Below are 72,089 nucleotides of genomic sequence, written 5' to 3'. Positions count from 1 at the left end.
TATATAGCTTAAGGATACTGTTGCGTAAAAAGAAAACTTGATTTAGTAAGTATTGAACAAATATGCTTTGAATGCACAGTAATAGCTTTATTTCATCCAATAATCACCGTTTCACTTGGGAGCCCATACTTTTATTAGTTAGCTTAATATCACCAAATCAAATCAAAGGCTAACAAAAAAGGAAAAATGGCCAAATCAAGTGAAACAATGCCAATCATTCATGTACTTGAAACAGGAATCTAGAAATCATTAATTGAACAGGTAGTTTCCCATTCTATTCAAACTTCTTTTTTCTTACTCCACTAATTTACACCAGGTAGCACTTTGTATAAAGAGTAATTTTATTTAACATTCTCTACCCAAAATATAGAGATCATAAACCAATAACCATTAATAAATTAAAATAAGGTCCAATTTGCAAATAAACATTTTCAAACCCTAAAACGATATGTAACATACTTCTAGGACCTAGCAACAAATAAAATAACCTGAAAAAGCTTCTACAACCAGTCAATCAACAACTTTCACTAATATATGCTCCATTCATAGATATTTGACGTGAAAGCTGAAGAATACATGCATTCACCAAAGCATAATTAACTCACTTATGCATAATTCATGTGCTCACTCTGTTGAAAACACCAGAGAGATACCTCATTGTAAGCCATAACCACAGATTATCCAATATTTCATTTTAGGTAAATTCTACAGAGCAAGGCCATTCAGTTTTTTTTTCCCTAAAAAGCATTTTCAATTAAGTTCTAATTCAATCTATTAATTAAAAACTTAACGTTAGCATTACCACATTGACTTAGCACATGAATCAAGCACAATACCAGAAAATGAAATATGAACAACGCTACAAGCCGACATGTGGATGGTGGCAAATACTAGGCTAAGGTTCATGAATTGTTGTTATATTGTACTTTTTTTAAAACATCTCTTACATTATAAACCTCAGAACTGTGTATGAAGAATGGGTTGTCATTTGTCAATCTACATGGGCAATTGCCAACTATTCACTTTGTTATACGACATGACATACGAACCAATGCTACCAGCTGTTTCCCTCAGCACCAAAAGGGGTCACAGACAGCAGCTTACTTGTACTTTCCCAAAGCTCACGTGCTAATTTGGCGTTATGTGAAAGTGCTGAAGGCTTGATAGTCCTACCTTTGCCCCCAAAGTAATAAGCCCCTGATGTTCCCTGAAAAATGTAAGTCCATTTAGCAACATGAACTCAATGGCTATTATAACTGAAAATAAGAGCAGGCCTGAGAAATCAGCGTAAGCATCAGCATAAAGTTGCATACAGAGGGTGTAGTTGAACTGCTAGGTACAGATTGGTATAGGCCCTGCTATATTATTTTCTAACGACTTCATCAAAATAAAATGGAGGAAACAAAGGGATTGGTTAAGTTTGGCCATACTTTACTTATCACTCAACCAAGCTTGAGAATAAAAAGATATTTAATTACAATAATTAAATTAATTTTTAAAGATGTAAGAAAATAAAGTAAAAAATATAAAAGTTAGTCGTATAAAACCTTACAATTTGAGCAAAACTTGTGAGAAGGTCTTGATAATGATGTGGTATGGTAAGATCCAATAAAAGTAAAACTTGTGAGAAGGTCTTGTAAGACCCTTACCTTGGCGAAACACTTTAGATGATTAGTCATTTAAAATACAATAAACATCATATGTTGATTTGTCGACTGCTACAACATACGGGAATTTGGAAACAGAATATTTATAGACTGCTATGAAAATATTTGTACAATTAGAGACGAACACTGACCATCTACAAATTGATCAAGCTAATATCTTAGCTATACCTAGCTATGCGCCCCAATAGCACCAATCATATTATTAGTCGTACGTTGTATATAAATTCAAAAAATAAGTTTAGTACTCAGGTGTACCTAACGGGTACAAGGGTGTAGTAGTACAAGAGTAACATAAGGGAAACCATATATCTTTGTGAGCATACATCTTAATTTCCTAATTTCAAAGAGGTTTTATTTCATAAGAGAGTATTGCAGAGTTACTCCAACTGAAAATTGAGAGAATCCTACGTTAAATAAACGTGTTTATTAGTGTGCGTGATGTGTAATTAGATCCACTAATGTGTGTAAAAGCGTTCTTTGATGAGATATGATAGAGAAACCTATTTTACCTGAAAGCACCGGTTTGTGTATGCGTTTTATAATGTGTATTTGGATCCTCTAATGTATGTCAAAGTTTGTTGAAATAATTGACAAAATATGTTGTTTCCTAGCCAGAGTTCAAGATGCCTTTCCATCACAGAAAGGATAAAATAAAGGAATGACAGAGAGCAATTGAGAATGCATTGCGTGGTGATAGAATGGTAATTAAGGGAATTGGTGCAGTGGTTTATAAATGGCATTTTGTAAAAAAAGGTTATCAACAATAAGTACCACTGAAGTTCTTACCGGTGGAGCTAGGGCGGCATCAATAATAGAATCAACCCCAGACTCGGGGAACTGCAACAGATGCAGAAATTTCAACACACGTAGTGCCAAACTAGATAGGATGGTTGGAACTTCTCTCATGAGGTTTGTCTGCACAACTCCAGGATCCGCAACACTAATGCGCAACAAAACAAAAAATGAAAGTTAAAGGTGAAGTACAATCCATGATAAACATGAACAAAGCTTCATACAGAAAGTTTGATACATTTTGCATATCCTTTTTCATTTTATTTCCGTACCAGTTTCTGCTCCTTGTCTTAACTTTTTATTTATATTCCTTCTCTTCTACCCAGACGATTGGATCATCTAACCTAGCAACCCAAAATTCACTCCAATAACCCAGTAAATCTCATCCTTTAATTGAAATTTCAACACCCAAAGAGAGTTACATTGCAGGTTTGTCAAACATACATGCATGAATTGCATCCATGGCACATGATTGGCAAATAAGCAACTGAGTCCTTATGCTTTGGCCAAAGAGAAGAACAGATGAGCTGTGCAGAAAAGATACATAGCAAACCAAGGGCACATTTGGATAAACAGCTTAACTAAATTCAGTATTTTTTATCAAACGATAATACCCTATTCATAAACTTCATTTAAAACTTATTTAAGAAATAAAAGAATATATTTAGATCATTTTCACCATGCAGATTATTGCCTTGCTGAAGTGGGCTAAAGAGAGCTTATAGAAAAGTCAAAAATCATTTCCATAAGCTGAAGTTAGTTTTTTCAGATATCTCCCTGACGCTTATAATTTACGTAGACTGGGCAAGAAATGAAAATATCCCATGGACACATTCAAACAACAAAGTTGACAGTTATACATTGATTAGTAAACTGATAACATTAAAAGAAATCAATACCATAAAAGTACACGGCACTTGGAAACAAGACAGAAAAGGAAGTAAAAGTTAGATTAGTAATTACATACTTGACAAATATCTGGTGAGATTTTCCCATTAGGCAAAGCTGTCGGTGGAGTTCCGTCGAGAAAAGAATTAGGTATACTTCACCAAAATTAAATGCTTGTTAGGAATAAAGGCACAGTAATTTATATAACTTAATCCAAAGTTTGAAGTATACATTTAGAATACTCATATATTTGTGCATATGGATATTGTATAGATCTCAAAAATCTCTTCCCGGATACAGTTCCCTCATCAACCTGCACATCAGTAACTAGATAAAACAGCTTGATCAGTTTCTATATGAGATGTATTTTTATCATAAGTATTGGTGTGCTCCCCTCATGATTCTTTTAGTATTTTTATCATTTTTAATAATAATAAAAAAAAAGTTTCTATATGAGAAGTACTGATTCAGAGAAATTTAATGGAACAAAATCAAACCAGAAGTGTTTGATACCATACAACAATACCAACAACTAATGATTATGATGATTATCCGTACCAGCTCGATGTGTGAAGGATGTCACATTCACAATTTTGGAAGATACAGGGCTGCTTTCAAGAAGTGGTAGTAGAAGCTTTGTTAAAGCAAATGCACCAACATAATTTGTACCAATCATCCTGGGAGTAAACCAGTAAAACATTTATACATTTAAATGTTAATACTAATTATACAACTAAGGTGCCAAACAAACTTGGAGCTGAAAAAGAGGTATAAAAGAAAGGGGGTAGCACCACCGTCTAGTACAGTATTGGAAGGATAAATATATGCAGTTTTACCCCACAAGCAGAGAGGCGATCTACAAGAATTAAAACCAGGAAACAACCTTATCGTTGAACCAAGGTTCACCTTCATAGAGCAAATAGTTCAACAAAATATTTGCATACAACTACAAACATTTCTTTCTAGTGTTTTTGTGTTCTTTAAAAATCATGCTAATCAACATTTTCTAAAAAATGTAACAAACACTTATAAACCATTTACCTTAGCTTAAACAGATTATCAACAGTCTAAAAGTAATAATAAAATTTGAAAACATGTGGCCTGTGTGATGATTTTTGTGTCGCAAAGAGCATGCATATAAGCACAGGAGTTATTCAATAATAAAGTGAAACTTCTTCAATACAATCAAAGGAGTTAGATAAAAAGTTGTATAACTGATCATAGCCCTCAGCTGTGACTCTAGGTGATGTTGCAAGTATTCCAGCATTGTTTATCAGTAGTTGTAGTGAGCAGTGCAAATCAGAATCCAAAAGCCACTGTCGCAAGGACACTTTGAACTTTATGATTGATTCAATTGATGACAGGTCCACCTGAAAAGCTTTGAGGTGGGCATCTTCATTGGAATCTTTGATTTTTCTTATGGTCTATCAGACAGAGGGAACCAGGGAACACCGATAAGAGATTTATGAAGTGTGGAGTCATCATCATCATTACTTTTAAAAAGTGTTGAAGGAAAATACCTCTGACAATAGCTGTTGTGAACGTCCAACTGCATCCACAACTGGAATCTTAAGTATACATTAAATAGACCAGAAGAAGAATGCAAAACAACATACTATTTTCAGTATCTTTCCTTTTATAGGAGAAATCTTATGCAGATTCCGCCAAATAACCTGACCCCCCATTCTTCATTAGTGAAGCCAGCACTATATTCCAGACAGGATTTTGATTTTCTCATACTCGCTTTCACTTATATTCCTATTAACAATAAACACTTACCAATAGCAACAACATATCCTTCCTTGGAAAGTTTATAAGCAGCAGCTAATCCCAGGCCAGACGTTGCCTACACCAACACAAAAAACAAAATCCCATAATCAATTTGAAAAATTCCCAAAATCAAACAGTTTGTTACTAACTAAAACAAAGAAAAAAAAAACACGGAAGGAATATATAAATATAAATGAAGGACTTACACCAGTGACAATGCAAACAGGCCTAAAATTACTTGTGAAAGGGGAGCACCTGGGATAGGACACGAGTTTCTGAGACAAGAAAGGACATTTCTCGAGAATTACAGGTTTGAACACTAGCCACTGTGATAGGGAAGCCTTGAACAATTGGTAATAAGAAAAAAGAATAGAGAAAGACCAGAACAACCCCATTCTCCAAAATTGCACTGAACACACGAAAAAGAAAGCCATCAAAAGCTCCTTTACCAACGAAATCAATCCCATTTTTGCGATTCGAAGCGGAGAAAATAAATGATGAAGATTCTAGTTTGCCTTTGTGAAAGAGTGTAACGAGGAGATTAAGGAAGTGATGAAGTTGGGTTTTGTTTTACCATCTTAGGCTTCGCGTTATTAAGTTGGTGTTCTGCCCTGCTTTTCCGTTCGTGTCTATGTCGATCCCAAACTCTGAAAATGTCAACCCCCATGGACACACTTGGATTTAGAACTTTCTTTTACTTCATCAAATTTCAATATAATAAATAAAAAAAAACAAGTTACAGTTTTTATTTACCAAATATTAATAACAATTATTATTTTTTAAATAACATTCAATCACGTGTTTGTTTATAATATATTAATTTGTTTTATATTTATTCAAATAATAAAAATTAACTTATGTTTACATTAATTAGGAGATAATTGAGTGTATTGATTATAACATATACTTTTTTTCATGCACACAACGTGTCCAAAGGGATATGCTTATTGCATTTCATAATTGAAGAAAGGATTTTATTACAAGTTGGGAGAATAAGCCAAAACTACATGATGGAGATTTTTGATGGATAATTGAAAGTGAAAGAGGTGAAAATTATGAAAGTTCTTAACTTTTTTATGTATCCACCACATCTTTTATTGGTGATAATTGTCAAAATCTCTTCATCTTGTGTATCACAGCCAACCATTGATTATATGTATTGAACATTTTTTTGAAAAAGTAAATGTAAATTTATATAAAAGGAACAATTTTGTTAAAATAACATATGATTATGATTGAAGTTAATTATGATATCCCATAAACAATTCTAACTAAATGTGATAACCTATAATCAATTATAATGATAAATTAAATAATTTCAGGTAATTAAAATTTATATTAATTATCCACTTTATATATATTTCATTTCCTTATTTATTTCTCACTAAAAACCAAGAAGGATAAAATTATCACATAATATATCCTGTTATTTTATATCAATAATAGTTTGAATACATTTACTTCCATGACAGTGAATGCTTCATAGCAAATTAATTATATTCCTAATTTATAATTAATATATTTGAAAGTGATTGTATATATTTTCTATAATTTAGGAAAAAAAGTATTTCTATATGTTGCCTATATGTATTTTAAGTATGGAAGATTGATTTCATTTTATTAAGTGGTGATGAAAAAAATTATTGGATTTTAAAAATTTGAAGTTGAATGATTAAACTTCCAAAAAATTAAAGAGATAAAGTTTATTAAATTCATCTTTTTATTATAAATTAGTAAATAAATTAGATAAATTACTTCAATATGCACTTAATAAATAAGTTGTTTTATTACTTGTGACTCAGATGCTATTCCAATCTTGTATCAAAGCATTTTCATGAAGCAGATATATGCTTTGTTTATGACAAAATCATAGACATTACAGTAACAAGAACATGATTATAAAAGAAGAAGAAATAATGATGTGAGGGGAAAACTAATTTGTTTAACTCAATAAAAATACTTTTCAAATGTTAACAAAAATTGTTTCATCTTCAAATCATACAATTGTTTCCTAAAAGGAGGTTATAGAAGGTTAAATAAAACATATTATTTTAAACTATACTGAATAGTATTTGTAAGTAATTAAAGACAATGTTTACCTTAAAAACCCAATAATATTTTTGAAAAGTATTTTATGAAATTGAAAAAAATCACACTTTCTTTACGTGCACTGCTTCAATATTGACTTATTTTCTTGGTAGCATGAATTGAATATGGGTTGAGCATAAAATCTAGGTCAAACTATTTTTCTTGTATGATCTTGTCTAATGAAACAATAATACCAAAATTTGTAATATCTTTAATAGGCAAATGAGAGATAAAGGAAAGAGACTAGATTAAATAAAAAAGAATAAATACATGTTAGAGTTTATAATTTTTATTTATTTATATAAGAGGGAGTTTGTTTTTTTTTTTTTGTATAAAAGGATTTAACTATATATGTAGAAGAAAAAAAAGGAAAGGACGGGTGTTTTTAGCATATACGGGTAGTGTAAATAGAAAAAATAAGGACTGTAAATAGAGAATGCTTCTAGGTATCATTTTATTTATGACTAGGGTGAATGCAGAAAGCTGAAATATATTATTTAATCATGCCTATAATCGTCTATATGAAAAACAATTTATTTTATTTAATTTTAATTTTTATAAACGTGAAATAGTCAACGTAATGATTAACTGAAAATCTAAATCTATCACCCTTTCTTATCAGTTAAAGTTAATATACTGGATGGAAATAATTACCTTACCACAATAAATAACTGTTTTAATATAAATGTCTCAGATAAAAAAGAAAAATGATAAACATATTTATGCACAATTATTTTATTTATTTTGTAGGATTTACTTTTGGGTTGGTCAGAAAATAGTACAAAATTAATCTCAAACCAGTTGCAAATCCATTTATTGTTTAATGTAGAGGTATCTGTTGACTTTATATAAATTGATCTAGTAAATATTCAACTCTTACGCTATCTACTTGCACTCTTTTGTCATCTTATTTTGCATGAAAATTTTTAATGTAATCTACTCAATGAAAGACACTTTAATTTTTTATTTTTTTTTGGAAATTTCATTTTTGGATAATATCAACGCATGAATTAAGTTTAGAAAACAAAAAGATAGTCTATTTTTTCTATAAGGTTGAGTACAAAAATATATTCACACTAAAACCCTCAGATGCCAATGCCAAATTTAAAGTCAACATAGTATTACTTCGAAAGAAGACAAATAAACAGGGGTAAACAACATTTCATTCCTGCAATTTTTTTTGACAGATTTTTTTCACTGTAATCAAAGAATGGTATGCTTTGAACAATGTAAACAACATTCCATAAAAAAAATAAATTAAAATTTACTTTAAATAATTTTAGGTTATGTATGGTTCCATGTTTTATGTTTAATCTTCTCATGGAAATTAATTGTCTCTGTTGTCCTTTATACATATAAATAAGTCAAATAATACGAATTATTAATATTTTGAATTTCTTGTATTGCCTGAATAATTAAAATTTTTTGGAAGATGATGGTGTTTGTGAAGTTTTACAAGGTAAAAGTGTTGACCAGGCACACACTAGCACTGTTACCAACCATAACTACCAATGACCATGGCCGAGGATTAATAATAATTAAGGTTAAAAAAAACAAACACAAGAGAGTGAGTGGGTCCCGCGACAGACAAGACTCTCTTCCTTCCATCCTCAACACCAACTGTCTCTTTATCCATCCATGTCTATAACACCATCACCCTTTCCCGCTTTCCACGAACCTTCTTTTTCTTCTTCTTCTTCATTTCTCTCTCTCTCTCTCTCACAGTTACAATCTCTTCTTTCTAATCCTCCTCACAATCAATCTCTTGTTCACTGCAACTACTTCCAACGCTCGTCATTTCGTTACTCTCCTTTCGGTACTCCTCTTCTCTCTCTCAATCACTTTCTATAAGTTTTTTTTTTTTTTTTCAATCATCTCTGACTTTCTTCTTGCTTGCCAACTACTCCTAATTATTTATTTCTCTTTCTCCTGTTTCAACTCGGCTGCGAATTTCACAATTCACTTAATTAGGTTATCTAATTTGTACAAGGATATGGATACTAATCCGCTTTTGCGGAATCATTGTTGTTAATTGAGTACCTGGAATTTTGTCCTTATTAATGAATGATATGCTGTTTTTTCTACTCCTGAACATTCGGTAACTGTCTATCTCATTATGTGTACTGGTGTGTTTGTATGTGCTGCTAAACTTGAGGGAAACTGTAGTTCTGACTTTCCTGCTGCTTTATTTGGTTGTTTGAGTTTGTTGTCTCCCTGAATACATGAATTTATTATGGTTTTGACTATTTTTGTTTTCTTCGGATCAATCTATGGCAAGGTGATTGGGCGGCTATTTTACCCTGTTGATGTTGTTATCGATGGGTTGGTTTTTTGTTTTGGTTGACAATTGGAGTATCTACTTAGGATGTCGTTCTTGTTTTTCAATATTTCAGGAGTAGGCTGTGAGATTTTGAGGTGTATGAAGGAGCTATTCACTGTCCTGTGACACTTGCGCGCCACTTATTTGTTGAATTTCACCTTGTTCTTGAACTAGGCTACAGTCATGAATTTTCAGCAAGAAAAATTTGTTAGGTTAGTTTAATGGTGCATACCGTTATTTATCCTCTGTTGTGGTGTTTGTGGTATTTCGGAAGCGTTGTAGTTGTCATTGGATTCAATGTAGGTGTTTCATGCTTGGTTGGGAGTAAGGCTTCTCTCTTCTTGTTCTCATCTTTTGGAAACACATTTTCAGTCACCACTCTTCAATATCAATATACTTAAAAACTTCAAATTCTTATCCTCTTTCAGAACTTTTGTTCCTAATAATCACTTTTGTGTCTGTGTTCATTTCATGGTGTTATTGCCACTGCTTTGGATATGTTGTTTATCGGATGGTTAGTCATGAACCGAGTTTTATTGTTTCCATGATGTTTAGATTTCGTGATTGGAATTCAGACAAGGGTTCTGAGAGCAGCTCTCCTGCAATTCATATAGAACGCCCAGGGGGAATCAAGAATACACTAAATTCAGTTTCTGAGAAGTTTCAAAGGGGTTTGGAATCCAGTTCAGAGGGGATGAAGAGATTTAGAAAATCATTCAAATCTCTTCCCTATAACAGAGTTCTCTCTGGAAGTTTTAGTTCTACAAAGAAAATTCTTGATCCCCAGGGTCCTTTCCTTCAAAAGTGGAATAAGATATTTGTATTATCATGTCTTATTGCTGTGTCACTTGATCCTTTGTTCTTCTATGTTCCTGTGATCGATGATAACAATAAATGTCTTTCTCTGGACCGAAAAATGGAAATTACAGCAACTGTTTTAAGATCTTTCTCCGATATTTTTTATATAATCCATATAATTTTCCAATTTCGTACTGGATTCATTGCTCCCTCTTCTCGAGTATTTGGAAGAGGTGTTTTGGTTGAAGATGCTTGGGTAATAGCAATGCGGTATCTATCATCATACTTCTTAATTGACATTCTTGCAGTTCTTCCCCTCCCGCAGGTAAGGATACTCTTTCCACTTTGTATTTTTTGACTTTCATCTTTTTTACATCCAACATCCAGTAACTGTTGAAGAACTATGGGTTGACAAGTTCGTGTATGAACATGAAGCAACTTTTGTTTTCACGTTCTTTCTCTCTAGGAAGTTGACTTGATTTGCAGTCATTAATGTATCAAATGATTACATTTATAAGGTACAACGCAAAACATGTGGACTCACTCAGAAGATATATTGTAATTAGTGATTAAGTCAATCCCTGCAAGATTGTGGGTTTGAATTAGAAAAAAAAAGAAAAACTATTTCATTGAGTTGATTCAATGTTTTTGGACTCAAAACTTGCTCTTATATTGCTAGGTGGCAATTCTAATTATCATTCCCAAGTTGAGGGGCTCTGAATCACTGAATACAAAGACCCTGCTGAAATTTATTGTCTTCTTCCAATATATCCCACGATTTTTGCGATTAATTCCATTATATAAAGAAGTTACTAGGACCTCTGGCATCCTCACTGAAACAGCTTGGGCTGGAGCTGCGTTCAATCTCTTTCTATACATGCTAGCAAGTCATGTACGTCTATGCTCAGTTGTTTTTTTGCTTTTTCTTGTATATATTACTGACAATATTTTTTTGTTATATTGCTTTGCACTAAATTTATTATTTATGTTATTTTATGTATTCTGTTTGAGATCATTGGTCATTTTTTCTAAGCCTGAATCTGTTTTTAGTGTTTCTGTTTGACTGTATCGTGGATTTATTTTGCTCAATCACTAGATCAAACAAGTAAAGTTTGATAGGCACAAATATTTTGTGATCTCTTGTTAATGTGGTTCGAGCTTATGTTCTGCAATCATGTGTTTCCATATTTTGTAAGGATTGTAATCTAATGTCTAGTGAAGTATGGATTTCTAATGTCTAGTGAAGTATGGATTAGTGTTTTATGTTTTGTAACAAATTTAAAACATCATGTTATGGCTATAATCTACGGCCTCACTTTGTTTCCATGGATAATTTTTTCTCCTTCCATTCTGTGCTTCTTCCATCTCCTTCAGTGGTTTCTGCCATCTGCTGAGGTGGTTCTTCATAGTGTCAGAGTGGGATCATGGACCCCTAAACCTTTTAATCTATGTATATGCATGCATACATGCATATGTATACGTATACTTGTGTTTGTGTGATATACTTATGTTCATGTAGTGTATATAGATTAAAAACGATCTATATTTAGTTGGCACTTATATCATTTCTTATTTATATTTTCAAATATTCTTTTATGTTGTTGTTATTCAATTATAAATTATTTTATGCCATTGAAAGTAGAACAGCAATTTAATTGAAGGTAATATTTAGTTATTTTCATTATTATTGGTGTAGTCATTTTTATGTTGATATTATACTTTTAATTTTTCTATTTTTATAACATAAGCCCTCATGGTTGATTTTAAGCATTAAAAAACCATATATGAACTACTTCATTTATCAGTTGTCCTTTCATATTATAAAACTTTTTTTTTTTTTTGCATTCTTCAAACTCATTTTTCTGTGACTTTTATATCGTTATTCTGTATAGGCTAACTTATATCATGTGATTTGGACCTAGGGATATTCCTTGGGTACAGATTTTTCGTGAATATTTTTCTGAGAGTTTTGTTCTTTTCTTGTGATACTTTGTAGATTTTACTATGATTTTGACAAAAATATGATTATTTCCTTAAATTTATTGAAAAATTCGTAGATTTTTGCTTATGTGAATTCTTGTGCAGACTTTCTTATATATAAATTAACTTAATTCTTACAACTTTTTTACAAAAAAATGTATGCATAAATTCTTCAACCATAAGAGGAAAATAATTAAAAAAGAAGTTAATATTTAAATAGTATTATTAAATCCTTAAAATCATCAATAAGAGATGATATTTTCAAAACCATTAGATTTAATTTATACATTATGATAAACATTTTGGCCTTTCTCTCGCTCCACCGTTTGTTGTCATCATCCACTGCTGTCTGGATGTCAATCAACACTGTTTCACCACCAGCTTCCTATTTTCATGGCTGTTTTACTTTCTTGTTCTTTTACTATCAAATGGCTCTTTTTTCTCGTTTTAACTAGTGGTTTACGAGGATATTTATGTTGATGGTCATCCCAGCCATTCTACGAAGTTGTCTTTGCACCAACACTATCTATGTAGTGTATCCAGCATCCTTTAGTTGCCTTTCCATTCCTCTTACTAGGACTGCATATTATATTTTTACGTTTAAAAAGGTTAAGTTTAGTAATCTGTAATTTAGAGGTAATTGGTGTGATATAGTATTCGTTGGTATGAGTAAGGATTAGTATTTTATGTTTTGTAACGCATCATTTGATATAATTTTCATCTTAATATCAATATCAGACTATTTAGTCTCTATTATCTCATTTTCTTCCCTCTATACCCATACCCGTATAATTTCAATACCTTTATTGGACACTCTCATACTAGTTTTTTTTATTTATGGCAATACTGCATAATTTTTCTGTGTCCTTGTATTGATACTGCGCCTTGTGTCCATGGTTTTTAGGTTTGCATGTTGTTTCAAACTGGCAGGTCCTTACCTTTTTATTTTGGTTCCCAATGTGGCATATTAAGATTTCTTATCATTGTTGCACTTATATTTGTGAAAATGATCTTACTAATAATGAAAACTAATGATATCATCTGCCTCTCTGTAGGTTATTGGTGCCTTTTGGTACTTGTTTTCTATAGAAAGAGAAACCACATGCTGGCAAGATGCGTGTCGAGGAAATAGCACATGTAACACAGAAGCTATGTATTGTGATAATCATCAAGTTTTGGGCACAATTTCAGTATTCCTGAATGCTTCTTGCCCAATACAGGACCAAAATACAGCACTCTTTAATTTTGGAATATTTCTTGATGCCCTTCAATCTGGAGTTGTGGAGTCAAGAGATTTCCCACAGAAGTTCTTTTATTGTTTTTGGTGGGGCCTGCGAAATTTGAGGTGTGCTTTATTGATTATCTTTTATTTGATGCTATTTATTTTAAGATTATGCAGTAGTCGTGCATCGCAACATGTTCATGATTTACTTGAAACAAAATTTAAGTTGATAGTGTTATGCTATGAACCTGTAGCTGTGTTTGGACTCTATATGTCTGCATGCTCATAGTGTATAATTGTTTCTTATAGTTCTGTTTGCTGGCATCCCTTGGATCAAAGTATTCTTCTACCTTTCAGTGTGTATATACTCACTAAATGAATCTTTTCCCAGGGGTTTTGTGTGTTAAAACGTGATTTTGGGGGTTTGTGTTGGGGCACGAAATGATTGTGGATAAAGTGGAAGTATCAGTGTTATCTGATTCATCTTCTATTGTTCTGGTTATTAAAATGCCATTAGTTTTAAATGACAAAAATTGTATAATCTTTAATCACGTAAATGTTGGAAGACTTCTGATTTGGAGTTAGAAGTGGAAATAGTTTATCTTCAGTTTTAAATTTGTTTAATAACAGGATTGTGAGATGAGGGAATGTTAGAGTTGTCAGTCAATTATCAATTTCAAAGATACATGTAAATATGTTTTGAATTTTTATTTTTTTATATTTTTACTATGCTATTTGACATTCTGCTTATATTCCATCGTTTATTGCAGTTCTCTTGGTCAGAACCTTGCAACAAGTACCTATGTTTGGGAAATATGCTTTGCAATTTTCATTTCAATTGCTGGTTTGGTATTATTTGCATTCCTCATTGGAAATATGCAGGTTGGTGTCAAATATTCCTTTCTTAATCAAGCGATACTGGCTAGCAGCACTATTTGTTGATTTTGGAATAAAATGCATATTCTACTCCTGTGATCTGTCTCCCTCCACTTCTTTACCATAACAGTTTTTTGGTGCTTTAAATTCTTTTATTGTTAGTTAATTAAGATTTCCTCTTTGGGACCTCATGAAGCAGGACATCATATATCAGTTTTTGCTATTATAATTAGAGCACTTCTGTTAATGTGCCGTATTAACTTCTGATGTATTTTTTGGGGGAGCATCAGCTCTTGTGGAATTCTAATTTCAGTTGGTCGTGAGAAAATATTCTTCCCAAAGGAACAAAGTCTTAATCTTATCTTTCAGTGGCTTTTAAGGAAACACATTGCATTTACAATTTTCAGTTTCTCAAGTGTTGTTAATTACCTTATGCCTACGAATGTTGCCTGAAATAGGGTGAAGATTAAGTTATTATAGTACTCTCTCTAGGTAGGCAAGGTAGGCATGGAAAAAAGTAACTGTTTCTAATTCTCTTTCTCTTCCAGAATTATGTAACAAAGTTTTCTCATCCTATTTAGATGTATCCTAAAGTTCTGCTCCTTGTTGTTTTTTCATCTCTGTTCTGGTTTGAAACTAGTTTCACACCTGGGCCAAATTTCTTCTACATTGGACTCAATTTTATATTTTTTGGAACAGACATATTTGCAGTCAACGACTACCAGATTGGAGGAAATGAGGGTGAAAAGGAGGGATGCTGAACAGTGGATGTCTCATCGATTACTCCCTGACAGCCTGAGAGAAAGAATCAGACGACATGAGCAGTACAAATGGCAAGAAACCAGAGGTGTTGATGAAGACAACTTGATCCGAGATCTTCCAAAGGATTTGAGAAGGGATATTAAGCGTCATCTTTGCTTGGCTTTGCTGATGAGGGTAAGTCTCTCCATATCTTGGTTTTCTTTTCATATCATGTTACTAGTGTTCTTTTACAGTGACTGTGATATTTGCTTTTTTATTGAAAATGAAAAGTTACTTGGTCTATTTTAGTACATCTGCTGTTGCTTTTGGTTAGTGATTACGTAATAGAATATCCAAAGATAGGAAGATATGGTATTCTTACAAATAAATATAACAGAAATACTGGTTTGATAAAATTCTGAAGTTTCTGAACTTTGTTTCTAGGTAAATTAAATGAATAACATCCTGGTGCTTTACTATATATCTATATACAAATTGTTCCTCTGTTCCTGGTATTTTCTTTGAATGTGTTGTATGTACGTCTAAACTCTGTAAAGGAGTGTTGTGCACGTTTTCATTTGTAATTTTGAAGCACTGCGGTTTTCTATGGTTAAGGATGAAAAAGGATGAACATAGGTGTGCTAAAACTATTTAGGTGTACTGGAGAAGGATCCATAATCCATTGGTAATTCAAAACATTTAGGTATATCAAGATGGGGACAGATTCAATGACTTCCCGGGAAAAAGTCACTGAATCCGTTCATCAAGAGGGGTTTAGGCGATCAGATGGATTTTTAAGACAATCCTTGAGAAGTAAACCAACATCATTTCATTTGTTATTGGAAGCTTTGAAGGTGTAGTTGGTTTTCCATGTAATATTTTTTAGCAACAACTAAATCTTTCTCTTGCATGAACTGAAGGTGCCAATGTTTGAGAAAATGGATGAGCAACTTCTGGATGCAATGTGTGACAGACTCCAGCCAGTGCTATACACAGAAGAAAGCTGCATTGTCCGGGAAGGAGACCCTGTTGATGAGATGCTGTTCATAATGCGCGGCAAGCTATTGACTGTGACCACTAATGGTGGAAGAACAGGCTTCTTTAACTCTGAATACCTCAAGGCTGGTGACTTTTGTGGAGAGGAACTTCTGACATGGGCTTTAGATCCTCACTCCTCATCCAACCTTCCCATATCAACTAGGACTGTCCAAACTCTTTCAGAAGTAGAAGCATTTGCTCTAAAAGCCGATGACTTGAAGTTTGTTGCTTCACAGTTCCGGCGCCTCCATAGTAAGCAACTTCGTCACACTTTCAGGTTTTATTCACAACAATGGCGTACATGGGCTGCATGTTTCATACAAGCAGCGTGGAGGCGTTATAGTAAAAAGAAGCTGGAAGAGTCTCTGAGAGAAGAAGAGAATCGGTTGCAAGATGCATTGGCCAAAGCTGGTGGTAGCTCACCTAGTTTAGGTGCCACAATATATGCTTCAAGGTTTGCAGCTAATGCACTCAGACTTTTACGTAGAAATAGCACAAGAAAGACCAGGGTGCCTGAAAGAATATCACCCATGTTGCTGCAGAAGCCTGCTGAACCTGATTTTACTTCTGAAGAACGATAGTTGTGGATGCCTGGTTCTGCAAGACAAGAAAAGGATGAAAGTGAAGGAAAAATTAACATGAAGATGACCTTTTTGACAGAGGGCCAAAATGACATTTCGTTTATTTGTTTTATTTGTAAGTTAGTGTAACATATAATGTCTATAAAATATAAACTATGAAGTTGTATATATACATACATATATATAATTATACGATTGTTGCAGAAGTCTTTTCATTCGTGAATGAAGCACAAAATGAACTATTTTTTCACATCTGATTTCTTTATTTCTGCGCTTGCTGGGTGATGGGAGGTGTCTGATGTTTCAAACATGAAACGGGAAAATCTTCCATACAATTTATTTTAAAGTTGTCTCTACTGGATTACTTGCCTTTGGAGAAGTTTAATATTATTTTAAAAAATTGTTGGTGATGCATGACATGTTCTACTCGTTTTTTTTTTCCGAAGCGAAGTAAATAAATGACAAATGGAAGAAGATTAATTGAATGTGGCTAAGAAGAATGACCTCTCTGGTATTTCTAGATGTTAGACCAACAAGACTATAAACAACTTTTAATATACTTGTAAACAAGCAAATAAGATTGGTTAAACCTTGAGTTCAATACATTAACAACTAGAACTTCTTCCTAAATATTATTTTATAATTTTATAATCATTATTTATGTCGTAATTTTTATCACCAATTTCAAATTTCTACAATATCTTGTTTTTCTTTTTTAAATCCTGATACCTTCTCTAGCAACATTCGAGTTAACTTCTCATCCAAACATTAACTTTATCTCTTCAACTTTTCCTACAAGAGGGTCAATAGAGGAATATTTGACTGTACTCCTCCAAAATCTGTATTATATTTGGTTGTATTTGACTATTAAGAATTGTTCATCTTTGGTCCATCTCACTGCAAAGGATAAGACTTCACTGAATTTCTTCCTCCCACCCTGAAAATTATGCCAAAACTTTAGGTATTTTCGCTTTTGCATAACTAGTTTTGAAGTTTGATCCCCACCTTTGTTTTCGTAATGTGTATGTGCGAAACATGAATCTTGGGTTCAATTCCTTCATGGTTTTTTATGCAATGCGGTAGTATTTTGAAGGTTTTGGATGTTTTGAGGAGAATAACACTCTTCACACGGGCAGTTTCCCTTATGGTGGTCACATGACAACACTTCTTTATTAGTTCTTTGCCTACGAAAAAGGGATTCAAAATTAATTAAGAAGAGAAATTGTAGTTGTTGAGATCAGTAATGAAAATGACGACGCTGACACTAAAATTATTAAACTATTAAATTATAACACCGTAAAATTACAAAACTACAAGATTCTATAAAATTATAAAAATTTTAATTTTAAAACTTAATTAAATCTAAAATATATTTTTACCTTTACACAAATTAAAATTTTACTGTTACATACATGACATTAAAATTAAAAGTGTCCAAACGGTAACCTAGAAAATCACATTAAAAGAGTGACTCTGTTTAAAATAATGAAATCCTATTGTTATTATTATTATTATTATTTTAATAATAAACCGTTTATATATAAATAGAAATTTCATAAAAGGATTTCATTGTTTAGAAAACACTATCTCTCTAAAACTTCGTCCTGTAAATTCTATTTGACTTCTCTCTAAAATATCTTACCATTCTCTCATCCTTTTTGATATCAAAGACCGCCAGAGTGATCACTGCGGCGAGATCTCCAAGTCTGTCCGATCAGAACCTTGAATTGAGTAAGTTATAATTATGTTCTTTTCTCGGTCTTTTCTTGAAAATCTTGCATGTGTTGTAATCTGTATCGCATATGAGGTTTGCGTATCTTGTAAAAATTCTCTGTCGATCAGTGGCTCTAATGATGTTCTCTGATCATGTTTTTGATAATTTTATGTTGATTTGTGAGCATCGGCACTGGAAAAGGGGTTTTAGGTTTTTGACAGTAGATTGTGCGAGTTAATCAGGTAAGGGAATCTGATAATTGAATTTAACTAGAGGATATAATGAATGTAATTGTGTGTAATTAGAATTGATTGTTTGAAGTGTGATGGAATGTGAATTGTTTGATGTTTGGTATAAGTGAAATTGTGATTGCATTGTGTGAATTGAGGTTGAATTGGAAAATGAACACTTGAATCATGGCTCTAATTGGTATCAGCTCACTTTGCTTGAAAACCATTTTGAAAACTAGACAACACTCCTAAGGAGGTGCCAATTTGGGTCATGAAATCAAGTGCAACATCTCCCAACGAAAACCAGAATCTGTGTTGTTTCCTGATGTGAGGCTGAGCCTTGTAAATGCGAGAGGATCAACTCTGAGCGCCAGCCCAGCGGTGCCTAACGATTAAAAATGCGAGAAAAATGAGGCTGAGCGCCAGCCGGGCGGTGCCTCAGCGCTAAGACCCATGCAGGTCTGGAACGAGAATATAATGTTGAGGCTGAGCGTTGGCTACCAGATTTTCTGTGTTTGCTGTTTTGATGTGTTTCATTGCATTAATTGATCTGAAATAAATTATTTTGACTATCTTTGTATGCTTTGAGTGAGATTGGGTGAATATGGACATGTTGTATGTGAATTATGGAGTAATTTCGTGAAGAAATTCTAAGTGTGGATGAGGTAGGGTATGCAAAGACATAAAGACTCAGTTTTGGTTGGTATCTTGACGCTCCAATAACCATTAAGGCTCATATAGAGTATAATGAGTTATGTCGTAAGGAGTAGCAGGAGGTCTTAGCCATTGGACTCGATCAAGTCTTTGGCGCGAAGGAGACTTACCTGGTGTGATGATTGGGTGATAACCCCTTGAGGCCAAACTCTTCGGAGTTTGGGAATCATACACCGATGCAAGCCACTAAAAAAGCCACTAAAAGGTCTGGTGTTTTGATGCGTGAGTATTGGAATGTTCCTGTGTGAATTTGTGATAATTGATTGTATTATTCTCTTACTCTAATGTAACATTCTTTAAATCATATTAGCTTACCCTATGTGTTTTATGTTTGTCTACTCTTTGTTTTATTCTTTGCAATGATCACTTAAATGTGTGAGCAAAGGGGGTTGCAGGTGGAGAGTTTTCGCGTGGTGTTGATAGTAGGACTGAGCAGTAATATCCAGAGGTCCTGTAGATAGGTGTATTTTGTAGTAAGTGGTTAGAATTTACCTTCCCTTTCTTCTAGAGTTCTTGTACATATAGTATTGTCATTATTCAGTTTTGGATGACTGTATAAGATTATATTTAACTTCTATGCTATCTGCTGGATATCACTATATAATGTTTTATTTAATAGTTTAAAAGTTATTAAATGAGATGTTACACAAACATAACACCATCCTAAACAATTAAATATTAAATGTAACATTGAATCATTCAAACATAAGCTATAACTGAATAAATAATCATATTTAAATTTAAATTATATAATTTAATTATTTATATAAAACATTTTAATTAAATTACTATTTGTATACATATTGTATTATATAAATTAATATTTAATTATTGAATTTCAAATTTTTTATAAAAAGTTTAACTTTTTATGGAGACAATTTCGTTAAAAAAGAAATGATATGTACACCCAAATAGTCCACTCTTCTTAGAACACAAACTTAGCTATTACTTTCTGCACCATATCTATACATTCTGTGGTTCCGGAATTCATTTTCTGGATTCACCCACTTCTATTAAGGAAATAAATTTTCAAAGGTTTTTTTATGGGGTGCACCAAGAAATTTTATTGGGGCGCAGGAAATCCTTGCCCAAAAACTTTCACCGTTTCCTCTTATCACTCAGATATTAGACTCTCCATTCAAAATACCATGAGACAAGTTTGTGGAAATAAATTATAACATAAATATATAAAAGTCAAACATTTATAAAAAGAAAAATATATGAAGAAATGGGTGAGTTACGTATAAAAGTAAGTAAAAGCTCACAAAAGACTATAAAAAACCATGATTACATAATTATAGACATAAGAGTTAAGAAACAAATTGTAATTATGACATTTTTTAAATTCATATATTAATTAGTGAAACAAATTTAAAATTTATTATATAACCTTTCCAAACATAACATTCAAAAATATGAAAACATAATATTAAAAATATTTAAAGAAATATTTAATTTTAAATTTTTTAATATAAGTCATATTTCAATAATATTATAATTATATTTTGTGACATATTAATCTTAATTTAAATTATAAAAATAATGGTTTACCAAAATAATAAGAAATAAAAATTAGGAGATCATACAGTAATCTTGTGTAAGATAATATTAGTTAAGAGAAAACTTCCTCCTCTACTTTCATAATTTAAATTTATACATTCATAAATTCTAATATTTTAATATTATGAAATATAAAATCTGAAATATATTTATATTTTGAATTATTCATTCACACAAAATATATGGCTATAAATACAAATATTATATGACCACAAGTAAAAATTATAGGATCACTTCTTCCTATATCTCCAAAATTTAATATTTTAAATTATACAATATAAAATAAAAATATATATTTTAAATTATACAATTTAAAATACAAATTTTTCATTTCATATCATAAATAATTCAAAAGAAAAAAAAAATTAAAGAATGGGGAGAGAATATTGTGCAAGTGTAAAAAAAAAATGAGGATATGACTGTCCAAGAGTGGAGAGAGGAGCTAAGGTCCGTGGTGACAAAATAAATTTTAATATGTGAACTGGTGTACCACAAATTCGAACCGGGCTTTAAGTTGACAAAATTAAAGTTTTTTCTTTTTTAATTTGGATTGAACTAAACACAAATGACTTAATCCATAGGTTAAATTGATTGTTAAATTGATTTAAAGTTGACCAGTAACTCACTACCCACCAACATCACTTTTATTAACTTTTTACCATTTCTGTTATAAGATTTTTTATTATATAATTATTTACTAGTTTAAATTATCCGGATTCACAATTTGATCCTTTCAAATATTAAAATTTTGTTTTAATTTGAACAATTTAAATATTAAATTTATTTCTTTGTCAAATTACATATAAATACTCTAATCTTCAACTAACAAATTACGTGAATACTTAAATTTCATGACTATAAAAGAATCGATCCATATCTATTGTACTATAATAAGTATATAAAATAAATTACAAAACCAAATACTTCATAAATAAATTAATCTATTAATCTTAAAAACTCATGATAAATAAAATCAGATTATAAAATTTATAATTTATCAAAAAAATAAGTTTAACCTATTCCTTTTGTAATCCAATCCAAAGTGATTTAACTCATTTTTAACACCTCTAGTTTGGGTGGAGGGCATCGATATCGACATCAAATATGGAGAAGGTCAATGCTAGAGTTATCATCAAATATGGAGAAGGTCAATACTAGAGTTATCGTCGAAGGGAAGTAACATCTATGGCAGGAGAAGCCCCCAAATTATAGAGGTGCGCCAAGTAGTTACCCGTTAGCCTACATATTTCGTTCAATATTCAATCCAGGATATAATTAAGAACCCAATCAATTCTTTGAAACTTTAATTTTTTCAGGACCTACTACAGAAAATATTGTAAGCATACAATGTAAACAAAACTTCAGTAACACAAAACAGTATTTTCTAGACGAAAAAAGGTTTGTATTTTTATTACTTTTTATATAGGAATTTCTGTTATATGGAACAAGTAATAAAAGGCAGTTAACTAATTAATAAAAATAAGGAACTTCTAAACAATACGATGTCATTTTTCTAACTTTTTCCATGCTCAACCCCAAAATAAAGTTTGAGTTTAAGGAGGCATACAACCAATACATTATTTTTTATATTTCATATTATATATAATAAACTTCAAATTACATGAAATGAGAATTCTTTAAAAACCATTTTAATTTATTCTCCTATCTATATTATTATGTTAAGTTTATATTCTTAAAAATCACACTTGCATCGCAAATTATTTTCATGTATTTATTTAATAATTGGTAATTCATGTCTTACAAGCATGTGCAGGAAAACCTCTAACTATAGAATAGAAAACTAGATAAGAGGCAGCCATCCGAAAGGACTAAGCTAATCAACCTAAATATAATAATCACACCACATTCCTATTTCTCCCACACTCCTCAATGACAAGTTAAAATTGCTTATTTAGGGGTTCAATAAGCAATCACACCTGGCTACTGAAGCGAAGGATCACGGAGCAGACTCACTTCTCTCTTCAGGAAACCCGGCAATGCAAAAGCAGCTGAGTGCATCTGCAAAAACCATATATCAACAGTGACCAATTAACATTTATAGTCTGCTCAACTATACAACTTAAATAATAAAATATTCAACCACATATACCATATATTTTACCTCTGAATTGTAGAATCGAAGTTCTCTTTTGTGCTCATTAGCACCTTCCAACTTTTCAATGGGATTGATAGGGTTAACAAAATCAACCGGTGGTCCTTCCGTTGCACAGAGAAGAAAGCCTATCACACCACTGCATGCCAAGGAAAAGATAACATATAATCAACAAGTTTAGATAAACCAGAATGTATATTGAATTCCTCAAAAATAATTTATCTGAATCAAGTTGAAGAGCTCACTCTCACAACAGGTGCAAGCAAAACATAAAAACAAAGACATAACGAAAAAAAAAACATGAGAGGAACTTCAATGCAGAGCAGAAGAGAAATATATAAACTTAACACAAGCCAAAGTGCACTACCTTGGATATGTTGGAACACTCGCCCATGCGTAATGTACAGAACCTTTGAATGTTTCTCGACAAATAGAGATCATATCTTGAATAAGGTGAGTATGAAGCCACATACTCTCTGCCATGTTACAAAGGACTCCACCAGGCCTTAATGCCCTTGCTATGGTATCAAAAAAAGGCTTCTCAACAAGTTCCTGGGCCGGACCTAAATTGCAGAAGTGATTCAGCAAATACTTAATAATAATAACCAAAAGCTAAGGAAACCATATTCTTAAATTTCTCTGTATGATTAGTGACTGGCTGATGGGATGCAGATAAAACTAAATCTTAACAGTTGAACTAAAGGTAGATGCAGATAATTGATCAATATTTTAGTATACCAGCTAACAAAGCAACCTAAAAACTTGCTGAAAAAAAGTTCCTCATACATGAAAGCTAATTCCAAAGCTACACGGAATAAACTGTGTGTAATCACCTAATTGAGTATGAAATGGAAATACAAGAGTTCGGGCCAACCTCATCCAGTTAAGCAAAACTAAACGGCTCTAACAAAATTATGTTAAATGAATAATTTTAAATAAAAATGGCATACCCACTGGATCGGAGGAATCAACAATTATCGCATCATACCTCCCTTCAGGAGCAGATTTAAGGAATTCAACAGCTGTCAAAATTGGAGAAAAGATCCAGTAAATAACCCAACAAATTATAATCAGTATATATAATGCAACAGAAACAAAACACATTTAAAACAAGACCAGCAGACAAGAATATACCATCTCCAACGTGCAGATGTACCCGAGAATCTTCAAACCCAACAGCTAAATCTGGAAAAAACTTCCTAGAAACCTGCATTATGACCATAATTTTTTTTTCTCAATATGGAAGTAGCTATATGAATGATCAAAATATGGTTTTACTTACGTCAATAACCATCTGATCTATCTCACAGATATCAATATGTTCTACAGAGCTGTGGCGGGATACTTCCCTAAGTACTCCACCATCTCCACCACCAACAACTAAAACCTGAATGAACATAAAATGTCATGACATAGATTACGAAAACAGACAGAAAGAAAAAAAAAAGCATGAAAAGCATAAAATGTCAATCAAACACTTTTTTAATATATATCAACACTTTCTCCAGACAAATGAGAGGATAAAATAAGGAACAATAATCACAGCAAGGCTATCAAGATTATGATGTTATTGCTAGACAATGATATGCTCGGAACAAAAATCATCAGATCAAATGACTTCACCGTTTTGGGGGAAGGAATCGAACAGAGGGGTAGATGAGCAATCATCTCCTGATAAGCACATTCATCCTTCTCAGTCAATTGAACAATTCCATCAAGTACTAGTACTTTCCCGTATGTTGATGACTGCAAGAACAAATGGATTAGTGTTGATCCCTCCAACGTAAAAGTTGGAGTACATTAAAAGATGAAGAGGCCAAACCTCAAAAACCAAGACCTCTTGGTAATCTGACTTTTCTCTGTACAAGATCTTTTCAACTTTAATTGAATGGGCTTCCCCTAATTATGCGCACAAAAGCCATCAGGAGCAATAATTTCACACGCAATACACAAATAATACTAAACAATCAAAGTGAAAGATTTTATACATAACTGTAAAACATGGACATTTGTTATCAGGAATTGTAGTTCAAATAAACAAGGATAACAGTGGCAAACGTTCAATACAATAACATCACACATTTATGTCAGACAATCTGGTCTTTCCTCAGAAGATTCAACGGTATCTAAAGTCTACAATAACTGAGGAAGCTATCAAAATAAGAACATGGACGATTTTCAAAGGCAAGTTTTGAAATTAAGGATATCAAAAATCATAAAAGAGGAAAAACTCTCGCTGCAATAAAGCAAATGCGCACCAACTGTGCAGAATTGCAGACTAGTACGTAGAACCTACCTGGCCACATCGGGTTGTTGAAATAATCTGGTTTTACAGATTTCCCTGTATAAGCAAAAAGATAAAATAGAAGTCAGGTCTTAGTCAGAAATCAGGCGTTATTCTTTTATAAGTGAAACCGTAGCAGATAATAACCTGAGCAAGTTTGAGAAGCCGAAAACCACCCAGAAACAACAGTGGAATGGCACTTTGCCTCTGACTCAGGGGCTGAAGCTTTAGCCTTCAAACAACAAGAAGGAATTTCCTTCTCTATCCCATTCCCATTACTCGCCTTCCCATCCATAGTCTTCGGGCATTCCAAACCTTTTCCTGCGCCGGCCTCCATATATTATTCTTTTCTTCTCTGGCTCCAGTCTCTGTACAATAAGCACAAAAGTTAAAAAAAAAAATACACTATCCTTAAGTTCATATTACATAAAACAAAAATCACAGCACGTCCAAAACGAGCCTACAGGCAACACAATGCCAACAGAACCTCACTAAACAAGAATGACCCACAGAACAAATACTAAAAAGAAATGTCTTTCATATTTTGTTTGGTCATACAAATTAGGCTTCAACTTTTGTTCACCAACAAATAACGGGAGATTTCCCAAGAAATAAGCCACCAGAAAAAGAGAAATCAAAATTACAATTACAATTACAATTGTACTTTGAGCATAACTAAAATAATAGGTATATATAAAAAGTTAACTAAGTATAAGCAGAAGGAAAACAAAAAAAGATTTTCATAAAAACAGCAATATAATATAGTATTCTACAGAATCAAATAATCATGATTCAGCCTACAAAAATAGACGGCACAATCAAATCTCTCTCTCTGACAAAATAACGTGCCTAAATATTTTATTTAATTCCATATTTAAGCCCGGCAGCCTCTGATTATGCGCCCTTAAAAAGGAAACAAATCATATCTCGAAAATCCGCTTCTCCTCTCATTTCCAGGTTTTCTTTTCAACAATTCAAAATCAAACGATCAAAAAATCAAACAAAATAAAGTAACAAAAAAACTAATACGCCAACGAAACAACAAGCAATCCCGCGAGAAAGTTCCAAACGCGTGCTTAAAAACGGAGCGGCAAATAAAACAGAAAATGCAGCGCGTAACATCACATAACAGAACGGGAAGGTGCAACGTGGAATTGCTACGGTGCACCGCAGAAAAATAAAAGAAGAACGCGAAACGCTAGGGTTTAGAATTCGAAAAAAGGAAATAGAAAGAAAGAAAAAGGCGAGAAGTGAAAGAAGTTAGGGTAAAAAAAAAACGGTGGTGGTGAGAGTAGAATGAGGATGTTGCCTGATGAGTGATGCGAAAGGTAGAGAGTGAAGCAGAACCAAAGCGACGAAGGAAGATGGATAGAAACTAACTCTGCAACACCCTATCCACCTTCTCTTTCTCTCTCTTAATCTCTTATTTTCAGAGCTTGTTTTTGGAAGAAAATGGAGGTTCTGGTGCCTTTATTTATAAGACATTTTTAGAGGTGCACGCTTTCGATTCTGGCTTCCACGTTTGCCTTTCTTTTTCTTCTTTTTCTTTTTCTTTTTTCTTTCTACGAAAAAAGCTGTTTTCGCCTTTTTTTCTGCTTAACGCACAGTCACAAATTTGCGGATTTTTAAATAGTTTGTACCATGTCAAACAGAACCACACTGAGGTGTAAATGTCACTCCAAACATTATTTATGTTCTATGATGTCATGTTTCTCACATGCCAAACTCATTTTCACCCATTAATTTGTAGTTCTCAAAATCAATGCTTTATTTTTTATTTATTTTTCGCCTTTCTCTTTCTTTTTGCACTCTCTTTATCACCATTTTCATTGTCACAATCACTATTCTAAAGCTAATGACAGTGACACCTCTCTTCTTTTTTCCTAACACAGTAATAATTCCTCTATAACCCTAAAAGGAGTTGAAAACCTACATGAAGCTTGTTCATCTAGGTAACAATTAATTGTTGAAAAATGTAAGGTGGTTTATTGAACCGTAATCACTAAAAAAAATTATATACTATTTTAGTTTTAATTAGTTTAAAACCTTGTGTTTCGTTTGTTGGTTTTAGTAGTTATTTTTTAATAATTATTACAAATTTTGGTCAAACTTAAAATAAAATAAACATAGCATGCAATGCAACTTATTATAAACGTATATTTTCAAAATTGGACCGGACCAGTTGATTCAGTTGAAAATTTGATCAAGTGTTTGGTCTATTACCACAATCACCGACCTCTGATTAAATTGATCCAAAAATTAATGAAATTGTAAGAAAATCATAAATTTGGTTAAAAATCTTTTCAAAGAGTATTAAATATTTTTTTAAGATATTTTAAGAAAATAACTTTTATTTTTTCCTTAAAAATAAAAATTAAAGTATTTTTCATTTTCTTTTTAGGAAACGTGTTTCTTTTATTATTATGAATTGTTGAAGCTTGAATCTAAATATTACGATGTGTTTTATTTTTATGTATATTTTGAATGTTAAAAACTTACAAAATATGTTATTTTTAAATTTTGATACTATTAAATTATGATGTTATATTTCCTTAGTGTTATTTTATATATTATTTATCAATATTGATTCAATTGCAACTCAATTATCGGTTCGTGAATCTTCAATCTGTATCTTTATCGATTAAATAATCAGTTAGATTTTCAAAACATATATATAATGCATATTTTTATCAAGTTAATACAGTAGTCAAAACTTTTTTAATATAATATCATATAATAAACAGTGTAGTTAATGAATATAATATAACTTCCTATAAATATACGCAAGACACTTAATACATATATCACAAATTAAAACACATAAAATATATATAAATAAATTGGAAATGTCAATTTCAAAACATCTTAACACACAACTCTTACAAATTAAGATATGTACATTTATATATTCTGAATTTATCAAAATATCCACCATACAATAAAAATACAATTAACATAAATATCTTATCATGATCTCACTGAATATTTTATTTGTTAGATATTCACGTGTAAATAAATAATCATTACAATTATAAGCATTACAATTATTTGTTATATATATATAACTTGTCAAATTTAACTCAATCTTAAACAACCATATTCAAAATCATTTATTGACAGCTTGGAGAAAAATCTTCAAAAGAAGATTCTAAACTTTTCACTTTTTCTCCTGTTATAAACATTGAATCTTCTTCTATTTATTTTTTTAAAATTTAGTATAAATGAGGTTTGCACCCCACCAAACCGACTTGTAAGGTGAGGTCCTTCGTACCGAGGTATATACATCTCGTGCGTGGGACAAAAAATTAGTAGGTGGTCCGTTAGCAGTTCGATATCAAATGAAATAAAATATCCAAGAAAGCTCGCTAAGATAGACTCTAATCTAGCTCTGATACCAGGTTAGAAGTGGGTTTAAAGTCTAACTCAATTTCACAAAACTAGCTTGTAAGGTGAGGTTCACCTCACTTATGTATTATAAAATTGTCTTATCTATAATCTGTGGGACTTCCAACAACCGATACAAATTTTTGACATCAAGTTGAGAGTAAAAAATTACCGATGAAATGTGTAAGAAATAACTTTATTATAAGAGTTCGTATATCTGATTTATACAAAAGATTATAGAATATTAGACTAATCAAGTATTATTATCCATGAGATGAATGACCTTTTATAAGTTGATGTGTGATTATACATGTATGCATTTTTATATGTGTAATTAAATAGTTAACTCCTCCTTTCACGTATTTTATGTGTTTTGTAATTGAATTATGATCCTAACACATAAACAAATAATTATACAATAGCCTATATAGAAGGAAATATAAAAAAGTAAGTAAAATTGCGCTTATTTCTCTTTTATATTTCTTTGTTTTAGTTGTATATATTTAGACTATTCTCAAGATACGAAGAAAATAATATATAACTATTATATTTTAATAAACTTATAAGCAAGTGTTACTCATTCAATCTAAAAAAAATGAAATTAATCAAACATAAAATGAAAAAGAAAAGGATAAACTTTAAATGGAAATGAAGAAACTTATACCTTTCTCAAAATTATAGTTAATCCATCTTGTTTTACTTTCCGTCATCTTTTTTTTAAAAAAAAAATGATTAAATTCTACAAAAGATCAACTATTAAGTTGAGAAGCTAATGAAAAGATGAAGTGATGTAAAATTAAAGAAATAAACTATTTAATAAATACAAATTAAAGTTGTTTAAAGTTATTTATATTTTTGTTCTCTCAGTTTAATTTTTTTTTCTCTTGGATTTAGTAAATTGTTCTTTCTTACATGCAAACGATCAATTCAGACGTATTTGTTGTAGCTAATAAAAAAAAATTAAAACGGAATCTGATGCCATTTTGTGGATAACCATACAAAAGTCGAAGATGCTAAGTTTCGTAACACACAATTAATAATCAATAAAAGAAAAAAAGAAAGGAGGAAGTAGCATCTCTTGCTTTCATTCATAATAAAACACATGAATCATTCATATTCTTAATTTTTATCATTAACAAAGTAAATGTGGGATTCTTGTGCGGTTTGCAGCGATTTTTTTAACACTTCGAATAAACGTTTTTTATTAATTACGTAACCACACACACACATAATCATTGGCGTGTCACACACTTATGGTGCAGTATTTTCGTGCTATATAAAAATTGTAACAAATGTTACTTTGACAAGTGTGGAAGATATTCCCTTTTCCACTAATTCACCAATAAATATAACACGTCATATTTTATTAAATTTTAATTCAATTTTTTATTTTGCCTTTATACATTCGAAAATACATAAACCATTATCAATTAGCACTACTATAGTTTTTTTTTATGTTTTTCAATAATCTGGTGTTTATACGGATGAAATAAATTTATATTGAAAATGTTGTTTGATATAAATTTAAGTTAAATTTTATAATAATTACTATTTTAGTAACGGATTAAATTTATGTTAGATCTTGTTGTACCCGATGTAATTTTTTTGTTTTTTTCTTTTAAATAGTTAGTTTTGAGTAAAAAAAGCTAAATATGAAATATAGAAAAATAATCATTGTAATGACTTTGTTTTATGTACATTAAATACAAATAGTTATAATAGGTAAAAATATAGTCAAAACGAAGACATTCATGTATTTTTGTTATTGTAAGATTATTTCAAACACAATCGCATAAATATAAAACATATATTTCAATGACACACTTAACTCACAAAATCTTCCATATAATTGGAACAACCATCACAAAACAGTTAAGATCACCATGAAAAACTCCTTAGCTACAAAATAAGACATCGTTGAGTTTTCTAAATTTCAACATAAACAAAATAGATATTTAGACATTTAATCTCCATACAGAATACAGTGCAATCAAACAAAATTGTTTCCCACAAGAAATCACATATAAAAGATGAAGAAAGGAGTTATTTTGGTCACTAATGGAGCCTTCACCACACTTAGAATCATTCTAGAGAAAAGAGAAGTCATAAGCTTAGGATTTTAAAAAAGAAAAAGTGAGAACAAAAAATCACACGCAACATTTTAAAAACTCATTTACATTGGATCCTTTGTAATAATAAGTAATTTTATATTGGAACCCTTGTGATAAAACATAAATGAGATTTTTTATATTTTATATTTTATATCAAACGTAAAAGAGTTATTCTTATTTATGTATAACCCTTTATAACTAAATATAAAAGTTTCATTTATATATGACCACAAAGGATTAAATGTATAAATGTTTATCTTATTTACAAAAATATTACTGTCTTTTTTTAACATTTGATCCTTTGTAGTAATATGTAAATTATGTGATGTAATTACCTATTTTTCACTAGTGTATGACAATCAATATTAATTGATTTTTATAATTGAACAATTTTTTTTATTCCTATATATAAAATTATCAATTTTATTGGATAGGTAATAAGAAAGAAAATGTGGGTAGATGTTTAAAGTGTTTGTAGTCTTTGTAAGTGTGACACCCCGACTATTATACTAAATAATTAGGTATAAATACACATTTGGTATCCAAACTTTTTCGGAAAGTTCAATGTGGTACCCGAACTTTAGGAATGTTCAATTTGGTACCCCAATTTTCTAAAAAGGTTCAATTTGGTCCTCTCCGTTAAGTTGGAGTTAACACCGTGTCCGTACAGGACACGTGTCAAGCCATGAAATTTTTATTTTTTTTTTATTTTTTTTTTAAATTAATTTTCTTTTTCCAAAAAATTAATTTTTTTTTTCGAAAAATTTAAAAAAACTGCCACGTGTCAGTTTATTATCGTGCCACGTGGCAGCTTACAAGCATGACACGTGGCAGTGTAATAGTTATTTTCAATTTAGTACCCCAGTTTAAATTTTTGGTTCAATTTAGTACCCAAATTTTTTAAAATGATCCAATTTCGTCCTTTCCTATTTGAGACCAAATTAGTAAATAAGCTTAATTATAATTTATATAAACATGTTAAAATAATTGTTTTGAATTTATACATCAAATCACTACACCTAAATACTTAAATTATTTTATTTTCTTCATTTTAACCTTTGTAATTTTTTATACATGAAATTTTTTACACTTGTAAAAAATAAAATAATTTGAATATTTAGGTGTAGTGATTTGATGTATAAATTCAAAACAATTATTTTAACATGTTTATATAAATTATAATTAAGCTTATTTACTAATTTGGTCTCAAATAGGAAAGGACGAAATTGGATCATTTTAAAAAATTTGGGTACTAAATTGAACCAAAAATTTAAACTGGGGTACTAAATTGAAAATAACGATTACACTGCCACGTGTCATGCTTGTAAGCTGCCACGTGGCACGATAATAAACTGACACGTGGCAGTTTTTTTAAATTTTTCGAAAAAAAAAATTAATTTTTTGAAAAAAAAAATTAATTTTAAAAAAATAATAAAAATTTCATGGCTTGACACGTGTCCTGTACGGACACGGTGTTAACTCCAACTTAACGGAGAGGACCAAATTGAACCTCTTTAGAAAATTGGGGTACCAAATTGAACATTCCTAAAGTTCGGGTACCACATTGAACTTTCTGAAAAAGTTTGGGTACCAAATGTGTATTTATACCAAATAATTATTATCTGATAAAAAGACATGGAATTAATTTTTTTTTTCCATAAGATTATCCTTGAGAGAACATTAATAATAACATAACATCATATTCATATATATGGTTTACATCTCTGTAATTGTTCATGAAATATTACAAAAATATATATTTGTATAATATTAAGAGTCTTACATCAAAATAAAAGATTTATCTATATTTTTAATATCTCCTAAAGATATTAATAGAAATTATCCATGAGTTAATCTTCAGAAGATCCACCAACAATATCCCGAACAACTCTCATTGAGCAGGTTCCTCTTCTACTCATGCAACGGTACATATCAAAGAAAAATATGAAAGGAGTGAGGTCTTTATAAGCCTTAAATATCAATCTTAATAAACTCAACAAACAATGCAGACACCGGGGGCCTAGATTTGGACCTACAACCACAAAACTTGATCTTGTTTTACCATACATATGGATCCATATTTCACTTCTGATGATCCAATATGAACATCAAAAGTTACTTTGGGAAGTGATTAGGTAGTTGAGTATTTCTCATAAAATATTGGTACAATCATAATTATTTCTTTCTCGAGAATACTAGCCATTCATCGGCTCACAAAAGAGATATATACTCACTACCTAACCTTGGCGATGCCGAGCAGGTATCGGATAGTCCCAAGTTTGGCCTATGAATATCCTAGTCCAGGGCGGTATTCTGAACTATCCAGATATTCACCTACTTGGTAAAACTTCCTTAGACCCCACCATGGTCCCTGCCTTTCATCCCGCAGTGTACCAAACTGTGACTTCCCAAATACAAACACTTTGACACTGGTTTAATCTCAACTTATTGAAACCAAACTTAACTCTTATTCAACTGACATACTCTTGGATATTTTCAAAGGTCATTAAATGTGATGACTATCAATTCATGTCATCGTATAAACTATACAAAGAATATAAAACAACGATAAAATGTACATACAATTTTCTTATATCCAAGCTCACTAAATAAAATAATATATACTTTCACTTCACATTTATTTATTTTTAATTGTAAAAATAATGATAAAATAAGAATCAAAGCAAGAACTTTAAATAAACAATTAGATAAGGGTAAGAACGTTATAAATAAACAAAAATATAAATTAAACAGGAGCAGTACGTAATTGGAGATTAAATAAAATAAATAAACAGGACCAGTGCATAATTGGAGATAAATTAAATTAAATAAAATAAATAAATAGGACCAGTGCGTAACTGGAGATAAATAAAATAAACTAAATAAACAGGACCAGTGCGTAACTGGAGATAAATAAAATAAAATAAAATAAAATAAATAAACAAGACCAGTGAATAATAAAATAAAATAAATAAATAGGACCAGTGCGTAACTGGAGATAAATAAAATAAATAAATAGGATCAGTGCGTAACTGGAGATAAATAAAATAAAATAAATAAATAGGACCAATAAAATAAAATAAATAAATAGGATCAGTGCGTAACTGAAGATAAATAAAATAAAATAAACAAATAGGACCAGTGTGTAACTGGAGATAAATAAAATAAAATAAATAAATAGGATTAATACATATTTGGAGATTAAATAAAATAAATAAATAAACAGGATCAATATATAATTGGAGATTAAATAAAATAAATATAAGAGGATAATAAATGAAAATAAGTTAAATGAAAGTAAAAAGAATAATATATGAGTCAAAATAAATAAAAAATTAATATAAAACCCATGAGTTTATCAAGATTAATATAAAAAGAGCTCAACCTCATTCCCCCTTACCTTATTGATTGAAGAGCACACTAATAATATTTGAAGAGGACTAGGATCTCTTTGAATATTTGCTCTAAACTTTTTTTTTTCTCTATTTTCTCTTTCCCTCTCTTCTTTCTCTTTCTCTTTCTCTCTCTTCTTTCTTTCTTTCTCTTTCTCTTTTCTTTCTCTCTCCTTTCTTTCTTTCTCACTTTTTCTCACTTCTCCCGTAACCTTCATTATTCCATATGTATATATATACATAAGCTAAGCTAAGCATGTGATCATTTTTTTTTTTTATCTTTTCTTCTTTTCTTCTTATCTTCTTATCCCTTCTTCTCCTTTTACTTTTTTTTTATATATATTTTTATCTCTTTTAGAAAATTCATATATATATATATATATATATATATATTTTTTACACACACCTATTTAATTAAATATTTTTACCTAGTATTTATATATATATATATATATATCTATATATATTATTAGTTTTGTTGTTTTCTTTTTTATATTTTCAATAAGTAAAAACTACATCATGATAAAATATATTTTTAATGTTTAAACTACATTTAGATAAAATATGAAACATTACTAAAAATATAAGATTTTCTAATTGCTTTATTTAAAATAAATAATACAGTTTATTAAAAAAAAGGATGTTACAGTAAGGCCCTGTTCTTTTATGCCTTTCACTTGTAGGGCTGCCCCAAATCTAATGGGCCTAAGAGCTGGCCCAAAGGATAAAACTGACTCTAGTCTGCCCTAATGCGTACACTTTCACTCTTTCAGAAACCAGCCATCATCCCCACTGCTCTCACAGGACACTCTGCTAGGGTTTCTCCCCAAGCTATTCTTCGAGCTAACTCAAACCCAGTTCTTACTCCACGTACGTATCCCTCAGCTCACACTTCTTCTCCATGAGCATCTGTTCGTTTATACAGTAGGGTTTCACCGTGAGCTTAGTTCCTAACTCTGTTCCACTGTCTTATTCAGCTCGCAAGTCCCCTCCTTGAGCTACCATACTCCATCGATTAGAGTCGAGGCACCTTCTAGCTACTTCCAGGTAAGGGAAGCTAGAACTCTTTTTGTCTGGTGCATTGATGGTAGTTTTGATGGTGTTCTGTGATTTTCGTGAATATATGTGACTGTGAGTGTATGGCATGATCTGTGTTGTTGTTTGGGCATGAACTGTGTTGATGGTAGTGAGGAACAGTGGCGAAGTCTGTTAAAATCACCCAAGCGAGCCTGCCTCGCCTAGGCGAGATTAACAGGGACTCGCCTATGTATTTCTCCACGAAAGGTCGCCTAGGCGACCCACTGTACTTCTTGGGCGAGTGAACGTCTCGCTTAGGCGAGGAGGGTCTCGCCTGAGCGAGAACGCATGCAGGGTTCTCATACTGGAAGTCGAGCTCTCGCCTAGGCGAAGGGAGCTCGCCTGAGCGAGGGTCCTCCTCGCTTGGGCGAAACCTTTCTGCCTGAGCGAGATGCTGGGCGAGAAAGGGGTTGGTCTTGATGTTTCCTTGACTTTAAAAAGTGGACAACATGCTTAGATGAGTATTAACTTTAAATTCGTGAACTGAATGGCCTGTATGGATGAGGTAGTGTATGAGTTGTGATTTATGAGTTTTAACATGAGGTGAACATGGTAATTGTATGAGATGATTCATGAAATTGAAATGATGAGTTTGGTATGAGTTCGGCATGAGACATGAAAGGGTTGGTATTAATGTGGCATGGTAAAGGTATGAGATAGAGCTCCATATTCTGGGTTCGAGAACAATGAGTTGGCATGGTTTAGTTGGGAATACGAAAGAGGTGGATTACAAGAAATTTTATGTATATGTATATAGGTTGTGTGTATGCATGCTGGATCTGTTTGGTTGATTAAGAAAGTTTGGTCTGTGTCAGTGCGTAAGTCCTTGGGGATCTCTAGGTGAGATTCCCAGGGTCGCGCTTCAGTGGTCGGGACGTAATTCCATGGCCCCTGTTAGTGGGTGTCCATGGTGGTGCCCTATTTGTATAACTAGGTAAGGATTCAAGTTAAGGTTGCATCCTGACACTCTAAGGAGTCAATTAGTCTCACTTAGAGCGGACTGACTCTTGTGGTGAGAGTAACAAGAGGCCTGAAATTCATTAAGGGCTAACCTTGTGGTGAGGGAAAATTGATTCATTGTAACACTTGTAATACATAGCTCGGGGGTTAGCAGCTCGGGGGTGAGCAGAGGTATCCACCACAAGTGCAAGCATCCGCTGAATCTGACCAGGTTATACGTATCCGGATGAGTCGAGTCGCGTCGTAGTGTATCGATTGAAAGTCATAACATGCTTGGTTGTTGTATGAATATTGAATGGTGAAAATATATTTGACTGTATGATGAGAATGTTATTGGCTCTAGCTTACCCTGTTTGTTGTATGGTTGTCTTGTATGTGGCTATTCTTTCTTGCGATGATCATCAATTTAATTGATGAGAGCAAATGGGCGAGGTTCCCGCGGTCAGCAAGGAAATGGCGATTCCGCTGCTTAGCCATCTGGGCTGGATTTTTATTTCTTTCCTTCATGATTTTCGTTAGGGCTATGGCCCATATATTGTTTTACGCCTTGCTACCTTTTTCTCTTTTGCTAGACCTGTGTTTGGTTTCCGTTGGCATCGTGGTGTACCCAGATTGTAGGGGTTGTGTTAAGGACCCCCAAGACTACGCTATAGTACTATTTTGTGTGACGTTTCCTTTAAATTCCGTAAAATAATTAAATGGGACGTTACATTTATGGTATCAGAGCGGTCATTCCTTAGGTCTGTGGACTTGGATGTCCGCTTAGCTTTCTTTGTGTCTTCTGAGTGTTCTTAGTTAAATTCTTGTCTTTATCGAGCCTAACCAAGTGATTTTCTGTGTGCCAGTGGACTATGGCACCTCCTCGTAGGACTTCTCAATCATCCCAGGGAGACGTACTTGATATCGCCATAGCAATAGAGGCGATGGTAGCGGCTATGGCGCAGTAGAGTGCTGCGATGATGCAGCAGCATGAGGCATCCATGCAGCGACAGGCGACGTCGCTTGAGCAGCAGCAGGCAGTGATGCAGCAGATGGAGGCTGCGAGGGTAGCTGTTAAGGATGCTCATCGGCAACATATGGAGGCCCTCCGCCAGCTGGAGGAGAACAGGGTGGCTGCCCCTATGTTTGGTCCTGAACCACGACCTGCAGTCAGGGAGTGGAGCTTGAAGGACTTTCTGAAGCACCACCCAGTGAAGTTTGATGGGAAGATCAGTCCTGACGTCGCAGACCAATGGCTGAAGGACCTGGAGCGCATCTATGACGCCAAGATGTGCCCTGCGGAGAACAGGTTGGCGTTCTCTGTGTACATGCTCACGAGAGAGGCAGAGCATTGGTGGAGCAGCACAAAATCCATCCTTGAGGAGAGAGAGGAGCCAATGACGTGGGAGGCATTCAGGAAGAGATTCCTCTCTGAGTATTTTCCAGACAGCATCCGGTACGCTAAGGAGGTGGAGTTCCTCCAGTTGACCTAGGGAGGGAAGACAGTAACAGAGTATGCTGAGAGGTTCAAACACCTCAGCCGTTTCTACACTCTGCCACTCGATGAGGAGTGATGATGCAGGAAGTTCGAGAATGGGCTTCGCGGTGACATCCGCTTGATGGTGGCTCCCTTGTCCATCAAGGATTTTGCCGCTCTGGTGGAGAAGGCCAGGGTGATGGAGAAGATGAAGCGTGAGGTGGAAGGTCAGCACCCACGACAGCCACAACCGCCTCAGAGGATCGGTGGACCATCTGGGTCCAAGCCCAGACATGAGGAGCGGAAGGAGACCGTATGATAGACCCCACCATCAACCCTAGAGGTCTAGGAGCTTTTCTCCATAGCAGGGCCAAGTTCAGTGCTACATCTGTGGAGGCCCTCATCTGAGGAGTGCTTGTCCACGCATGAAGGGTTACCGCAGGTGCAACAACTGTGGCAAGGAAGGCCACTTTGGGAAGGATTGTCCCAACCTTGCCAGGGCGGCAACACGCCCTCTAGTTCAGACCCCTCACCAGCACCAACGGAGAGACAGAGGCAACAGGCCTCAGGCGACGGGCAAAGTCTATGCCATGACCGGAGTTGAGGCTGCAGGTTCAGGTAACCTTGTTATGGGTTATTGTGTGATTTCTGGGATGAGATGCTATGTGTTGTATGATTATGGAGCGACACACTCCTTTGTGTCAAATGCATGTGTGGAGCGGTTAGGTCTGCCTGTGCGCGAGCTGCAGTGTGAGCTTGCGGTGTTTACTCCGGCGTTGGGTTTGGTCAGGACGTCATCCTTTTGTGCTAGGTGTCCAGTGGAGGTAGAGGGACGCAGATACAAGGTGAACTTAATCTGTCTGCCTCTACGAGAGTTGGAGGTGATCTTAGGAATGGATTGGCTCTCTGCCAATCGCGTTCTTATAGATTGCCGAGAGAAGAAACTGCTTTTTCCCTGTCCAGAGGAGCCTGAGTTGGTATCTTCTCAGGGGGCTATGAAGGAACTCCATGACGGCGCGCAGTGTTACATGATCTTCACACATCTGGAGGTGGAGGGTGGAGAGATGAAGTTAGTAATACCAATTGTGCAGGATTTTGAGGATGTGTTCCCAGAGGAAGTGCCGGGTTACCTCCTCGCAGAGAGGTAGAGTTCTCGATCGATCTAGTGTCGGGGACAGGTCCAGTATCGATGGCTCCCTACCGTATGGCTCCGGCGGAGTTGGTTGAACTTAAGAAACAGATAGAGGACTTGATGGCGAAGCAATTTATCCGACCCAGCACTTCGCCTTGGGAAGCGCCAGTGCTATTAGTGAAGAAGAAGGATGAGAGTTCACGTCTGTGTGTAGACTACAGACAGTTAAACAAAATGACAATCAAGAATAAGTACCCTCTTCCGAGAATCGACGACTTGATGGACCAGCTACATGGGTCAGCCGTATTCTCGAAGATTGATCTACGGTTCAGATACCACCAGATTTTGGTGAAGGACGATGATGTGCAGAAGACGGCCTTCCGGTCCAGATATGGCCACTACGAGTATGTGGTTATGCCGTTTGGCGTGACCAACGCTCCAGCGGTGTTCATGGACTACATGAACAGGATCTTCCGGCCTTTCTTAGATAAGTTTGTCGTAGTCTTCATAGACGACATCCTTATCTATTCTCGGACTCAGGAGGAACATGCAGAACACCTGAGGTTGGTACTTGGTGTTTTGAGAGAGAAGCAACTGTATGCCAAGTTGTCTAATTGTAAGTTCTGGATGGATGAGGTTCAGTTTTTTGGGCATGTGATATCCGCCCAGGGGATTACTGTGGACCCAACAAAGGTTGAAGCAGTAGTAAAGTAAGAGAGTCCTAAGTCGGCCACAGAGATCAAGAGCTTCGTGGGACTAGCAGGCTACTATAGGAGATTCATATAGGGATTCTCCAAGATATTGGCGCCTCTGACCTTGCTTACCCGGAAGGACCAATCGTTCACTTGGACAGATCAGTGTGAGGAGAGTTTTCGGGAGCTGAAGAGAAGATTGACTAGCGCTCTGATACTAGTGATCCCGAATGTCGGGAAGCCGTTCGAAGTCTACTGTGACGCCTCCCACCTCGGACTCGGTTGTGTATTGATGCAAGAGAAGAAGGCAGTGACGTATGCGTCAAGACAGCTCAAGGTGCATGAGCGTAATTACCCCACTCATGACTTGGAGTTAGCGACCATAGTCTTTGCCTTGAAGATTTGGAGACACTATCTCTGTGGTGCACAGTTCCGCGTGTTCAGCGATCACAAGAGCCTCAAGTATCTGTTTGACCAAAAGGAGCTGAACATGAGACAAAGAAGATGGATGGACTTCCTGAAGGACTATGACTTGGAGCTCTTATACCATCCAAGAAAGGCGAATGTAGTGGCAGATGCCTTGAGTAGGAAAACAATGCATACTGCGCACCTTATGATTAAGGAGGTGGAACTACTAGAGAAGTTCAGAGACAAGAGGCTATAGGTGGAGTTGGGATCTGAGTCCATTAGGTGTAGTACCCTTACTATATCTAGTGGCTTTCTGGACTCAGTCAGAGAGAGGCAGTTGTTGGATGCCAGTTTAAACAAAGTCAGAGAACAACTTGGGTCGGATAAGGTTAGAGACTTTGCCTTGGGTGACGATGGTATACTAAGGTTTCAAGGCAGAATCTGCGTACCTAATGATGTCGAGGTGAGGAAGTTGATCCTTGGGGAAGGACACAAAAGTCGTTTTAGCTTGCATCCTGGCATGACTAAGATGTACCAGGACCTCAAGGAGACTTTCTGGTGGCAGGGAATGAAGAAGGACATGGCATAGTTTGTATCAGCATGCTTGACATGCCAGAAGGCAAAGGTAGAGCATCAGAGGCCCGGTGGGATTCTACAACCTTTGGAGATACCAGTGTGGAAATGGGACAACATCTCGATGGATTTTGTGACTCATTTGCCACAGACTTTTAGGGGGCATGACACCATCTGGGTGATAGTGGATCGGTTGACCAAGAGTGCCCACTTATTGGCTATGAACTTGAGGATGTCCATGGCCAAGTTGGCCCAGCTGTACGTTAAGGAAATTGTGAGGTTGCATGGAGTACCTTCGAGCATAGTTTTCAACAGAGACCCACGGTTTACATCTCGGTTCTAGAAAACCTTACAGGAGGCTTTGGGGACCAAGTTGACTATGAGCTCAGCTTATCACCCTCAGACCGATGGCCAGTCTGAGAGGACGATTCAGTCCTTAGAGGATTTGTTGAGAACTTGCATATTGGATCATCTGGGTGCTTGGGATGAGGTATTGCCTTTGATAGAGTTCACCTACAACAACAATTTTCATGCGAGCATTGGCATGGCGCCATACGAGGCTCTTTATGGTAGGAGATGTAGGACTCCTCTTTGCTGGTATCAGGATGGAGAAGCGGTGTTAGTTGGACCAGAATTGGTAGAGCAGACCACCGAGAAGGTGAGGATGGTGAGGAACATGATGCAGGCTTCTCAGAGTAGGTAGAAGGCCTATGCAGATCGTAGGAGGAGGCCCTTGGAGTTCGCAGTCGGCGATCATGTGTTTCTGAGGGTGACCCGAACCACTGGTGTGGGAAGGGCTCTCCGCTCAAGGAAGCTTTCCCCTAAATTTCTTGGCCTGTATCAGATCACGAGGAGGATTGGGCCGGTAGCTTACGAGATAGCCTTACCCCCGCAGTTAGCGAACCTTCACCCAGTGTTCCATGTCTCACAACTGAGGAAATATGTGTTTGACCCAGCTCATGTGTTAGAAGCTGAAGATATACAGATCAGAGAAGATCTCACGGTAGAAGTACCACCCATAGCTCTTGAGGATAGCAAGGTTGAGGAACATCGAGGAAAGACGGTTAGTCTGGTTAAAGTCATATGGGATCGGAGGACGGGTGACTCGACTTGGGAGTTAGAGGAGGACATGAGAAAATCACATCCACATCTGTTTACCTGGTGAGTCTTTATTTTTCAAGGTCGAAAATTTTTGTTGTTGGGAAGAATGTAGGACCTTGTTCTTTTATGCCTTTCACTTGTAGGGCTGCCCCAAATCTAATGGGCCTAAGAGCTGGCCCAAAGGATAAAACTGACTCTAGTATGCCCTAATGCGTACACTTTCACTCTTTCAGAAACCAGCCGTCATCCCCACTGCTCTCACAGGACACTCTGCTAGGGTTTCTCCCCAAGCTATTCTTCGAGCTAACTCAAACCCAGTTCTTACTCCACGTAAGTATCAATCAGCTCACACTTATTCTCCATGAGCATCTGTTCGTTTATACAGTAGGGTTTCACCGTGAGCTTAGTTCCTAACTCTGTTCCACTGTCTTATTCAGCTCGCTAGTCCCCTCTTTGAGCTGCCATACTCCGTCGGTTAGAGTCGAGGCACCTTCTAGCTACTTCTAGGTAAGGGAAGCTAGAACTCTTTTTGTCTGGTGCATTGATGGTAGTTTTGATGGTGTTCTGTGATTTTCATGAATATATGTGACTGTGAGTGTATGGCATGATCTGTGTTGTTGTTTGGGCATGAATTATGTTGATGGCAGTGAGGAACAGTGACGAAGTCTGTTAAACTCGCCCAAGCGAGCTTGCCTCGCCTAGGCGAGATTAACAGGGACTTGCCTATGTATTTCTCCACGAAGGGTCGCCTAGGCAACCCACTGTACTTCTTGGGCGAGCGAACGTCTCGCTTAGGCGAGGAGGGTCTCGCCTGAGCGAGAACGCGTGTAGGGTTCTCATACTGGAAGTCGAGCTCTCGCCTAGGCGAAGGGTTCTGATTGTAAGTTTGATAATCGTTAGGATTAATTATCGCGTTTTAGAAGTATTATTCATTTTGGAATGTTGGAACTCTATCACAATTTTGTCTTTAAAAAACATCTTATAGATGAGACAATAGTATTTAAATTGTGTGTAGTTGACATCGACTTTTAAACAATATAAGATTACTATGTATATTGAAACAATGACCTTTTGAATTCCCTTTTATATGTAGGGTTTATGTTTTTTTTACCTTAGTTTCATATTGAAATATTTGTTACTAGAATGCAATGTTATAATTCATAGGACTATAATATTTCTTCCTACACTTTGAAACAATGTTTTAAAATTGGAATAAACAAAGATTTTATGAAGTGGTGGTCTATCTTATCTGTTGACTGCTTTTGTGAAATTTGTTAGGTTTAATTTTGCTTGAGCTTAATTGTTCTTCTTTGACATTTTGTTAATGGAATAAGACCACTTATGAGTTTATAATCTCGAATGACTTAAAATTGAAAAAAAAATTATGAAAAATTGGCTAAATATGTCATTTTTTTTATTTGGTTAGGATTTTTTTTTTCAACTTCAACTGTTATCACAAAAGCTTACGAGCAATGCATGAAAATTGAAGAAGAAAAGGAACATATGAAACATAACACTTTTACAATTATTTGAATTTTGAGGATTATTGGGACATTTTGTTTTTCTTTTATGACCAAGTGTATCAAAATAAATATAACAATGATTATGTTTTTTAGTATCTAGTTTGGTTCTTACTTTGTTGCATTTTAGATAATCCTTACAACTTCATCATAATTTTAGATATTCCTTTTATTTGTAGATCAAATTGGTATACACATTTTAACAGACAAACTATGATGAACATACTTACTTATGACTATTAGACTTGAACACAATAAATAAAATTTTTTAAACTTCTTATAATTACATCACATTTCGTGTAGTCTCATTATGAGTTTTTTCATGAATCATATCTCTATGTAAATCTTAAGTTAATCGATCAAAATCAAACACTTAGGTTGTATTCTTTTGAGAAGAAGGATTATAGAGAGAGAAAGAGGAATAGATCAGAAGAATTAAATGATGAAGTTGGAGTTGTTTCTTTTAAGGAATTCAGAGGTGATTTTAGAGTATATTAGATAGTGAAATCTGTAAAAGTTTGTGACTAAATTGACTTATGTGACATATTAGAAAAACCTTTTAATAGAAAAAAAAGTTAGATTATCAAAATCTTTCTATTGTTATACGTAATATAAAATTATATATAAATAATTTAAAATTATTTTATAAATTTTATTGAATGATTGAAAATATAAAAAATTATTTGTAAAAAAAGGAATAATACAATATTTTTGTATGAAAATAAATTTAATATATAAGATGTAAAATAATTTATTTACATAAAAACTTTTTTTTCCTTTTAATTGTAATTTTAGAAGTAATAAATTTTTATTATAACCATAATAAATTATTATTATATTCAACATGGAATTAAAAAAACAGAACTAAAACTACGTGTATTGATTTTAATAGCTAAATCACATGTAGCAAAAATTAAATAATGGAGGAGTAATTTGGTAAATCCAACCATGTTACCCTCTAATCTCATTATGGATGGTGAGAGATTGAATTTTCAATGAATCCTTAATCATTTCCTCCCATCACCTCGTATCACCTCCAAACAAACACAATACTCACTCCCTAATTATTACTTTTCATTCTTTGTGAATAGTACATCCACTCATTACCTTTAATTGTGCATATTCTCCCGCAGTTTCAAAATAGATATCACAAATTGTAATCATTGTGATAATTTTCTTCTATAAAGGTTTTTTTTACATTATATATATATATATATATATATATATGATAATAATAATAATAATAATAATAATAATAATAAAGGAGTTAATATGTATTTAGTCTCAAAATTCCATAATATATTTTTTATGATATATTTTGATCTCTAAACTTTAAAAATAAATGTATATAGTCATTTTAATCTAATGCCGTCAATTTTTTTATATATATTAAATGATTTTTATAGATTAACATTTGAATTGTTTAAACTATTTTAACATTTTTTAACACGTAAAAGATTTAATGTCATTAAATTAAAAATACTATATTCATTGTTAAAGTTTAAGAAATAAAATATATTAAAATTTAAAACATGAACGAATTTCAATTTTATATTCAAATTTAAAAGATAAAAACATATCTATGATGTATATCATAATATTTGTTTCTAACATCATCATTAATAGTTTCTCTAGTTATTTACTGAAATTTGATTCATCCATTGTGCTCTTTCAAAATTTCCAACGGTTACAATTTTGTAATAATAATTACAGTAATAATTTACTTTAATGTAAATTCTTTCATATCTTGTATAACAAATTAAAGAAGTAATGTTGATAAGATATGTCGAATGCACATTTGTTAAAAAAAAAATACATACAACTAAGGTAGATCAAAAAGTCACTTGAACCAAATATAAAAGTAAAAGACGGTTCAATTTTAATTTAATATAAAATTTGAATCAAACTACACCACTCTTTTACATTTCCGTTTGAATCGACGACTTTTAGTTTTTTTGGTGTTATAAAATTGGTAAACATTTTTTTATAAAAAAAAACGGAACATTTTATAATGAAAATTTGTCAAATAAAAGGACGTCTTGTGAATTTTATTTTTTATATCATATTGATAATTTAAATTTATCTCATATTTATAAATAAATTGTTTAATTTTACAATTAAAAACTACAATATAAATTTGTTCACATGATTTTGATAAATACAAATATATTGGAAATAAAATACATCAAACCATTTTAATATACATACATATTCATTAGTTTTTAATTTACTCTAAACATGTAATGTTATATTTAAGTACAATAAATGATTGGATTTAATCATTCCAAAATCTTAATCAAACCTCTCTATTAAAAAAATATATTCAAAATATCTAAAAAAAAAATTGGTCTTGATCTATTTTTTTAATCAGTTTACTATTATTTCTTGGATTGGTTTGGCACTCTTATTTTCAATATTCTTTTTAAGCGGTTGATTTTGTAATATAAAAATTTTGGGTTAAGTATGTTTTTAGTCCCTGAACTTTGACTCAAAATTGAAATTCATCTTTGTCTAAAACTTCAATATATTTTGATTCCTAAACTTTAAAAATGAATGAATATAGTTTTTTTTAACTCAATTATGTTCACTTTTTTTAAAGTGTCAAACATATTTTTTAGTAGATATTGAACCAAGAATGTGTCAAACAGTGTAAAAAAACTCTAATACTAATATGAAAAGCGTTCGACACGTCAAAAAAAATTAACATAATTGGATTAAAAGGACAATATTCATTCATTTCTAAAGTTTATGGACCAAAATGTATCGAAGTTTCAGACAGAGACAAATTCCAATTTTAAGTCAAAGTTCGAGTACTACAAACATACTTAACCCAAAAAAATTTTACAGTATGACCTGTGTTCTCATATTTCTTGCAAGAGTCCAAATTGCATCGATTAAAGAGATGATTGTATTGTAAATATATTATTTTCTAGTATACTAAATTATTATTTGATATATGTAAAAATATTTTTAAAAGTCAATATATTTTGATTTTGTCCTCCAAACTGTTAGAATGTGTTAAATAATAATGTAACATTGCTTATAGGAAGAACCATATTATTGGAAAAGGTAATTTATACTCAATTTTATTTATATATATATATATAGAATATAAAATTATAATTTACTTAAAGTTATTTGGTACTTAAATATTATTGGGAAAGGTAATTTATACTCAATTTTATTTAAATACTAAATAACTCTAAGTAAATAATAATTTTATATATATTTTTACAATTCATATTTAATTATTATACATAATGATATTTATTCTTGTGATTTTATTTGTGTTATTTAGAAACACAATTAAACAATTTAAATAATTGTAAAGTGTACTTTAATGGACGAGCAGGTCCAGACAAAAAGTTGAGACAGACAAGTCGTGTAAATTTTTTTAATGGGAGACATTTTGATCTCGTGGGCCATTTTGACCCCACCCCATATAGATTAGGGCCAAGAGGGCCTGGGCCTGGGTTTGGCCTAATTGACATGTTTTCCCACAACATTATTCATGGAAGAAATAGTACAAGCTCATAAATTAGTAAGTTTTAAATAAAAAGAAATGGAGAGTAAAGAACCAACTGAGACATAATCTCTCGGTTGGTGCCATTGAAGTTGATGTGAGATTAGAATTCACATAATATGCTTTCACTAATCCTTAACACAGACCAGATTTGAAAAGGAAATTGCAGTTTCAGAAACTGCTGCTTATCTACTATTTTCGTTTCTTTTGTATTCCATTATTACAAAGTTCTTGTGTTGATCAAGTTCTTCCATTGTGTACCAAATATGAGGATTTTCCTATTCTAAATTCAATAAGATACCAGTTCTTGTCCTCTTTCTGCTTTGTTCCTAATACTCTTCATCAAATTAGTGGCATGGAATCCAATATATATAGTATTGACTTCACAACATCTTGACATGTAGCTTAGACAAAATTGGACACCACAATTAACCTTAAACTTCCACCCAGATGTTATCAACCTCAACTCAGGCTACATATAACGCTAGCATGCAATAAATTCAGCATTAAGGTTAAGCTAAGATTCCAGTGAAAGAGTGGAAGGCTACAAATTGCACTAATTGATACGGTAATTATGAAGTAGTAGTTTGATTATTCCTTGTATTACTTTAGATGCACGGGGAATTCAGTTCAGAAATCATAATACAAGGTGAGTACTAAGAAAATAGAAAAGGTACCAGAAAGTATTTTATGAACTAACACTTACTGTTTATGGTAGTCATGTTCTTCAGTTTGCTTGCTTGCTGTTACATGGGGAATGAAAACAGTGACTCTGTATACACAGCCACCTCGAATGCATCACGACGATTACAATAGGATCGATGCTCTTGCAGCTCTCCCATGTCATTATATTTTGCCAGTCCAGTAGATGCATCTGTCCCAAAAATATCACCACCTCTTGTGTAGCATATTGGGAAGAAAAACCTATCAGCAGGAATGTCTTCAGCAGACACAACAATAGTCAATGTCCATGATGACTCCACTCCGTACTCTTCCATCATCCATATTTCCACTGAACGGTCCATCTCCAGAAAACTTATACTAAGCAAATCTCCAAGCACCAACAATTCACAAGTATCAAGGTCATAATGATCTAAAAGTTCATCCGGCAAAAGCATTTCTGAGAGACTCCTTCCCGTTAAATCAAAGACAACAATGACACCGTGTCGTACATCAGAGGGAAAAGCGAACCAATGAATAGCACCATTCAAAAGTGCCCCTCCCTTGATATCATCATTGTAGTTCACATAAGACAAATTGTTAGCCTCAACATCTCTCCACACATTAGTTTTCAGCGAGAAAAACTCCACACGGTTTGTTGCTTTATCGAACCCCCGCATTGGATTGTCATATGATGACGCTTTAACCACTAAATAGTCATCAGCTGATGGATCGTATCCGAAACCAAGGAGAAATGTCTTAAAATTTGACTCAATAAGAGTGGAAGGTAATTTTCTGTGGACACCCGTTGATGGATTCCACACCCAGAGACTTTGATAAGAGTTCAGAAGTAAAAATCCTCTGCAGGAACCTACTATGCGAAAATCACTATAATCGTTGGGAGATAGAAAGTCTAGGTTTAATGTATACATTGCAGAATCATCGTGAAGGGATGCGTTGAAATCTATAGAACGAATTCCAGGATTAGGAGGCGCTATGAGCAAAAGTCTGGCAGTGCTTGCGGCGGTGAGTCGTTGAAAATGAGATATTGCAAAGTATGGATCAGAGAGAAGAGAAAGCCATGACTTACACACACATTTGAAACGAACCAGGGATTTCACAGGCAGCCTCAACAAAATCTCGATTATGAGTTCCGACAGCAGAATCGGCATTTTCTTCGCTTCCTTTGCTTCTCTGCTACTGCTACTCTCTCCCTCCATAGTTCCTTTGTTCATTTGGTAGTCCAAACCAATTTAAATACCCAATGCTTTTCAAATCAAAATTTAGAATCCGCAAATTGCTCTTTCATAAAACAAATTATAAAATATAGTTTATTCTCACTTGTTTTTTTAATTCTTAATAATTTTATGTTTTAGTATGTTTAGTTTAAAATTGTTCAATATACTACTATTGTTTATCTGGAAATATTAATTTGATATTTAAAACAACTCTAAATAAATTAATAAATTTGATTAATTAGTTTGTTGACTTATTTAATATTTGGTATGATTCTCTTTAACACATGAAGTATTAAATTAAGGTGACGTTAAAAATATGTTTTAGGAAGACATATAAAGAACTAAATATGATTTTAGTATTTTAACTTTCGATTAAAATTTAGAAAAAAAAATGTAGTATAGTAAAAAAAAACTTATACATAAAAAGAAAAGAAAAAGTTTGATTTAAATATTTATGCTGTGTTTAGATTTGAGAGAGTACTATTGATGCAGATGAAAAAGCAAGTGTCACATTGTTTGGATTGATTAATTTGCAGTGATGTGCAAACGTGATGTATAAGTAACCCCTCTCTCAAATGTTACCCGCACAAAATGTGAAGAAATGAAGAAAAAATCACGTTAACAAATATAAAAATATTCATTTGTCTCTTAACATATAAATTATAAAAATTACAAATCAATTATGAAAATGAAAATAGAAGTTAAAGTAAAGAATGTAGTTAAAAATAAATTCTAAAAATAGTGATTCAATTCACACTCTTCATAGATATAAAAACGAATCAATTCAATAATATATATATATATATATAAAGAGGTTTAATTTGTTTTATATATAATAATTATATATATATATATATATTATAATAATTATGTATAATTAATATTTATTTTAACTAGAATAATTACTATTCATTCTTAATTTGGTAGTTGAAAAGACGCTGAATAAATTAATAGAATTGATTAATGAATTTATTGACTTATTTAGTACTCTAGTATGATTCTTTTTAAAGCATGAAGTGTTTACGTTTTAGTTAAAAATCATAAAAATTAACATTTGAAAAAAAAAAATATTAGTGAATTTTATTAATTTATTTTACATCTTTGTCAAAAGCAACTAAAACAAGCTTTAAAAAAAAATATAATATACAATATTAAAAATTTTAAAATTTAATGTACCAAAATGCAAACACACTACAACATGAAATTATGAAAAGTGAGTCTAAACAGTTCAAAATACTATCATGCAAATATCACGATCTCTTCATGAAAGAACCACGTTGCTGTTAATATTTAGATGATCCAGAACAAAGAAAAACACTCATACTTATAGTTCAGTTCTTCGCTAAAGTCTTTATTACTGTTTAAAATTATTTATGAGAAAATGACTTAGTCGATAGCAATTTGTTTTTAAAAATAAATGACTTTTGTGTTTTGTAATACAAAAGTTACCTTCTAAATTTTTAATAGCATAATCTGATTTTTTTTTAAATTTTACAATTTAGAAGTTATATTTCAAATTACACAATAAAAAAAAATCATATAAGGTTCAAGAAAAACTTATGGAAGTTCAGGAAAAAACTCTCTAACTTATTCTCATAGGCAGATAACACTTACTCATCATTCATTCGATTCTCATATTATTTATCACTTTCTCTTCTTTTACCTCAGTTTCTTCCAAATCCACCACATGTTGGGTGAACAAATACCAGTGATGCACTGCACGATTCGTTTAATTTTATTTTCAATTTCTTAACACATTTGGCATGACTTAGATAATTGTGATATAAATGACCTATATCATGTACAAGATAGACATCATATAAAAATAATGACTGAATTTACTCAAAAACAGATGCAAAGATGATTTTACTCACAAAAATTTAAGAAGTATTATGAAATATGAACGATTAGTTGGGAAGAGTTTAATTTACTCTAATCTGACATGTAACTTCGTAATATTTGAAACATATGAGAAACATATGAGACACGAATAAATTATTTTCAATTTTTATAATAATATATCAATAGATATTATATACTGTAACATCCTAAAAAATAGTGCAGTACTACCAGTTAGAACATTATAGTATAAAATTGCTATCCACTAAGGATAAACAGAATACATAATTATTTCATTACGTTCATTCTCGTCCCCAAAGATAATAAAGAAACAAATAAAGAGAAACAAAAGTAAATTCATATATCCAAAGGAAATATAAAGGGATAACAACCACATAGTTTTCCAAAAGATAACAAAATATTGAAAATCAAATCCAAGGACTAGAGAGCTGCACCATCATCACCATCTTCTGTTGAACCAACGCATATTTCTGATCTGTTCACATCAAATAGTGGTGATCAGAGAAAAACAACATAAGAACACAAGCACAGAAAAAGTAAACTAATTTATAAAAAGAACATGCATATAGCTAATTTATAAAAAGAACATGCATATAGCAAGCAAAACAAATTTCAGAACATAGACATATGGGTGTTAATACTTATTAGAGTGTCAAAATATCTCTCTACTTAAATCTATACATTAATACATACACTACCAATCTACACAACAATAGGATGTTCTCCACAAAATTCCTTTATTCTCCTCAACTCATATATCTAACAACCTTTGCAACATCAATTATATCAACCTTTAAAAGTCCATGAACATCACTAGCATCAACCTTTTGAACCCCCCAAACCAGGTAAAATTCAGCAAACAGTGTAACATAAACCAACACAAAGCTGGCACTCAACGGACACCTAAGGCGCTACCAACGCTGGTGTGACAAGGTTCACTGTTCAGAAAGCGCCAATGACCTAGGCTGGCGCTTAGCGTTTGAGACCCTTGGTGCTCTCTATGATGAAGGCACCCAAAGGTGCAATCCAGCATCCAGTATCAGAGACCACTGGAACTCTCTAGAGCAATGGCGCCCAGGAATACAAATTCCCAATCGGCGCACATGGATACAAATTCCCAATCAGAGGCCTGTCACAGAAAATGTTCCCAAACTTGAAACTCCAGCGCCCCAAAATGCCGCTCAGCACCATGACAGTAAAACTGAGTGGAGAGTTTGGCTTGTTTTCAATTCTTCAAATTGGTACTTTCCCTTATTTTCTTAAATCAACTATTTTGAACTTCCTGGCCTAATTAGTACCAATTTGAACAAATTGCTCGAGCACAACTCTCAAATTCAATCATACCACAGAATCAACAATTAAACAACAAATAACACATATTCCCCTAAATTTCACAATTTCATTCTATTCTTGCATACATAATGTCCACTAAAATTCAATCATGCACTTCATTAACATAGTTCAAGCCACAGAAAAATTAATTCAGTGTTATGCGATCACCAACAATAATCTAAAATTTTTACCACGAGTACAAATTATAACCAAAGAAAATTAGCTTGCCTGACTTAAGGTATATTTGGATTTAAAGATGGATTTGAGAGAGTAAATTTAAATGGTTTTGAAGAGAAAAGGAGGTGTATGTGAGATTGTTTGAATTAAGAAAAAAATGATAAGAAAGAAATGAAGAGAGTTGAGACAAAAGTTAACAATCAATGTGATAGGTTTGATAGATAAAAAATGTTTTAATTGATAATTATAATTTATATTCCTAATCAAACAAATTAACAAATATTCTAATAAACTGAGACAAAAAGTATCCAGGTCAGAAACCTCTGTAGTGTAATTGTCTACCTAGCCAAATTTTCTCTAATGTAACATTTTCTTCTTTTTATGTAAGCATCAGAGGAGCTACATTCTCCATTAACTTTCAAATCCATGTATCTAACTACAATTCACAATGTTTCATCTGTCCTATACCATTAAACATACGAAACCCGAACAATTCTTGCTCGAGCACATGCATGAGCAACCAAAGTCCAAAACTTCCTCACCACTTCAATGCATATTGAATTGTATTAGAGGATCTGCAATAGCCGCAAGAGGTTCGACGCCTTCCGCAATCCTCAACCACGCTTTCCTTCGGCATGTTAGTGCTGCTACTCGCCATTTCTTCTTCGCGTTTGGTTCAGAGGTTTTGGGTGAAACGACGTCGTATTAATGGATATTCATCGATGTCAGTGCACTCTTAATAAACAGAGGGTTCTTTCTTTCAAACAGGTTTTCCAATTTTTCACAATGTTTGTAGATCTAAAGAATAACGCCCTTGTTACTTTAGTAATAATTATATTTTATTATTTATATTATATTATTACAAAACAAAATATATATATATATATATAAGTAAATATAATAAAATATGTATATTTACATATTTTATTCATATTAGACTCTTTCCGCACAAATATTTGCACCAATGTGAAAAAAGTTTTCGAACATATTTTGCCTCGTTTTTTGTGTAATCTTATAATCTTATATGAATTTTTTAGTTTTCTTCACAAATCCATCTTCACTTACATTCCGTCGTTCGAACCAAACACGGCGTAAAAGAAAATCTAGAACAGCTCCGTTAATCCCACAAAGCCTTCTAACACACAAAAGTTCTATCTCAACTTAGAGCAACAACAAAACAATCTAACCGAACCAAAAGAGTTGTATAAATGAACCCATTACCAAAGAGTTGTATAAATGATTCTAGGAATACATGCAACCCATGAAAGATTACATGCAAAAACAAGAACATGCAACCCCCCAGGAAAAATCACATGCAAAGCAAGAACAGACGGAACGTCAAAGGATATTCAAAATCTAACGGACTCAAATGGAGAAATTTGATAAACATGAGGAGTTCTTCGCGGTGAATGCAACCCCAGCCTCCAATCAAGAAGAAGATGAAATTTGAGTGAGAAAAAGTAGGAAGAGGATTGAGGTTGTGGGGGAAATGTTTGAGTAAAGGGCATGCTCTGAAAAAAAAAAAAAAAACACCTTAAGAACGTGACAGTTGATACTCAAATTTTAGATGGAATCTTTAATCTTCGTAGCTCAGGTTCTGCATAAGTGTAAATATGAAGGCTCACATGTCTCCCCAAGTGCCACTAGGCATGAGAGGGGTAACGATTTCGTTGACAACTATATTACTACAGGACAAGAACCACTTATAAACAAAAGTAAAAAACAAGATATGACGCTGAACAAGAAGCCAATTAAATACTCAGCAGCTGTTAAGAACATGCTACTGATAACTGATTCTTTACATTATCAAATGTTCAAAGCTATACCAAGGTAGGTAAATAAATATCTAAAAGATATATAATGAGTTTCATATATGATCACCAAAGGATCATTTTGACAATCCCACAGTATTATTTATGGAAGAAATAGTAAAAGCTGATAAATTGTAAGTTTTAAATAAAAAGAAATGGAGAGTGAAGAACCAACTGAGACATAATCTCTCCGGTGGTACCATTTGATGTGAGATTGGAATTCACATAATATGCTTTCACTAATCCTTAACACAGACCAGATTTGGAAAGGGGATTGCAGTTTCAGGAACTGCTGCTTATCTACTATTTTCGTTTCTTTTGTATTCCATTATTACAAAGTCCTTGTGTTGATCCAGTTCTTCCATTGTGTACCAAATATGGGGATTTTCCTATTCTAAATTCAATAAGATACCAGTTTGTGTCCTTTCTTTGTTCTTTGTTCTTTATTCCTAGCACTCTTCATCAAATTAGTGGTAATTTATGTATTAATCAACATAAAACATTCCATCCAGATTACATCAACAAGGTATCAACCCATCGCCCCCACAACCAGGCTACATATCACGTTAGCATGCAATAAATTCACCATTAAGGTCAAGCTAAAATTCCAGTGAACGAGTGGAAGGATACTAAATTGCACTAATTGACACGGTAACAACATCATGATGAAATAAACTTAAAACAATAACACAATAATGAAGTATTGGAAATCATAAATCATAATACAAGGTGAGTATCAAGAAAATAGAAAAGGTACCACAAAGTATTTCATGACCTAATACTTCTTGTTTATAGTTAGTCATCTTCTTCAGTTTGCTTGCTGCCATCACATGGGGAATGAAAGCAGTGACTCTGTATACACAGCCACCACGAATCCATACCAACCACTACAATAGGATCGATGCTGTTGCAGCTGTCCCATTCCATTATATTTTGCCAATCCAGTACCACCATATTTCCCAAAAATATCACCACCTTTTGTGTAGCATATCGGGAAGAAGTGCGTATCAGGAGACATGTTTTCAGCAGACACAACAATAGTCTTTGTCCAAGATGACTGCACTCCGTACTCTTCCATCACCCATATTTCCAATGAACCGTCCCACTCCACAAAACTTATACTAAGCAAATCTCCAAGCACCCCCAGATCATAATAATCAATGTCATCGTAATCTAAAAGTTCAACCGGCAAAAGCATCTCTGAGAGTTTCCTCTCAGTTAAATCAAAGACAACAATGACATCCATTGATCCACCACAATAAGCCAACCAATGAATAGCACCATTCAAAAGCGATCCTCCTCTGATATCATCAGAGTCGTTCATATAAGACAAATGGGTAGCCTCAACATCTCCCCAAACATTAGTTCTGAGCGAAAAAAACTCCACACGGGTGATTGCATGCTCTGTTTTGCATGACACTTTAACCACCAAGTAGTCGTCAGTTGATGGGTCGTACCCGAAACCATAGAGAAATGAAGGAAACATGGGTTGCCTCAGATTTGACTCAATAAGAGTGGAAGGTAACTTTTTATGGACACCCGTTGATGGATTCCACACCCAGAGACTTTGATAAGAGTTCAGAAGTAAAAATCCTCTGCAGGAACCTATTATGCGAAGATCATTATAATCCCTGGGAGATAGAAAGTCTAGGTTTAACGTATAAGTTGCAGAATCATCGTGAAGGGATGCATTGAAATCTATTGATCGAATCTCAGGATTAGGAGGCGCTATGAGCAAAAGTCTGGCCGTGTTTGCGGTGGGTCGTTGAAAATGTGATGTTGCAAAGTGTGGATCAGAGAGAAGAGAAAGCCATGACTTACATACACATTTGAAACGGAAGAGGGATTTCACAGGCAACCTCAACAAAATCTCGATTACGAGTTCCCACGGCAGAATCGGGATTTTCCTTGCTTCCTTTGCTCCTCTGCTACGGCTACTCTCTCCCTCCATAGTTAGTTCCGTTGTTCGTTGTGTTCATTTCGTAGTACAAACACATTTAAATACCCAATACTTTTCAAATCAAAATTTAGAATCTACAAATTGCTCTTTCATAAAAGAAATTATAAAATATAGTCTAATCTCACTTGTTTCTTTTTTATCCTTAATAATTTTATGTGTAGTTTAAAATTGTTCAATTTACTACTATTGTTTCTCTAGAAATATTAATTTCATATTTAAAAACAAGCTTTTAATAAAATATAATATACTGTATCAAAACTTAAAAAATTTAATGTACCAAAATGCGAACTAAACCTTTCAAAATACTATCATGCAAATATCACTATCTGTTCACGAAAAATCAGCTGCTAAAGCTTGTATATTTAGATGATCAAAAGAAAAAAAAAAAAAAAAACTCATACTTTATAATTCAGAGAAAAAAATGGCTTTTAGATTATATGTTTGAAAAATATTTTTTAGAAAAAATAAATTACTTAAATCAAAAAATTATACACTTTTTATTTATGAGCTATGAAAGTCATTTTTTATTTTTGAATTATATACAATTTTTTTTAAAATGGAAATTTGTAATCTAAAAGAAATCTTTTGTTTTTAATTTCCAAATTGAACAATAAAGAAAAAAATAAAAGCTCTTTCATATAAGGTACAAGAGAAAAACACCAGGTTTTCATAAATACCACTTATTCAATTTCCTTTCATTTCAAATAAGGTAATGATAATTATTATTAGGATTAAATATGTTTTTTTTTCTTCAATTTGTAGTGAAAATTGAAATTATTTCTTTTTAAAAATTTTGAATCAATTTAGTCTCTTGTATAAGTAAATGTATAAATTTACTCCTTTTAACAAAATTTTATTAAGTCTATTTGATGTTTCAAATACATTTCATTATAATATTTTATTTTGTTTTTTTATATTTGACACATTTTCGTTTGAATATTAACTAAGAAACACATTTGAAACGTCAAATATACTTAAAACAATTGATTTAAAGGACTAAATGTACGCAGTTCTACATATGAGGGAGTAAATCGGTTCAACATTGTCCAAAAAGACTATTTCAATTTTTACTCAAAGTTAAAGGACAAAAAACATATTTAACCTTTATTATTATTATTATGAATTTTGATATCTTAATTATTGTGAGAGTCCAAAATTCATCCATCATTTATCACGTAAAAATATTTAAAAAATAAATAAAAAAATACAAAATATGGAGGACAAAATACACCAAATTTTCAACGAAAAGAAAATGATTCAATCTCTTGGTACGAGAATTTTTTACGACGAATTAGCAATATACCCCGCTGTATGGTCTCTCCCCAATTCGAAAAATAAAAGAATTACTGTGTTTATTTTATATCACAAGGAGAAAAAAAAGGAAACTTAAAAGAAAAACTTGTTCTTTTTTTTATTCTTTTTTTATCTTATTTAAATTTTTCATTATTGTATGTATACCTGGTTGTTCTCTTTCTTTTATTCCCATATATATATATATATATATATATATATATATATATATATATATATATACTTTTTAAAATAATAACAATTTGAAGGGAATTGTGATGACTCTCTAGTTTGGACCTAGAGAGATTAGAGCACACTAACAATGACCATTGTGAGAGCAACTTTACGTTACATTGCTCAGGAAACTTTAGAAGATACAGTAATGGCATGATGCTTCTTCAAAACACTAGCCTTGTTTACTTAGAATGAATATATAATCTTTAAGAAGAACGTGAGGAATGAGTTTTTCAAATTGATGATGAAGGGATGCAAATATTGCAAGGAAACTAGCAATTGTAGGACTTTGGTCTGTCTAATGGTATGCTGTGAAAAAAAAAAAAAAAAAAACCTTAACAAAACAGTTGATACTCCAATTTTATATGTAATCTCTAATTTTCGTAGCTCGAGTTCTGCATAACATGTATAAACTGAAACCCAGTGTAAATATGAAGGCTCAAATGTCTCCAAGTAGGGTAACAGCTTTTGTTGACAACTATATTACTACAGGACAAGCAAATGATGCATTATTATCATGTAACACAATTAAGTAATAATAGGACATCGAGTTTAGTATGAATCAATTTCAATAAGAACCACCAATAAACAAAAGTTATAAACAAGAAATGTGATAACTCAGCAGCTGTTAAGAACATGCTACCGAAAAATTTCATATATGACCACCAACTTTTATACCAAGGGATCGTTTCTATACTCCCCCAGCAATATTTATGGAAGAAATAGTAAAAGCTGATAAATTGGTAAGTTCTAAATCAAAGAAATGGAGAGCGAAGAACCAACTGAGGCATAATCTCTCTGTTGGTGCCATTGGATGTGAGATTAGAATTCACATAATATGCTTTCCCTAATCCTTAAGACACAAACCAGATTTGGAAAGGGGATTGCAGTTTCAGGAACTGCTGCTTATCTAGTGTTTTCGTTTCTTTTCTGCTCCATTACAAAGTTCTTGTATTGAACTACTTCTTCCATTGTTTACCAACTATGAGGACTTTTCTATACTAAATTCAATAAGATACCAGTTCCTGTCCTTTCTTTGTGCTTTGTTCCTAACCCTCTTCATCAAATTAGTAGTAACTTATGCATTGATCAATACACAGATATAAAAATAAACACCTTTAAATAGGAATGGAGGCCAATATAGACAGTATTGACTTCACAACATCCTGACATGTAGATTTGAAAAAATTGGACATCACAGTTAATAGTAACATTCCATCCAGATTACATCAACAAGGTATCCACCCATCGCCCCACAATCAGGCAACATATCACGCTAGCATGCAATAAATTCACCATTAAGGTTGAGCCAAAATTCCAAAAATTTAAGTGAAAGAGTGGAAGGATACAAATGACACTAATTGACACGGTAACAACATCATGATGAAATAATCATAAAACAAAAACATAATAATGAAGTAGTAGTTTCATCATTCCGTGTATTACTTTAGTATACAAGGGGAATTCATAAATCATAATACAAAGTGAGTATTGAGAATATAGAAAAGGTACCAGCAAATGTTTCATTATTGTGTATAGTTAGTCATGTTCTTCAGTTTGCTTGCTTGCTGTTACATGGGGAATGAAAGCAGAGACTCTGTATACACAGCCACCTGAGATCGATAAGAACCTTGACTATAGGACCGATGCTCTTGCAACTGTCCCTTGCCATTATATTTTGCCAATCCAGTCCAACCATCAGTCCCAAAAATATGACCATCTTTTGTATAGCATATTGGGAAGAAGTACATAGCAGCAGGAATGTTTTCAGCAGACACAATAATAGTCTTAGTCCAAGATGACTGCACTCTGTACTCTTCCATCACCCATATCTCCACTGAATGGTCCCACTCCCCAAAACATATACTAAGCAAGTCCCCAAGCACCGCCAAATCACAACAATTAGACTCATAATCTAAAAACTCAACCGGCAAAAGTATCTCTGAGAAACTCCTTTCAGTTAGATCAAAGACAACAATGACATCCATCGATCCATTACAGCAAAAAGCCAACCAATGAATAGCACCATTCAAAAGCGACCCTTCTCTGATGCCCTTGATACCCTTAGAGGAGTTCATATAAGACAAATGGGTAGCCTCAACATCTCTCCACACATTAGTTCTGAGCGACAAAAACTCCACACGGGTGGTGGCACTACCGAGCGACATTGGATTGTGTGACGCTTTAACCACCAAATAGTCATCGGTTGATGGGTCATACCCGAAACCATAGAGAAATGTAAAAAACATGGCTTGCATCAAATTGGACTCAATAGGGGTGGAAGACAATTTTCTGTGGACACCAGTGGATGGATTCCACACCCAGAGACTTTGACAACAGTTCAGAAGTAAAAACCCTCTGCAGGAACCTATTAACTGAACATTATGATAAGTACTGGGAGGTAGAAAGTTGAGGTTTAAGGTAGAAGATGCAGAATCATCGTGAAGGGATGCATTGAAATCTATGGATCGGATTTCAAGTGCAGGAGGCGCTATGAACAAAAGTCTGCTAGAGCTTGCGGTGAGTCGTTGAAAATGTGATATTGCAAAGTGTGGATCAGAGAGAAGAGAAAGCCATGACTTACATACACATTTGAAACGAACGAGGGATTTCACTGGCAGCATCAACAGAATTCCGATTACGAGTTCCCACGGCAGAATCGCCATGTTCTTCTTTTCCATTACTCCTCTGCTACTGCTACTGCTACTCTCGCCCTTCATTTTTCCTTAGTTGACTGACTTTAGTGGACTTCTTAATCCAAACAAATTTAGATACCCAGTGGCTCTCTCATAAGATATGTATAAAACGCTGAATAAATTAATGGAATTGATTAATGAGTTTATTGACTTATTTAATACTTTAGTGTGATTCTTTTTAAAAGCATGAAGTATAAACTTCAGGTTAGGTTTTAGTTAAAAATCATAAAGATTAACATTTAAAAAAAATATAAATATTAGTGAATTTTGTTAATTTATTTTACATCTTCGTTAAAAACAACTAAAACAAGTTTTTTTAAAAAAAAAAACACAATATACAATATTAAAACTTTAAAAATTTAATGTACCAAAATGCAAACACACTACACCATCAAATGTTTAAAAGTTAGAGTCTAAACCATTCAAAATACTATCATCCAAATATCCCGATCTGTACATGAAAGAAGCATCGCGCTGTTAAAACTTGTATATTTATGTGACCAGTAGAAAGAACTTATATTTAGATGATCCAATAGAAAGATAAAAAAAAAAAAGCACTCCTGCTTTACTACCGTTTAAAATTCATATTTATGAGGGAAAATGACTTACTCGAAAGCTATTTGTTTGTAGAAATAAATGAGTTTTGTGTTTTGCAATATGAAAGTCACTTTTAAATTTTTAATAGCATAATCTGAAATTTTTTTAAATTTTACAATTCAGAAGTTATATTTCAAATTACACTAAAAAAAAGTAAGAAAAAACAAAGTATTATGAAATATGAATGCTTAGTTGAAACGAGTTTAACTTTACTTTAATCTGACATGGAACTTCAATAATATTTGAAACATGGGACACGAATAACATTCCAAATAATAGTGCAACGTTATATAATTAGGACATCATATATAATTGTTATTCATTAAGCATAAACAAAATATATGATTGCTTCATTATAGTCATCTTCAAAGATAATACTGAAACAAAAGTAAATTCATATCCAGCTCAAAGAAATTATAAAGAGATAAGAACTACAGAGTTTTTTCAAAAGGATAACACAAGTATTGAAAAGCTAATATAAGGAGTACACCAAATAGTAATAATCATTGCAAAAGAATAAAAGATACAAACACAAGAGAAAGTAAGATTATTTATAAAAGGAACATGCATACACCAAAAAAAAACAAAAAAAAAATTCAGAGCATAGACATACATCATTGTGAAATGAAACATAAAATATAGACAATATAACTCAATTATCCGGATACATGATATTAGATTCACCGAAGACATGTACTTGTAATGGTCTCTCCGACTTTGTAGAATCTCCTTTGCGCCTTAGGCTAAGAAAAAGCTTTTAGACTAGGACCTCTATTATTACCACAACTCATTCTACTATATATGAGTGTAAATGTGTATTAGAGTGTCAAGATATCTCTTTCCTTTAATTCATTCGTCAATGCATACACTACCAATTTACACAACAATAGGACGTTTCCCCATGGAGTTCCTTTCTTATCCTCAACTCATATTTGTACTACAACCATTGCAACATCAATTATATCAACCCTTTAAAAATCCCATCACTAAAATCAACCATTTGACCCCCAAAAACCAGTTGAAATGCAGCAAACAGGGTAACAGAAACCAACGTAGAGTTGGCGCTCAGGGGCACCTAAGGCGTGCCCAACACTAATGTGTCCTTTCTTTGTTCCTAACACTCTTCATCAAATTAGTGGTAATTTATGCATTAATCAATACAAAAATATAAAATAAACCCATTTGAATAGGATTGGAAGCCAATAGTATTGACCTCACAACATCTTGACATGTAGCTTAGACAAAATTGGACATCACAATTAATAGTAATGTTCCATCCAGATTACATCAACAAACAACCAGGCTACATATCACGTTAGCATGCAATAAATTCACCATTAAGGTTAAGCTCAAATTCCTGTGAAAGTGTGGAAGGATACAAAATACACTAGTGGACACAGTAACAAATCATGATGAAATAAGCGTAAAACAAAAACATAATAATGAAGTAAGTGGAATTCATAAATCATGATACAAGGTGAGTATTAAAAGAAATAGAAAAGGTACCAGAAAATATTTCATAAGCTAAGACTTACTGTTTCTGGTTACTCATCTTCTTCCGTTTGCTTGCTTGCTGTCACAGGGAATGAAAGCAATGACTCTGTATACACAGCCACCTCGAGTCCACAACGACCATCATAATAGGATCGATGCTCTGGCTGTTGTCCCCTGAAACTATATTTTGCCAATCCAGCCCAACCATCTGACCCAAAAATATCACCATCTTTTGTATAGCATATTGGGAAGAAGTGCGTATCAGCAACGAAGTGTTCAGCATACACAGCAATAGCCCTATTCCAAGATGACTGGTCTCCGTACTTTTCCATCACCCACATTTCAACTGAACTGTCCGAGTCCACAAAACTTAAACTAAGCAAATCTCCAAGCACCACCAATTCACAAGAATCAAAGTCACAGTAATTTAAAAGTTCACTCGGCAAAAGCATTTCTGAGATACTCCTTTCAGTTAAATCAAAGACAACAAGCCAACCAGTGACATTGTGTTCATCAAAGCGACAAACCAACCAATGAATAGCACCATTCAAAAGCAACCCACCTTTGTTATGCTCAAGATCGTTTATATAAGACAAATGGGTAACCTCAACATGTGTCCACACATTAGTTCTGAACGAGAAAAACTCCACACCGTTGGTTGCATGCTTTGGTTTGCATGACACTCTAACGACCAAGTAGTCATCAGTTGATGGGTCGTACCCGAAACCCTGGAGAAATGTCTTCAAATCTGACTCAATAAGAGTGGAAGGTAATTTTCTGTGGACACCAGTCGATGGATTCCACACCCAGAGACTTTGATCAGAGTTCAGAAGTAAAAACCCTCTGCAGGAACCTATTATGCAAGATCACGATGATCGTTGGGATATTGCAAAGTGTGGATCAGAAAGAAGACGAAGCCATGACTTACAGACACATTTCAAACGGACGAGGGATTTCACAGGCAACCTCAACAGAATTTCCATTACGAGTTCCCACGGCAGATCATCGTTGTCTTCTCCGCTTCCGTTGCAGTTCTGCTACTGCTACTCTCTCCCTTCATATTTCCGTTGTTCATTTCGTATTCCAAACAAATTTAAATACCCAAATAGTAGGAGACCCCTCGTATTCTCTTTTCTATATTTTTAAATTTTTAAAACAGATTTTATTATTATTATATATAAATTAATAATTTGAATGATTATTATTATTGATTAATTTATATCATGCTTAGTTTATTATTTAAATTTATATACAATGATTAATTTATTATTTAAATTTATAATTGATTTAGTTAATATTTAAATATAATATTGACAATATTGATTAGTGTTGCATAATAAAATAAAATGATTATATTATTAAAATTTATAATTAAATTTTGTATTTATATAATATATTAAAATGAAATGTATATTTGTACTAAACGAAAATATATTATGTAATACGATCTCGTAAGCATTCACTAATTATGCTTGTGTCTTTTGAAATTCTGTTGTAATCCATTTTAAACTATAAAAATAGACCTTTTTTTTATTTGACGTATTCATTTATTATAATTATTTGTAGTTATATAAGATAATAATTTTAGTGTGTTTCAATAACATAATATTATGTATTATTATTTCTGATTAATTTGTTTAATTACTAATAATATTTTTATTTATGATTTTTTATTGTATAATTTGGTGATTAACTTTATTATTAAAATAAACTTATGAAATCATATCCATCCTTTGATGATAATATAATGTCCAATGCTTCATAGTTCCGTTGTTCATTTCTAGTCCAAACAAATTTAAATATCCAATGTTTTTCAAATAAAAATTTAGAATCGGCAAATTGCTCTTAAAATCTAACAAATTATAAAATACAGTCTAATCTCACTTGTTCTTTTAATCCTTAATAATTTTAGGGTTTTGTGTGTTTAGTTTAAAATTGTTCAATTTACTACTATTGTTTCTCTGGAAATACTAATTTGATATTTAAAAAGGCGCTAAATAAATAAATTAATTTATTGACTTATTTAATATTTGGTATGATTCTTTTTAAACACATAAGTACTAAATTAGTGTTACGTTAAAAATACGTTTTAGAAAAACATTTAAATATCAGTGAATTTTGTTAATCTATTTTACATGTTTTTGTTAAAAATAACTGAAACAAGCTTTTAATAAAATATTAAATTCTACATTAAAACTTTTAAATTTAATGTACTAAAAGGCCAACACACGCAACATAAAAAGATTAACATTGTGTTTATTTAAAGGTATTTATTATTTAGAGAGAAGATGAAGGAATGATTTGATGGTAATTAAAATATTCACTTGTAAGAATTTGAGAGAAGGAGATGAAATAAACGAGAGATTCCATTATCTTTTTATCTTCTCTCATATGTTATGTGTAACATTCCAATTTCAGCAGCTTAAAACTAATAAAAATATGGAGTTTCATCATAGTTCCAAAACAGATAATCCAGTGTACCCAATATATTAATACAGTCTTACAAAAGGTATGACTATAAAAATATATCACTTATACACTTAAACTAAACTAATAAACTCTGTACTACTGACCACTGCTAAAGTTCCCACTGGAAACCTCCTCTTCAACACTAACACGATGACTCTTCATTCTCCATAAGTGTCTTTGACACTGCAACCACATATGCTCCCACCGAATAGGTGATCATCGCAAAAGGAAACATACAACACAAGACAGGAACACAAAAAGCAAGGGTAAGCTAATCTGATTAAGGAATCATGCAGTTCAATTATAAACAGAAACCACGCAATCTTTCTCATTATCACCATAATCATATAGACCACCACAACACATTTACATGACTCTAGACTCAATATCCGGATTATGTAAGCGACATCGGATCTCTTGGTGGCTTGCACCTGCGATGGTTCCCAAACTCTGCAGAGTTTGGACACAAGGGGTTATCACCCAACCACTCCCAGGGTAAGTCCCATCAACTCTATGGCGGATCGGTCCATAGACCAGGACCTCCTGCTACTCCTCCCGACGTAATCCATCATACTCTACATGAGTCTTAATGGTTACTAGGAGCGTCAGGATACCAACCAAAACTGAGTCCTTATGTCCTTACATACACTAAAACATTCCTCTTAGAATTTCCCTTGAAATCCTAGTTCAACCACTTCTTCTCATATTCCAACTTCATGCAATTTCACCGCACATATTACCAGTCATAACAATTCATGCATATCATAACTAAATTCATATTTTAACATTCAAACATAGCTTCATCCATTAGAAACAAGGAAATAACACTCAACTGCAGGGTTTCTCGCCCAAGCTAGAAGGTCTCGCCTAGGCATAAAGGCTCTCTCGCTTAGGCGAGTCATTCTCGCCTGAGCGAGGCTCAAAACAAAGAACAACCCAAACTCTGGGCGAATTCTCGCTCAGGCTAAGTTGTCTCGCTTAGACGAGAGTGACTCTCGCTCAAGCGAGACTGGCTCGCCTAGGCGAGATCTCGCGCAGAAACAGGGGATGAGTTTCTGGTGTTTTCACTCAGGCGAGAGCTGCTCGCTTAAGCGAAAATACCAGATTCCCAATCTGTTCTCACATGCAACAGTAAAGAAATCTAGCACAATCCAAGCATACACTCAATTACACAATTCAAGCACTCATACAACAATCAATCATGCAATTCAAAGTCATCATAATGATTTCTAGATGAAGTTCAAGTAAAACAGTTAGCTTCCCTTACCTGTTATCCTGTTTAGACAACTTTATAAACGTCAACGCCTTAAAAACGTCAACACCTCTAACTCCACAGGATGCTCTATCTACACATAGAAACATCACAAGAACGATCAGGACATACCGTTATGATCACTGATCAGCAGAGACTCATACTGATGATTAAAACGTCGCATGCAAGCGGAAGATGGTCTGCATGCAACAGAAAACAGAAAAAGACTAAAATAAAGAGTGAAAACTCAACTTACGCGAACGGAGAAACTGATCGGTCCAATTTGAAGAGCTCGCCGAGAGGATCAATCCTACGGTCTCGGTTCTTCAATCAGACGACCAGAGAGACAGAACCTCTAGAGAGAAGTCAAAGAACTCTAGAAAAGTGGTTTCTAGAGAGATGGTGTGTTTTAAAATAATGAAACTCGTTTATAACAATTCTATTTATACTAAAATCTTTTAATATTAAAATAATCGAGTCTCACTATTTTTAAACCACTATCACTTTTAAAACGTCATTTTCTAGGGTCTTACATTCTCCCCAACAAGAAAAATTTTCGTTCCCGAAAATTCACTCGTCAGATAGAAAGAAAACCATGCTCTCCTCATGTTCTCTACAACAACCACCTAGACATGACTAACTTAACGGTTGCAACAACTAAACTGACTGAAAACTCAGCCTCTGTGCTAAGCGATATATGTTTAACAATATAGATTGGATTAGTCACTACTTTCAAAGTAACTTTCCACCTTCCACCTTAAAACTTGAATGATCATTGACACCTAACCAACCCACTTATGTCTGATATGTTGACCCACCTTCCATATGTTCTCCACTACTTCTAGTAGGTGTTTACCAAAATGTAAAGATTTGCAACCGATCTCAACCTAGAACGCGATTGTTATCACTTCTCATTATCTAGTTTCTTCCTTGAGGTACCACTCATCTGACTTGGTCACACACAACTTCATAACATTCTTGACCACCCTATCCACCACCATCCTCATGACATCATGTTTCTCATACTGACTTTGACCAGGGCAGCAAAGTCCATAATAATGTTATCCCACTTCCAGAGTAGACCCTTCACTTGCGGCAACAATGACCCCAAATTCTGACACTTTCTCAGCATTTTATTAAACCCTTTAATCTTCAACCATCTCTCCACCAATTCTTACTCTTCATTGTCGAACCAACCACTGCAATTCTCTTTCCGCTTAAAACATATACTAGTACTTTTCCACTTCTACGGTGATAGCACAACTCAAAACCATAACTTGATTTTGCTCTCTCGTTTCCTATCCATTTCCCTCTATGCAACTCCATACTTCTAGCTGTTGATGATCACTAAACATCTTTAACAAATCTTCATAACACTGACACATCTGTTTATTTTAGAGAACTCACTACCACATCAACCACCAGGTTAAGAGTAAGATACCCCCTCTTTTTCTGTTTTCCCACTATTGATAAGTATATCCCACCATTATTCCGCTGCGTCACTCTGATCAACAACCATTTTCACATATGATGTGTTTAACCACAATAAACCGCAAAAGAATAATCAATCATTAAAGCGCCGATCATGTTTTTCTTCAACGTCTTGACGACTCTCTTCACACTTGAGAAACTTGTCACAAAACCTTGATAATAATTTGCTTGTAAAACCTTACTTAAAGTCACTCTTAGAACTTCCTTTCCCTTAACACATTTTCCACTCATCTTAACCACTTACAGTCGTAGATCTTAACATATAATTACTTCTCTTTCCAAACTTTGTTAGACTAGATTACTAACGATGATACACTGCGATTAAACCATTGCTTTTCTAAGGACTCCTCCACCTGTTGTCTTGACTCCACACTTTTAGCAAAACCATCCAATGTAAAACTATTGATACTGGTTACGTTTCATATATCAATGCCATAATGAATCCCACCGTTGGTCGGTGATTGTTCTAACATCTGTTTCATAACATAACTAAAAATGTTTCACCACTAAGATCCCTTGCATATGTTTTTCGCGGCCTTTACTAGATAAACACTCATACCGATAACACTCTGTCTTCACTTTTCAACTTGTTTCATACATTGATGCACAACCATTTACTCACCTTCTTGAAACAAGGAACATCACTTCCTATGATACCACATTCCACCAGAATGAGCTTGGAAAACAACCAAGTCACCCTTGAGATTTATGCTCCCAAACCTTGTAAAGGAAACAATTTAAGTTAACTTTGAATTTGAATCATTTGATCACCTCGAAACATACCACACGTCCAAGAAACATTTACTTGTTCGCCATAGAAGAAAAACTACTAGCTCAAACTCCAACTCTTCCTTGCAGTTAACCATGACTCATTTATCATATTGACGACACCAAGGTTTTATAATCACGAACGAAACCAAAACTCATATCCCAAACCCCACCTTCTGAATTTGATAATTTGCATTAACAACTCCAACACCAACTACCGTAGACACCATTTTAACTACTTAAGATTTTTCTTCTCTTTTCATTATTTACGGTACTCTGCCTTCTCTAGCTTTTATCGTTCCCACAAGATCAAACTTAACGGTTCACTTCTTCTCCCCACACTTGAATTTCTCTACCTCAGCCCCAAAGTCAATGCTTATGCTCATGAATTACTTTTCCTTGAAACATCTCGCTGTCTACTGAAAAGATCCAAGCATCTCCTTCTGATTATTGAACCTAATATGAAACCTTTATGCCACTTCATTCTCATCCACATATTATTTCTCTTTCTACTTAGGAAACATCATCTTACCTAACTGATCCGCAAACTCTGATATGTCTTAACCTCCCACTAGGGATTTGTCGTCTTTTTACACTTCACGATCTTTATCTTTATTAGCTTGCTCGATGCCAACCAATCTCATTATTTTCTGTAACCTAGGATCTACCAACTGTTTCTCTTCCACCAATCCAATAAAGCACTAGATATGGTCTTACGACTATATCTAATGACACTTCTCCTAACATTGCATGTATCTGGATAACTCTGAACCTCAGAATTGCCATGATGTAGAACCAAGTTAATTTTCCCAAACATTGTTGCGCTGGCATACACTGATATCTTCAATATTTCTAACCTTTGAACTCAACTCCTTTTGGAAAACTTGTGATATTTGATCTCGTGAGCCTGCCCTTGAAGCTTCCTTAGTCTAAACATTGATGCTAAATTTTAACCTCTTCATCCAGTCTACTAACCCAAAGCTTAACTTTCCTCGCTCATCGATCTACTTCATACAACAAACCTATATCCTTGAGACAAAAAGTTATCTCAAAAGCTATATCCAACCCTCACAAAGGTAAGCAGGTCAAGTTGACGTTGAATCTGCATTCCTCTATCACTATAAACACTAAACGCAAACCACAGAGGTGCAACAAAACAAACATGGGCAAAACTCTAGCATCTATTGATAGCCAAAACTTTTCTCTACCTCTCTTATTTTCTCAAACCAGTAAAATTAAGAAAGGAAAATAATCTTTGATCTAGTCATGAGTGTGCACTCTCATTACTTTATCAAGACGTTTTCTGTTCTTAATACTTTCGGTTTCAAAGACAAACTCTACTAAACTCGAACTCCAACACAAAAAAAGACATGACAAACCCACAACCCTCAGGTCATCCTAAGGACGAACTGCTCTGATACCATAAATGTAACATCCCAATTTCAGCAGCTTAAAACTAATAAAAATAGGGAGTTTCATCATAGTTCCAAAACAGATAATCCAGTGTACCCAATATATTAATACAGTCTTACAAAAGGTATGACTATAAAAATATATCACTTATACACTTAAACTAAACTAATAAACTCTGTACTACTGACCATTGTTAAAGTTCCCACTGGAAACCTCCTCTTCAACACTAACACGATGGCTCTTCATTCTCCATAAGTGCCTTTGACACTGCAACCACATCTGCTCCCACCGAATAGGTGATCATCGCAAAAGGAAACATACAACACAAGACAGGAACACAAAAAGCAAGGGTAAGCTAATCTGATTAAGGAATCATGCAGTTCAATTATAAACAGAAACCACGCAATCTTTCTCATTATCACCAGAATCATATAGACCACCACAACACATTTACATGACTCTAGACTCAATATCCGGATTATGTAAGCGACATCGGATCTCTTGGTGGCTTGCACCTGCGATGGTTCCCAAACTCTGCAGAGTTTGGACACAAGGGGTTATCACCCAACCACTCCCAGGGTAAGTCCCATCAACTCTATGGCGGATCGGGTCTATAGACCAGGACCTCCTGCTACTCCTCCCGACGTAATCCATCATACTCTACATGAGTCTTAATGGTTACTAGGAGCGTCAGGATACCAACCAAAACTGAGTCCTTATGTCCTTACATACACTAAAACATTCCTCTTAGAATTTCCCTTGAAATCCTAGTTCAACCACTTCTTCTCATATTCCAACTTCATGCAATTTCACCGCACATATTACCAGTCATAACAATTCATGCATATCATAACTAAGTTCATATTTTAACATTCAAACATAGCTTCATCCATTAGAAACAAGGAAATAACACTCAACTGCAGGGTTTCTCGCCCAAGCTAGAAGGTCTCGCCTAGGCATAAAGGCTCTCTCGCTTAGGCGAGTCATTCTCGCCTGAGCGAGGCTCAAAACAAAGAACAACCCAAACTCTGGGCGAATTCTCGCTCAGGCTAAGTTGTCTCGCTTAGACGAGAGTGACTCTCGCTCAAGCGAGACTGGCTCGCCTAGGCGAGATCTCGCGCAAAAACAGGGGATGAGTTTCTGGTGTTTTCGCTCAGGTGAGAGCTGTTCGCTTAAGCGAAAATACCAGATTCCCAATCTGTTCTCATATGCAACAGTAAAGAAATCTAGCACAATCCAAGCATACACTCAATTACACAATTCAAGCACTTATACAACAATCAATCATGCAATTCAAAGTCATCATAATGATTTCTAGATGAAGTTCAAGTAAAACAGTTAGCTTCCCTTACCTGTTATCCTGTTTAGACAACTTTATAAACGTCAACGCCTTAAAAACGTCAACACCTCTAACTCCACAGGATGCTCTATCTACACATAGAAACATCACAAGAACGATCAGGACATACCGTTATGATCACTGATCAGCAGAGACTCATACTGATGATTAAAACGTCGCATGCAAGCGGAAGAGGGTCTGCATGCAACAGAAAACAGAAAAAGACTAAAATAAAGAGCGAAAACTCAACTTACGCGAACGGAGAAACTGATCGGTCCAATTTGAAGAGCTCGCCGAGAGGATCAATCCTACGGTCTCGGTTCTTCAATCAGACGACCAGAGAGACAAAACCTCTAGAGAGAAGTCAGAGAACTCTAGAAAAATGGTTTCTAGAGAGATGGTGTGTTTTAAAATAATGAAACTTGTTTATAACAATTCTATTTATACTAAAATCTTTTAATATTAAAATAATCGAGTCTCACTATTTTTAAACCACTATCACTTTTAAAACGCCATTTTCTAGGGTCTTACATCATGATCGAATATAACACATATCTAAATATTACAATTCGTCTTATTAAAAAATATAGATATGACAATTCATTTTATATTTAAAATATATAGAATGTTATTATAATTTGTTTTAAAATGAAAATTTTATCAATAAATATTATCTAAATTGAATATGCTAAATAGATTAAACTCAATATATAAAATAAATAGAGAAACTATAGTTATAAATAATTTAATAAATAAAAATTGTAAATTGGTATTTATTATTTATTGCCTAAAAATTGAAATAGTGTAAATTTTATCTCTTCCATAAACATTATCCGTAAATAAGACAGTTTCTATATCTAGTTCATATAAATTTTTCAACGTCATCAAAGACATCCCATGTAATATAGTTTATATTTTTTAAACTACTGTACTATTTTATTAGTTGTAGAAAATTTGTCATCAAAAATTTAAAATTTAACTTGTTTCTTATTATAAGTTATTTGTATTTATTGTAATCATTATTTGAAAATTTAATTTAAATATTAAATAATAAATAATAAATCTAAAAAAACCATTGAAATCTATTTTTATTCTTGTTGTTAATATTAAAGAAAGAAGTACTTTAAAATATGAAATAAAAACTTGTTAATAAATCGAATTAAAGGAAACGTGATTAATAAATTTATTTAAATTTATATGTACGCAGTTTGATAGGTCATTGGGTTGGTTTGTTAGTCTTGCATCGAGTTGTTATAAAGGATAGTATACGAAGAATGGAATGAAATCTGCGTGATTAATAAAT

The 72,089-nt window shown here is 33.2% G+C and overlaps 7 protein-coding genes across 12 annotated transcripts; 2 read left to right on the top strand and 5 right to left on the bottom strand.

Moving 5' to 3' along the window:
• Positions 1-811: 811 nt before the first annotated feature.
• LOC114164348 (dehydrogenase/reductase SDR family member on chromosome X-like) lies at positions 812-5,806 on the bottom strand. Of its 3 annotated transcripts, XM_028048984.1 has the most exons (10): positions 5,692-5,806; positions 5,324-5,392; positions 5,127-5,193; positions 4,868-4,896; positions 4,563-4,771; positions 3,906-4,024; positions 3,579-3,674; positions 3,427-3,502; positions 2,454-2,607; positions 812-1,207 (listed from the first exon to the last, which is right to left on the bottom strand). In XM_028048984.1, exons 1-10 carry the CDS (start codon positions 5,782-5,784, stop codon positions 1,055-1,057), a joined length of 1,065 nt encoding a protein of 354 aa, XP_027904785.1. In that variant the 5' UTR covers positions 5,785-5,806; the 3' UTR covers positions 812-1,054. The 3 variants fall into 3 exon arrangements, with proteins under 3 accessions (XP_027904785.1, XP_027904784.1, XP_027904786.1); XM_028048983.1 differs by having other exon boundaries at positions 5,324-5,806; XM_028048985.1 differs by lacking the exon at positions 5,324-5,392.
• Positions 5,807-8,802: 2,996 nt separating this feature from the next.
• LOC114163076 (cyclic nucleotide-gated ion channel 1-like) lies at positions 8,803-16,978 on the top strand. Of its 2 annotated transcripts, XM_028047144.1 has the most exons (8): positions 8,821-9,021; positions 9,599-9,737; positions 10,081-10,648; positions 11,003-11,215; positions 13,359-13,648; positions 14,296-14,407; positions 15,101-15,337; positions 16,063-16,978. In XM_028047144.1, exons 2-8 carry the CDS (start codon positions 9,709-9,711, stop codon positions 16,759-16,761), a joined length of 2,148 nt encoding a protein of 715 aa, XP_027902945.1. In that variant the 5' UTR covers positions 8,821-9,021; positions 9,599-9,708; the 3' UTR covers positions 16,762-16,978. The 2 variants fall into 2 exon arrangements, with proteins under 2 accessions (XP_027902946.1, XP_027902945.1); XM_028047145.1 differs by lacking the exon at positions 9,599-9,737 and having other exon boundaries at positions 8,803-9,021.
• A 5,707-nt stretch (positions 16,979-22,685) lies between these two features.
• On the bottom strand, positions 22,686-26,919 carry LOC114164856 (spermine synthase). Its single transcript, XM_028049627.1, has 11 exons — positions 26,686-26,919; positions 25,524-25,744; positions 25,389-25,433; positions 24,915-24,991; positions 24,716-24,838; positions 24,375-24,479; positions 24,227-24,299; positions 24,043-24,114; positions 23,460-23,655; positions 23,102-23,231; positions 22,686-22,998 (listed from the first exon to the last, which is right to left on the bottom strand). Exons 2-11 carry the CDS (start codon positions 25,711-25,713, stop codon positions 22,921-22,923), a joined length of 1,089 nt encoding a protein of 362 aa, XP_027905428.1. The 5' UTR covers positions 25,714-25,744; positions 26,686-26,919; the 3' UTR covers positions 22,686-22,920.
• Positions 26,920-37,955: 11,036 nt separating this feature from the next.
• Positions 37,956-38,904, top strand: LOC114163667. Its single transcript, XM_028047962.1, has 2 exons — positions 37,956-38,069; positions 38,125-38,904. The coding sequence occupies exons 1-2, from the start codon at positions 37,956-37,958 to the stop codon at positions 38,902-38,904; spliced, it is 894 nt and encodes a 297-aa protein (XP_027903763.1).
• An 8,547-nt stretch (positions 38,905-47,451) lies between these two features.
• LOC114163666 (F-box/kelch-repeat protein At3g06240-like) lies at positions 47,452-48,574 on the bottom strand. Its single transcript, XM_028047961.1, has one exon. It carries the CDS (start codon positions 48,535-48,537, stop codon positions 47,452-47,454), a length of 1,086 nt encoding a protein of 361 aa, XP_027903762.1. The 5' UTR covers positions 48,538-48,574.
• Positions 48,575-50,748: 2,174 nt separating this feature from the next.
• Positions 50,749-55,773, bottom strand: LOC114164004 (F-box/kelch-repeat protein At3g23880-like). Of its 2 annotated transcripts, none has more exons than XM_028048453.1 (2): positions 54,541-55,773; positions 50,749-50,938 (listed from the first exon to the last, which is right to left on the bottom strand). In XM_028048453.1, exon 1 carries the CDS (start codon positions 55,732-55,734, stop codon positions 54,610-54,612), a length of 1,125 nt encoding a protein of 374 aa, XP_027904254.1. In that variant the 5' UTR covers positions 55,735-55,773; the 3' UTR covers positions 50,749-50,938; positions 54,541-54,609. The 2 variants fall into 2 exon arrangements, with proteins under 2 accessions (XP_027904254.1, XP_027904255.1); XM_028048454.1 differs by having other exon boundaries at positions 54,559-55,773.
• Positions 55,774-58,571: 2,798 nt separating this feature from the next.
• LOC114164002 (F-box/kelch-repeat protein At3g23880-like) lies at positions 58,572-63,127 on the bottom strand. Of its 2 annotated transcripts, XM_028048452.1 has the most exons (3): positions 62,983-63,127; positions 62,096-62,907; positions 59,954-60,075 (listed from the first exon to the last, which is right to left on the bottom strand). In XM_028048452.1, exons 1-2 carry the CDS (start codon positions 63,035-63,037, stop codon positions 62,105-62,107), a joined length of 858 nt encoding a protein of 285 aa, XP_027904253.1. In that variant the 5' UTR covers positions 63,038-63,127; the 3' UTR covers positions 59,954-60,075; positions 62,096-62,104. The 2 variants fall into 2 exon arrangements, with proteins under 2 accessions (XP_027904252.1, XP_027904253.1); XM_028048451.1 differs by lacking the exon at positions 62,983-63,127 and having other exon boundaries at positions 58,572-60,075; positions 62,096-62,347.
• Positions 63,128-72,089: the final 8,962 nt, after the last annotated feature.

The sequence above is a fragment of the Vigna unguiculata genome, chromosome 9 (assembly GCF_004118075.2).
Source record: "Vigna unguiculata cultivar IT97K-499-35 chromosome 9, ASM411807v1, whole genome shotgun sequence".
Lineage (NCBI taxonomy): Eukaryota > Viridiplantae > Streptophyta > Magnoliopsida > Fabales > Fabaceae > Vigna > Vigna unguiculata.
This window is presented reverse-complemented; position numbering and strand designations above follow the sequence as displayed.

Excerpts from the sequence above, each read along its gene's own strand:
- LOC114164348 (XM_028048983.1), bottom strand. The coding sequence starts at position 5,584 with ATGGGATTGATTTCGTTGGTAAAGGAGCTTTTGATGGCTTTCTTTTTC. Across the intron at positions 4,025-4,562 it reads ACAGCTGAGGGCTATGATCA|GATGATTGGTACAAATTATG; the intron begins GTTATACAACTT and ends GTTTACTCCCAG. Across the intron at positions 1,208-2,453 it reads ATGCCGCCCTAGCTCCACCG|GGAACATCAGGGGCTTATTA; the intron begins GTAAGAACTTCA and ends TACATTTTTCAG.
- LOC114163076 (XM_028047144.1), top strand. The coding sequence starts at position 9,709 with ATGAATTTTCAGCAAGAAAAATTTGTTAG. Across the intron at positions 13,649-14,295 it reads TGGGGCCTGCGAAATTTGAG|TTCTCTTGGTCAGAACCTTG; the intron begins GTGTGCTTTATT and ends CGTTTATTGCAG. Across the intron at positions 14,408-15,100 it reads TCCTCATTGGAAATATGCAG|ACATATTTGCAGTCAACGAC; the intron begins GTTGGTGTCAAA and ends TTTTTGGAACAG.
- LOC114164856 (XM_028049627.1), bottom strand. The coding sequence starts at position 25,713 with ATGGAGGCCGGCGCAGGAAAAGGTTTGGAATGCCCGAAGACTATGGAT. Across the intron at positions 24,839-24,914 it reads AAGAGGTCTTGGTTTTTGAG|TCATCAACATACGGGAAAGT; the intron begins GTTTGGCCTCTT and ends TTGTTCTTGCAG. Across the intron at positions 23,232-23,459 it reads AGTGTTCCAACATATCCAAG|TGGTGTGATAGGCTTTCTTC; the intron begins GTAGTGCACTTT and ends CTTGGCATGCAG.
- LOC114163667 (XM_028047962.1), top strand. The coding sequence starts at position 37,956 with ATGGAGAAGATGAAGCGTGAGGTGGAAGGTCAGCACCCACGACAGCCA. Across the intron at positions 38,070-38,124 it reads ATGAGGAGCGGAAGGAGACC|GGCCAAGTTCAGTGCTACAT; the intron begins GTATGATAGACC and ends TCTCCATAGCAG.
- LOC114163666 (XM_028047961.1), bottom strand. The coding sequence starts at position 48,537 with ATGCCGATTCTGCTGTCGGAACTCATAATCGAGATTTTGTTGAGGCTG.
- LOC114164004 (XM_028048453.1), bottom strand. The coding sequence starts at position 55,734 with ATGGAGGGAGAGAGTAGCCGTAGCAGAGGAGCAAAGGAAGCAAGGAAA.
- LOC114164002 (XM_028048451.1), bottom strand. The coding sequence starts at position 59,987 with ATGAAGGGCGAGAGTAGCAGTAGCAGTAGCAGAGGAGTAATGGAAAAG.